The 72,089-nt window shown below is 42.9% G+C and overlaps 2 protein-coding genes and 1 long non-coding RNA gene across 3 annotated transcripts in view; 1 reads left to right on the forward strand and 2 right to left on the reverse strand.

Annotated features, from left to right (window-relative positions):
- LOC123760880 (lysosomal aspartic protease) overlaps positions 1–3,810 on the reverse strand; it is a 23,480-nt gene extending 19,670 nt beyond the window's left edge. Inside the window, exon 1 of the mRNA XM_045746679.2 lies at positions 3,678–3,810. Within this exon, the coding sequence (XP_045602635.2) occupies positions 3,678–3,733 (56 nt within the window). The 5' untranslated portion in view covers positions 3,734–3,810. The remainder of the gene's footprint in view (positions 1–3,677) is intronic.
- A 22,471-nt stretch (positions 3,811–26,281) lies between these two features.
- On the reverse strand, positions 26,282–27,888 carry LOC138368199 (uncharacterized). The gene is made up of 3 exons (XR_011229529.1): positions 27,128–27,888; positions 26,858–26,986; positions 26,282–26,477 (listed from the first exon to the last, which is right to left on the reverse strand). It is a non-coding gene; the product is annotated as an uncharacterized lncRNA (long non-coding RNA).
- Positions 27,889–34,025: 6,137 nt separating this feature from the next.
- Positions 34,026–55,488, forward strand: LOC123760879 (uncharacterized). The gene is made up of 9 exons (XM_045746678.2): positions 34,026–34,609; positions 36,090–36,286; positions 38,326–38,456; positions 42,285–42,375; positions 45,961–46,114; positions 47,691–47,851; positions 48,530–48,712; positions 49,721–49,805; positions 53,052–55,488. The coding sequence occupies exons 1-9, from the start codon at positions 34,438–34,440 to the stop codon at positions 54,761–54,763; spliced, it is 2,886 nt and encodes a 961-aa protein (XP_045602634.2). The 5' UTR covers positions 34,026–34,437; the 3' UTR covers positions 54,764–55,488.
- The last annotated feature ends 16,601 nt before the right edge of the window (positions 55,489–72,089 follow it).

The following is a 72,089-nucleotide window of genomic DNA, read 5'->3' on the forward strand; positions in this document are numbered from 1 at the left end:
TAGTGCAGCTAATGTCAGTTATATTGTCTATAGTCAGGCCGTCCTCCTAAGGCAACGGCCTGGCCCCAACGTCTAGAAACTGTTGTTCTAAAGTGCCCTTATCATACCCTACCAGAGGACCCAAAACAGAAAACGGGACAATATGTCAATTTCGCGAGCGGCTGCCATTTTTTAGTTCGACAGTTTTTGGCCTAAAAGGTGGAGTGTACGTAAAAAAATATGACGTTCTATTAGGAGGACGGGTTACAGTGTAACACTTCACAGGTCTTATCAAATTGCACCGCATGTTGCTAAGGAGTTGTGAATTTAATGTTTCCCCGTTGTTTTCAAGCGATATCCACTAAAAGTATATCAATATGTTTCTTAAATATACTTGATAGGCACATTTGATCAACGTCCAGCTTGAGGAACTGGCTTCGAAGTATGCTGGTTGATTGTCAGAATATGTCAGATACTATTGCTGAAGAAGCGGTCAACCATGCAGCTGTGAAAATAACAAAGCATGTGTGACCCAGGGGCCAGATTCACGAAGCAGTTACGAGAGTACTTACGAACGTGTACACATCTGTCCTCAATCTTTGACGGCTTTGGTTACATTTATTAAAGAGTTTACAAGCATGAAAACTTGCCAATCAACTGTTGTTATTGTTATAAACAGCCTCCTGGTGCTTCGGAGCTCATTAACTGTTTAATAAATATAAACACAGCCGCCAAAGATTGAGAAAAGATGTACAGGTTCGTAAGTGCCTGCGTAACTGCTTCGTGAATCTGGCCCCAGAAAGATGCCATGGGACTGCATTTTGTGCCACTGTTTTCAAAGATTTGTGAAAAATAACTTCCATCTTAGTAGAAAATGTGAGGGAATATGTGATTTCTTCAAAGAGCGCAAACATTTTGCTATTTAACTTGAGACTACTAATGTTAGTAATGCATACAGGCGGCTCTGATGTAACTGAGGAAGGAATTAGTTCTCTTGAGTTGGGAAGTTCTGACATTGATGTCTTTTGAGATATATACAAGAGTTGTTACATTCTTGTAGAGCCACTAGTACGCGTAGCGTTTCGGGCAAGTCCTTAATCCTATGGTCCCTAGACTACGATCCCCTGCCGCGAAGAATCGTTGTTACATCCAAGTACACATTTTACTGTTGCGTTAAACAGAGGCTACAGTTAAGGAATTGCGCCCAGTAAATCCTCCCCGGCCAGGATACGAACCCATGACATAGCGCTCGCGGAACACCAGGCGAGTGTCTTACCACTACACCACGGAGACTGATGCTACAGGAAGGTTGATGTATACTTCAAAACACCAAAGTGTTAATTTACAGCGAGAAGATTGTATTTGTCCGTGTTGATGGAACATCAGCCAGGTTAGACTTGTCGGTTTTGGCAAAAGAACTGAATCGAAAAACAGAAGTTATCCAGTTTTTTGTTTTCTACCACAGACGTGGCCACACATTTACAATGCTAACCAGCATATATACATTTTCTTCGGTCCTCCATGGACAGGGTGAGAGATCTGTCAGACATACAATTCAGGGATTTATTGAACAATCACAGAAGGTGATCGTAGTGCTTTTAAAATGTTAGGCTAAGCTACATACCAGTGTATGATCCAAGCATTGCTTGTGAAGCTGTCATGAATGATGCAATCGAGTGTCAAAGGTCAGGCAGTAAGCACTCGGCTGCTACGTGATTCATGTAAAGATGGGGGTTGACGGAATATTCTGGCTGCCTTTCTGAGGAAGGAGGCCTGGTCGACGACCGGGCCGCGGGGACGCTAAGCCCCGGAAGCACCTCAAGGTAAGGAGGCACACTTTAGGTGGCTCTCACGCGGAGGTGTTGTGTGACCTCTTAGAACTCAACTAGAAATTGTTCTAGTGGATCAGAGACATGACCCTGCAGACAGGTTGAGAACCTCCACAAGGCTTCCACGACCTGCATATTTAGCAGACATCTATGTCTTACCCACAGTGCCAGACGCCCCCTCTATGTCTTACAGTGCCAGACGCCCCCTCTATGTCTTACCCAGAGTGCAAGACGCCTCCTCTATATCTTACAGTGCCAGACGCCCCCTCTATGTCTTACCCAGAGTGCAAGACGCCCCCTCTATGTCTTACCCAGAGTGCAAGACGCCTCCTCTATGTCTTACAGTGCCAGACGCCCCCTCTATATCTTACCCAGAGTGCAAGACGCCCCCTCTATGTCTTACAGTGCCAGACGCCCCCTCTATGTCTTACCCAGAGTGCAAGACGCCTCCTCTATGTCTTACAGTGCCAGACGCCCCCTCTATGTCTCACAGTGCCAGACGCCCCCTCTATGTCTTACAGTGCCAGACGCCCCCTCTATGTCTCACAGTGCCAGACGCCCCCTCTATGTCTTACAGTGCCAGACGCCCCCTCTATGTCTTACAGTGCCAGACGCCCCCTCTATGTCTTACAGTGCCAGACGCCTCCTCTATGTCTCACAGTGCCAGACGCCCCCTCTATGTCTTACCCAGAGTGCAAGACGCCTCCTCTATGTCTTACAGTGCCAGACGCCCCCTCTATGTCTTACCCAGAGTGCAAGACGCCCCCTCTATGTCTTACAGTGCCAGACGCCCCCTCTATGTCTTACTCACAGTGCCAGACGCCCCCTCTATGTCTTACAGTGCCAGACGCCCCCTCTATGTCTTACAGTGCCAGACGCCCCCTCTATGTCTTACAGTGCCAGACGCCCCCTCTATGTCTTACTCACAGTGCCAGACGCCCCCTCTATGTCTTACTCACAGTGCCAGACGCCCCCTCTATGTCTTACAGTGCCAGACGCCCCCTCTATGTCTTACAGTGCCAGACGCCCCCTCTATGTCTTACAGTGCCAGACGCCCCCTCTATGTCTTACAGTGCCAGACGCCCCCTCTATGTCTTACAGTGCCAGACGCCCCCTCTATGTCTTACTCACAGTGCCAGACGCCCCCTCTATGTCTTACAGTGCCAGACGCCCCCTCATGTCTTACAGTGCCAGACGCCCCCTCTATGTCTTACCCACAGTGCAAGACGCCCCCTCTATGTCTTACCCACAGTGCAAGACGCCCCCTCTATGTCTTACTCACAGTGCCAGACGCCCCCTCTATGTCTTACCCACAGTGCAAGACGCCCCCTCTATGTCTTACCCACAGTGCCAGACGCCCCCTCTATGTCTTACAGTGCCAGACGCCCCCTCTATGTCTTACAGTGCCAGACGCCCCCTCTATGTCTTACAGTGCCAGACGCCCCTTACTAACCCCTCCCCCCCTTCCCGCCTGTGAATGGAAGCGAAGATCACGTGGTTGCGAGCAAACAACGTAGACTACTACGCTACGGGTCATTTATAATTCATGAATTCATGGTAATTCATCATTCACACTAGGACATTATGGCTACATAGACAACAAAATATCAGTAATGACTCACGCAACATCACTGGTCCTGTTCTATAGAAATAAATGAATGATTCGTGTCCCATTGTCGGGTGGAGCTTGCTAAACTTACTGTCAGAAATTATAACGCTTCCATGACGAACTATTCTCGTTAATTAACCCCATTTTTATCGATATTAACATATATAACAACTCATTAGAATAGTTACATTATTAAGTAATTACCGCATCAAGGAGCCAAGCCTGGAATAGATATATAATTATAAATCTTTTTCCCTTACCTTGCCATTTCGGCAGCAATAAGAGCCACGCAGGCGAGAAGGATTATGACTCTCATGATGCGTGCGTACACCCTCGCTGAGGGCTGGGGTGACACTGGTCAATGGTGTGTCCTCACCTGGTCATGTTAACCAGATATCGCCACTCGCGGGCCCCGTACCGAGCATCTTCACTACTCGCGGGCCCCGTACCGAGCATCTTCACTGCTCGCGGGCCCCGTACCGAGCATCTTCACTACTCACGGGGCCCCTCACCGAGCATCTTCACTACTCACGGGCCCCGTACCGAGCATCTTCACTACTCACGGGGCCCCTCACTGAGCATCTTCACTCACGGGCCCCGTACCGAGCATCTTCACTCCTCACGGGGCCCCGTACCGAGCATCTTCACTACTTGCGGGCCCCGTACCAAGCATCTTCACTACTCGCGGGGCCCCGTACCGAGCATCTTCACTACTCGCGGGCCCCTCATCGAGCATCTTCACTCACAGGCCCCGTACCGAGCATCTCCACTACTAACGGGCCCCGTACCGAGCAACTTCACTACTCGCGGGCCCCGCACCGAGCACCATCACTCATACTGGTCAAACAGTACACAGACGCAGAAAAAGGTTCTTACAGCATAATAGATGACTCGCAGGCCAACCACACCAGCCACGTGACTCATTTCCTCTTCCAGTGCGACATATAGTCATAATGGCTTGTCGCTTTCTCCTGATAGTTCACTTCCAGTGTTAAGATTTGTACAGCTGTCAATAATATATTTACCCTTCAGAGCATAGTTGGAACCTTACTTAAGGTGTCCAAGCAATTCTAGGCCTAAAAGGCGGTATCTCTGGCCTAACATAGTTCATATTTAGCAGAATTTACCCACGAGCCATTATCTCACTAGTGGCCTCGACACTGGACAGGAAGCCGGCGGCTATTCAAAGGTTGCACCATTTGCCCTGATGATTTGATTCACTTTGATTTAAAAATTCAGTAGTTTTTTAGCATTTATGGCTTCAGCGGGTAGGCGGTTCCGTGGGTGAAAACCCATCTGCTGTTTTCTGTCCAACACTGTGGCTTGTTGAACTTTAAACCTTTGCTCCTTCTGCGTTACATTTGACCTTTTAAAGAAGTTGGAGCTAATCAAGATTGTAACTTGCTTAGCTAAATGAATTGTGGGGGTTCAGTCCCTGAGCCCATTATGTGCCTCTGTGACCCTTTCCACTACCGCCCACAAGATGGGTATGGGGTGCATAATAAATGACCTAAACTACTAAACTAAACGGTGTTGAACTTTCTCAAGAGCAGCTAAGACCTTCTGAAGATGGAGTCTCCATGTTTGGATACAGTAATCCAAGTGAGGGGCCCACTAGAGATCTATTCAGTTGAATCTCTCCATTCTTTCTTTTCCTTAAAGTCAAAAGTACGCTAAATTATTCCTAGGGTTTAGTTAACCTATTTTAATGTCGCTTCCACTTGTGCAAATTTCAGTGAATTGTTCAAAACTCCTTTGAAAGTTTAAAATATATTGCTTAATTCGTATTTTGTTGAGAAAACCCACACACTCAAATGAGGTCAGCAAAGTAATAATATATTAGAGAACTATGTACGTTAAGTTGCCTACCTAAGCTAATCTTTACTCATAAAATGTCAAAGTGACTGCATGGTATGTAGGATTGATTCGGATGGATGAGTTGGATAGAGCAATAATATGTAGAGAGAACATTCAATGCAGTTACGCGGGAAGAGGATAGAACTAGCCTAAGCTACTCTATCCCCTTGAGATGTATTTTCTTGTCTCAATAAACATACTTGAACAATACAGTTTGAAAAACTAATATTTTATCGTGCAGAAAATAAGTTTCGACTCTAAATTTTGTCCTGTAAAATTACAAGCTTTGAAATAGAAGATGTTACAGAAAACATAGTTACATGAAAACTTTGTTTACAAAAAGTATTTTACATAAAAAGTTTCTTACAAAAAAGTATTTTACATAAAAAGTTTGTTACAAAAAGTTTGCTATAAATGAGGAAGGTGCTTACGAAGACAAATATTTGAATTATTTGGAAATAAGAGAAATATTTTAATATAATATATATTGATTATATTTCCCTCTTTTGTGGGAACTTGTTGAAAATTTGCCTAGATTATATTAGGTTAGATTAGTTAGGTTGGGTTGGGCCATTTTAAGATATATTTTTGTTTTGTAAGTTTCTCTAAGGACAGGTTTGGTTCTCCAAGGTTCTGATTGGTGCTGTTAGCTTTATTGAGGCTAAGTGAGGATAGGTTGAGTTCTGTTAGACCCTGTTTCATTCTGTTAGCTTTTTGTAAGACTAGGTAAGGTTAGGTTGGGTTCTGTTAGGCCCTGTTTCATTCTGTTAGCTTTTTGTAAGACTAGGTAAGGTTAGGTTGGGTTCTGTTAGGCCCTGTTTCATTCTGTTAGCTTTTGTAAGACTAGGTAAGGTTAGGTTGGGTTCTGTTAGGCCCTGTTTCATTCTGTTAGCTTTTTGTAAGACTAGGTAAGGTTAGGTTGGGTTCTGTTAGGCCCTGTTTCATTCTGTTAGCTTTTTGTAACACTAGGTAAGGTTAGGTTAGGTTCTGTTAGGCCCTGTTTCATTCTGTTAGCTTTTTGTAAGACTAGGTAAGGTTAGGTTGGGTTCTGTTAGGCCCTGTTTCATTCTGTTAGCTTTTGTAAGACTAGGTAAGGTTAGGTTGGGTTCTGTTAGGCCCTGTTTCATTCTGTTAGCTTTTGTAAGACTAGGTAAGGTTAGGTTGGGTTCTGTTAGGTCCGGTTTTGTCGTGTATGCTGTAGTAAAAATAGGTTGGGTTCTGCTAGGTTCTGTTTTAGGATAGAGGTGTGTTTTTGTGTACTAATTAGACCTATGTACTATAGGCATCTATCTAGTGGTCAGTTGAGAAACTATAGTCAAATGTGGAGAGCCCTCTTTTGCGTGTGAAAACAGCATTTGTATAAAGCCTATTGTTGGACTAAAGACCTTGGTTATTTAACATATAATAAGCCTGTTTGTAGGCTAGCAGAGGAACGAGAGAGAATAAATAATTTGAATGGTTATTGTTACCCCGGGGTGAAATTAACAGCCTAATTATCGTACTTACAGCTTGCGAGATTTGTCGTGGGGGTAAGTTTGGCACAGTGTCACGTGGCACTCTTTTCAATGATGTCAATCCCGATCCACCCACATTAGGCACGTACCCAACAGCAATTACTGGGCAAAATTGGATGAAGCAATCTCCAAGAATCTGGCCTCCAGCCTCAGACAGACATACATTTTCATTTATAGATACAGATTCTCCCAAATAACTTTCTACTTATATTTTTTTTACAGTTTACCATGTATTTAATGTCCCCTTATAATAGAAGGTACGGTCATTGTATTGTGGATCACTTAGTGAGCTGAGAGAGATCCTGTAGCACAGTAGTCTACATCCTCTGCTAACAACTGAGGTTAATAGGTTCGATTCTCTGGCGAGGCAGAGCGATTGGGCGTTCCTACATTCTTGTACACCCACTAGCACAAGGTAGCGTTTAGGGCTAAGTCCTTAATGCTATGTTTACCGGAATGTAACCACGCCAAATCGTTAAACAACCAGGTACCCATTTACTGTTGAGTAAACAGAGGCTAAAGTTAAGGATTGACGTTCAGTAAATCCTCCCCGGCCAGGATACGAACCCAGGACAACGAGCTCGCGAAACGCCAAGCGAGTGTCTTAACCACTACACCACGGGGTCTGCTAAACCTCTATTTACCAAACAGTAAATAGGTATATTCTGGCGTTAGGATACTGTTGTGGGATGTTCCCTGGGGAAGGTCAACAATAGTTGACCAAGGTGGACCTGGGTATTGATGATTGATGAAGATTAAGCCACCCGAAAGGAGGCACGGGCATGAATAGCCCGTAAGTGGTGGCCCTTTTGAGCCATTACAAGTATCAGTAGATGATACTGGAGATCTGTGGAGGTGCGACTGCACCCTGCGTGACGGGAGATGTCTCCCGTAGGCCTGGGTAAGCCTCAGAAGCTTCCTGTATCACATAAGATGAACCATCCGGACCTCCGGGTTATTATCAAGATGTAAATATTATCTGAGGCAATGATAACAGCTGATGAGTGTTTTATCTCGGTTAATCTTTGTAATCTTTTCCCCGTTTGAATGTTTCACTGCAGCTATCAACCCTAGACATGTTCGCTCCTATGATGCGCTCTATACAAGCATTCACCCTCATTCACTGTATAAACATCAGAGGTCCGCGGTTGTTCAACGTCCTCCCAGCGACCATAAGAAATATTGCCGGAACAACCGTGGACATCTTCAAGAGGAAACTAGATTATTTTCTCCAAGGAGTGCCGGACCAACCGGGCTGTGGTGGGTATGTGGGCCTGCGGGGCGCTCCAAGCAACAGCCTGGTGGACCAAACTCTCACAAGTCAAGCCTGGCCTCGGGCCGGGCTTGGGCAGTAGAAGAACTCCCAGAACCCCATCAACCAGGTATATGTGGGCCTGCGGGCCGCTCCAAGCAACAGCCTGGTGGACCAAACTCTCACAAGTCAAGCCTGGCCTCGGGCCGGGCTTGGGGGAGTAGAACAACTCCCAGAACCCCATCAACCAGGTATATGTGGGCCTGCGGGCCGCTCCAAGCAACAGCCTGGTGGACCAAACTCTCACAAGTCAAGCCTGGCCTCGGGCCGGGCTTGGGGGAGTAGAACAACTCCCAGAACCCCATCAACCAGGTATATGTGGGCCTGCGGGCCGCTCCAAGCAACAGCCTGGTGGACCAAACTCTCACAAGTCAAGCCTGGCCTCGGGCCGGGCTTTGGGAGTAGAAGAACTCCCAGAACCCCATCAACCAGGTATATGTGGGCCTGCGGGCCGCTCCAAGCAACAGCCTGGTGGACCAAACTCTCACAAGTCAAGCCTGGCCTCGGGCCGGGCTTTGGGAGTAGAAGAACTCCCAGAACCCCATCAACCAGGTATATGTGGGCCTGCGGGCCGCTCCAAGCAACAGCCTGGTGGACCAAACTCTCACAAGTCAAGCCTGGCCTCGGGCCGGGCTTGGGCAGTAGAAGAACTCCCAGAACCCCATCAACCAGGTATATGTGGGCCTGCGGGCCGCTCCAAGCAACAGCCTGGTGGACCAAACTCTCACAAGTCAAGCCTGGCCTCGGGCCGGGCTTGGGCAGTAGAAGAACTCCCAGAACCCCATCAACCAGGTATATGTGGGCCTGCGGGCCGCTCCAAGCAACAGCCTGGTGGACCAAACTCTCACAAGTCAAGCCTGGCCTCGGGCCGGGCTTTGGGAGTAGAACAACTCCCAGAACCCCATCAACCAGGTATATGTGGGCCTGCGGGCCGCTCCAAGCAACAGCCTGGTGGACCAAACTCTCACAAGTCAAGCCTGGCCTCGGGCCGGGCTTGGGGAGTAGAAGAACTCCCAGAACCCCATCAACCAGGTATATGTGGGCCTGCGGGCCGCTCCAAGCAACAGCCTGGTGGACCAAACTCTCACAAGTCAAGCCTGGCCTCGGGCCGGGCTTGGGGCAGTAGAAGAACTCCCAGAACCCCATCAACCAGGTATCAACCAATCCCCTCCTCCCCTTCCCCAAGAACCTCCCTGTCTCTTAAGGTCTGGTGAGGCACTGTGCCATCCCCCTCTTCTCAGTTGACAAGTAACTAGGCACCAAGCCCTGAAGACTATACAGCACCATCTGTGGCAGAGAAGAGCCACAGCCACCCTTAGATAAGAATCAGACTGCCAGTACCAGAGGACAGAGACGTAACATTTGTCATGTCAAAGGTATGTGATTCACCAAGGATTTTATCAAAGGACATGCGAGTGAAAGTCACATTGGAAAAGCAACACTTGTGGTAAACAGGACACTGAGGACACGCGTGACTGTAAGTGGGACAAAACAACAGTAATAATAATATATTCACAAAAGGTACAATGGGCTGGTGAGATTATATATAATTTATTTTGACATTCATGCCAAGCCACTAACACGCATAGTGTTAGGCAGGTCCTTAATCTAACATATCAAGCAAGATATGGGCATTGGAATGTTGCATAGTCTTTCTAGTGTGAATACTGGTGTAAAACATTGATTTACAGTCGTAACTATCTTCTTAATGCCAAAAATAACTTGGCTGGTCCATCATTTAAGAGTCCTACATACATGTAGAATTTTATTAGTCCAGATTTTGACTTATACGTCGTAACTCCGACGGTTCTATGGTTTGATAATGGACTGTAAAATCCAGTGAGTTCTGGATAGCTACGCAGTACACGTGGCTGTTGTCGACACCACATTGTGTGGTGTTGATGGCGGAAGTGGGGGACACATGATCCACAAAGCTTTGCGTGTTATTTTAAACTGCGGTGTTTCCTGCACGTCCGGGACGAGTACTAGGCTACTCTCCACGCCGCACGCCCATTTACATTAATGACACTATGTAAAAGACACATCGAGCACTTTATGTAGGGCATACGTAAATCTGTGTATTTATGTATTAACGTATGTAGCTTAGCCTAGCATTTTAAAAGCACTACAGTCACCTTCTGTGGTTGAGTGTTCAATAAATCCCTGAACTATATGTTTAACACATCTCTAACCCTGTCCATGGAGGACAGAAGAAAATGTATATATGCTGGTTAGCATTGTTAATGTGTGGCCACGTCTGTGGTGGAAAATAATAATAAAAAAAAACCGCTTGCCCATGGTGTTGGGTCGGTGTTGGGTCTATTCACGCGACGATAGACCCATGATAGACCGTGACTACACAGAAACAAATGTACTCACCTAGTTTTGCTTACGGGGGTTGAGCTTTGGCTCTTTGGTCCCGCCTCTCAACCGTCAGTCAACTGGTGTACAGATTCATTGGTTGATGAAGATTAACCTATGCAAAAGGTGGCACGGGCATGAATAGCCCGTAAGTGGTGACCCTTTTGAGCCATTACCAGTATCAATAGATATTACAGGAGATCTATTGATACTGGTAATGGCACGGGCATGAATAGCCCGTAAGTGGTGGCCCTTTTGAGCCATTACCAGTATCAATAGATATTACAGGAGATCTGTGGAGGTGCGACTGCACCCTGCGTGACGGGAGATGTCTCCCCCGTGACAGATTCATGTGTAAATAGTCAATAAATAACAAAATAAACTTGAATTCAGTCACCATACCTGCATGACTTAGCTGGCATGGTAACTGAGCAGCCTAGTGTAGTGTTGTGTTGATTTAGGGGCGACGACGATCGTGGGATCGGATGCGCCCGCAGCCTAGTGTGGTGTTTTGCGTTGTGGTGGATGGCTTTGGTTGTAGCCAATAAAGCCATTGTTTGGTTACTGACTTTAATACTTATTATTGAATACGTATCCTGGCCGGGGAGGATTGTGGCCGGGCGCTCCTTAACTGTAGCCTCTGTTCACCCAGCAGTGAATGGGTGTTAAACGATTTGGCGGGTCGTATTCCGGAGGAAAAATAAAATAAAATAAAATGCTTATTCAGAACATACATACAAGATGAGTTACAAACAGAATGTTGGATGTCTAGATAGAGCTGGTACATACTATGCCTAAAGCCACTAATTCGCACAGACGGAAGAGCAGTTGCTGACACTCAGAGGCCAGAAAGCAGGAGAATAAAGAGCTATGACATGTTTAGAACCGAGAATGATATGTACGGGCAGCATAAACCATCCACTAGACAGTGTGACATTGTAATGGCCAGAATTAGGCTGGGATCGCTAAACCTGTCCTCTTAAAAATAACGTCGCTTTTGGCCGTTTATCCGTATGGCCGTAAGTGGACGTAATTTGAAAATGAAAATAAATTTGAGATTTTTTTCAACAACAATTAGTTAAGGGTCCTCTGAAAGGTTAGGTGGGCAGGAAATTCTCCTAAAGTTTCAAAATGTTATGAAAAACGTTAATTGAAAGTTTCCTCTTCTAACCTATCCGAGTAAGCCGGACGACTCGAACAGAAAACGGGACAGTACGTCACTTTCGTGAGTCGATTTCATTTCAAATTACGTCCACTTTTGGCCATAGCGCCGCGCATACGAGCGAAAAGCGACGTTATTTTTAAGAGAACGGGTTGAGATATGGCGGATAATGAACCCCCCAATAGTGAACATTCTAATTGTGAACTATGTGAAGAAGAGCTGGAACATACTCTCCAACACTATATCTGTAATTGCCCTGTTATCAGTGACTTCAGACCTAATGGTATGAGGTACTTTGAGCTCTGATATCCTAGATTGGAAGATATCCTAGTGCTGTACCCAGATTTTGCTAGTGGAGGCTAATAGATCAGCCCTTACACTAAGTGTTCTCTCCCGATTTTTAGTTAGTTGGTTTGTTTTTGTATTGAGGCTAATATTTTCTCTCCTGATTCCTTGTATGACTAATCCATCCTGTGAGATGGGATTATTAGATGAACTTATAGCTATCGACTTGACTTGAGAATGGTCCAGGACGGACCGAAACGTCGTCGTCCCTACACCTTCTAGTGTGTGGTCTGGTCAACGAACTTATAGCTAGTTTTGACCTACACTCTGTAATCTTCCATATATAACAGAGTAGCAGCACATTGTTCTGTATACCTAAGCTTATTAATAAAAAATAAAAATAATAGTTTCGGGCAAGAAGTAGGGAAAAAACACTTAGAATAGAGCTTAAAATTAATTGAGATCACACCATAAATTGAATTGAAAAATAAAAAACTAAAAAAAGAATGATAATAATTACATGATGGATAGAACATCGGAAATTTAAACATAATAGCAGAGGTAATTTTAACTAAAACAAAAGACTACCATTTTCTTAAAGTTTATACATGCCAGATATCAGCAGTTAATCAAGTTGTCAATAATCAATATTTTTTGGAAATAGACATAGGTTGATATGTAGGAGGTAAGGTAGATAACATGGAGTTTATTAGGTAGTACTTTGTTATAAATACATTTACTTATAATCCTTTGTCCTATAAATAGGAGTAAGGATAATAGGAGAATAAGATTTTCTAAATAGGATTAAGGACCTTCCTGAAACGCTACTCATGCTGGTGGCTTTACAAGAATGTAAGAACTCTTGTATATATATAAATACTGTATAAAAAATACAAAAAAACATTTATAATAATACTTAAATACTTAAAATAATGGTATTACACGTGTAGCAGCGTCCAAGCGTGTCTCACTCACTCTCTTTACATAGTCCAACACCAAATGTTTGCCTCTCTTCCAGGGGTATGTTGGGACACCATCTGGGCGAAGCGCACGACTGCCAGGGTTTTGGCCTCTTAGAAAACGAGAGTCTCCCTCTGCTGGACACTGATCTGAGGCAAGGCTCCTCTTGGTGAAATCACTAACTTCATCGTGTCTTGCCTGCGAACCCGTGGATCTTCTACAGTGCAGACCAAGCAAGTCAAGTTGGTTAGCTGCCATCTTGTTGCAAATGCACATGTGAATTTGGGCAGCAAGGTAGATGGCCTCTGCAGTCTGGAGTGTTTCTGGATCTAGACGTGTACCTGCTGCAGACATGGGTACTGCTAATAGTGTCCCCCCTGCTTGGGGAAGAGGAATACCCACAGCTCTAAAGAAAGCTTCCCTATCTTGTCACGCTGCAGCATGGAGCAAGGCCTCAACTGTATCCTCCTCCACTGGGCTGTCCCACCTAGACTGTTGTTAAAGTTGTTAAAGATTTAGCTACTCAGGACGAAGTGTCCATGTAGCACGGGCTATGGTGAGCCCGTAATATACACCTAGACTGTTTGTATTTTTTTTTATCTGATCTGTGTGTTGAGATTGCCAGAGCATCTCACTGATTGGAACATTCAGTGAAAGCAAGATCGTGTACCCCTGCCTAATCACCAATGGGTTCTGGCAGGATTTCTTTTACAAGGTCGTTCGATGCAGAGGAGGAATGTTAGGCTGTTAGAGCAATCAGGGAGGCTGTGCGGACACCAAGGCCACCAAATCTGACCGGAAGGGTTCCTTGTTTTCCATGTGAGTAATACAGAGGAATGCTGAGGACTTTTTCTAGCATGGATTTCAAGAGGGGTGTCATACTCCCTTAATTTAGCACAACTTAGAATTGATGTTGGATGGAGAGCACCTCAGACAGCAAGTTTAGGTAGAGATAGGCACCTTGTGAGGAGGTAGAGAGTATCCTGAGCAGCAATATTGTCCATCCTCTCCTGCATGATTGTTCCATCCAGGATCTCCTCTCCTGCATGATTGTTCCATCCAGGATCTCCTCTCTTGCATGATTGTTCCATCCAGGATCTCCTCTCCTGCATGATTGTTCCATCCAGGATCTCCTCTCCTGTATGATTGTTCCATCCAGGATCTCCTCTCCTGCATGATTGTTCCATCCAGGATCTCCTCTCCTGCATGATTGTTCCATCCAGGATCTCCTCTCCTGCATGATTGTTCCATCCAGGATCTCCTCGACTGAATGCAAGCCAAGCAGTCTCCGTGGTGTAGTGGTAAGACACTCGCCTGGCGTTCCGCGAGCGCTATGTCATGGGTTCGTATCCTGGCCGGGGAGGATTTACTCGGCGCAAATCCTTAACTGTAGCCTCTGTTTAACTCAACAGTAAAATGTGTACTTGGTTGTAACAAGGATTCTTCGCGGCAGGGGATCGTATTCCAGGGACCATAGGATTAAGGACTTGCCCGAAACGCTACGGGTACTAGTGGCTCTACAAGAATGTAACAACTCTTGTATATATCTCAAAAAAAAAAAAAAAAAATAGCCACCAATCAGGAGGGCACAGTTCTGTGGCTCGATAACCCACTGATTTTACTTGCTCAGTAATGTATGGCTCGGGGGAGATGATAGAGATGAAGATTAAGCCACCCAAGAGGTGGCACGGGCATGAATAGCCCGTAAGAGGTGGCCCTTTTGAGCCATTACCAGTATCAAGAGCTGATAAGAACATAAGAACATAAGAACAAAGGTAACTGCAGAAGGCCTATTGGCCCATACGAGGCAGCTCCTATTCTATAACCACCCAATCCCACTCATATACTTGTCCAACCCGTGCTTGAAACAATCGAGGGACCCCACCTCCACAATCTTACGCGGCAATTGGTTCCACAAATCAACAACCCTGTTACTGAACCAGTATTTACCCAAGTCTTTCCTAAATCTAAACTTATCCAATTTATATCCATTGTTTCGTGTTCTGTCCTGTGTTGATACTTTTAATACCCTATTAATATCCCCCCGGTTATGTCCATTCATCCACTTGTAAACCTCTATCATGTCACCCCTAACTCTTCGCCTTTCCAGTGAATGCAACTTAAGCTTTGTTAATCTTTCTTCATATGAAAGATTTCTAATTTGGGGAATTAACTTAGTCATCCTACGCTGGACACGTTCAAGTGAATTTATATCCATTCTATAATATGGCGACCAAAACTGAACTGCATAATCTAAATGGGGCCTAACTAGAGCAAGATATAGCTTGAGAACCACACCAGGTGTCTTGTTACTAACGCTGCGATTAATAAATCCAAGTGTCCGATTTGCCTTATTACGAACATTTATGCATTGATCCTTTTGTTTTAAATTCTTACTAATCATAACTCCCAGATCCCTTTCGCAATCAGACTTCGCAATCACAACACCATCTAGCTCGTATCTTGTAACTCTATCATCATTACCTAACCTCAGAACTTTACATTTATCAGCATTAAACTGCATCTGCCAATCCTTTGACCATTTCAAAACCCTATCTAGATCAACTTGAAGTGATAGTGAGTCCTCCTCCGAATTAATTTCCCTACCGATTTTCGTATCATCGGCAAATTTGCAAATGTTGCTACTCAAACCTGAATCTAAATCATTTATATATATTATAAACAACAGAGGTCCCAGGACAGAGCCTTGAGGCACTCCACTTACAACATTTTCCCACTCTGACTTGATTCCATTTATACTAACTCTCTGTTTCCTTTGGTATAGCCATGCCCTAATCCAGCTTAATATAGCACCCCCAATACCATGAGACTCTATTTTTTTAATCAGTCTTTCATGTGGCACTGTATCAAAAGCTTTGCTAAAGTCAAGGTATACAACATCGCAATCCTTACCACTATCAACTGCCTCAACAATGCTAGAATAAAAAGATAACAAATTTGTTAAACATGAACGGCCATTTATAAAACCATGTTGCGACTCAATTATTAATTTATGTTTTTCAATTATTAATTTATGTTTTTTTTTTATATTATTTATGTTTTATGTTTATGATACTGGAGATCTGTGGAGGTGCGACTGCACCCTGCGTGACGGGAGATGTCTCCCGGACCAAATGGTCTAGGAAGGAGGTCTAGAGTTTACATATCTACACTATAAGAGAGAATGTCTGTCTGTCTGTCTGTTCCAAGTTACAAGCCAAACTGTTGGGGCTAGCCTTACCCAAACTGGTCGAGGGAATGATCTTGGATACTTCTATATGGGTACAAGATCACAGGGAAAACCTCGGTTCTACTGAGAATACATCGATGAGATATTCGTATGTGTGAAAGACTTAAAGGAATTGTTACCACTACAGAATCTTACTTACCCAAGACTCAGTGCTTAACTTTACCCATGAACTAGCCATAGGTTATCTTGAGATGATTTCGGGGTTTTTTCAGTGTCCCCGCGGCCCGGTCCTCGACCAGACCTCCACCCCCAGGAAGCAGCCCGTGACAGCTGGCTAACACCCAGGTACCTATTTTACTGCTAGGTAACAGGGGCATAGAGTGAAAGAAACTCTGCCCATTGTTTCTCGCCGGCGCCTGGGATCGAACCCAGGACCACAGGATCTTAAATCCAGCGTGCTGTCCGCTCGGCCGACCGGCTCCCAGGTGATGAACTCCCTTTCCTAGATGTCTTCGTGGGGACCAAACACACCACTTTCATCACACAAGTTTATACCAAACCCACCAACATTGGCATGTGTATGACTGAGCACAGTGCATGCCCAGACAGATACAACATGAGCCACAGAGACGTTAGAAAGATTTTTTTCAGTGTCAGAGTAGTTAACAGGTGGAATGCATTAGGCAGTGATGTGGTGGAGGCTGACTCCATACACAGTTTCAAGTGTAGATATGATAGAGCCCAATAGGCTCAGGAACCTGTACACCAGTTGATTGACAGTTGAGAGGCGGGACCAAAGAGCCAAAGCTCAACCCCCGCAAGCACAACTAGGTGAGTACAAGATTAGTGTGATAAACACCTTTATACAACGGGTACACGAATAGAGAACACCTAACACCTAAGTCAACACCTAAATCACAAGATATTTTGAAAAATGGTACAACAGAGAACAACAACAACAACCACAGCAAACAACCCTCTCATAAGAACAACTCCACAAGGGCCGTGAACAGGGCTCGAACCTACGTCAGAGAAGATCCCAGATGATCCTCTCATAAAACTATTACAAATCCACTATGAACTCATTTAATAATGGCAGAATTTAGCCATTTTGTGTAACAACTTTTATATCTCATTCTTTTAATTATTATGGTAATCAAAAAATTAATATTTTGGATATACAAGAGATGAAACACTGGACTGAACGCTCCTGATGACGTCATTAAGGAGGCGGGGCTTTTAGCAAATACCTTCCTGTGATTGGCTGTTGCAGGGAATGCCAACATTCTTTCTATGAATGAAATGCAAACTAAGAAATATCCCCTTTTGCACAACAACCTCTTTATTTTGCATCTAACGGAAATTTTCATCTAACTGAATAATGTAGCCCAATAAAAAGACGGAGCATCATATCATCCATATTAGTTATGAGGCAATAACGACGTCACAAGTTGATGACGTCAGAAGTTGATGACGTCAGAAGTTGATGACGTCAAAAGTTAGGTAGCCAGGTAGACTATTCTTTCTACAACACCTGTTACATCCTGCAATATTTAATTATCACTTTATTAATACTTTTAAATAATTAATACTTCACATTTTGGGTAGATTAAAGTTGAAGCAGAATGTCATAAGCAGGGCTGCTGTGCTGAAAAAAAAGATGATATATTAAGTGGGTGGAGCCTTTAACTGATCCCTTCCTGTGATTGGTCGTTGTGGTGAATGTCAACAAAGAGTTTCGACCAATGACACGGAAGCGCGGGAATTCTTACTTCAGCACACTTATGCTAATGGTCTGCTGTTCAGCTATTTATAGTGCAATGTTGAACTAACAGATGACCACGGGAGACATCTCCCGTCACGCAGGGTGCAGTCGCACCTCCACAGATCTCCAGTATCATCTATTGATACTGGTAATGGCTCAAAAGGTCCACCACTTACGGGCTATTCATGCCCGTGCCACCTCTTGGGTGGCTTAATCTTTATCAATCATTCTAACAGATGGCGCTATTTATTTATTTTATTTATTTATTTATTTATTTATTTATTTATTTATTTATTTATTTATTTATTTATTTATATACAAGAAGATACATTGGGGGTTAACAGAGAATATTGAAATTAAGTTGAATTTACATTCTTGTAAAGCCACTAGCACGCATAGCGTTTCGGGCAAGTCATATATATATATATATATATATATATATATATATATATATATATATATATATATATATATATATATATATATATATATATGTCGTACCTAGTAGCCAGAACGCACTTCTCAGCCTACTATGCAAGGCCCAATTTGCCTAATAAGCCAAGTTTTCATGAATTAATTGCTTTTCGACTACCTAACCTACCTAACCTAACCTAACCTAACTTTTTCGACTACCTAACCTACCTAACCTAACCTAACCTAACTTTTTCGGCTACCTAACCTAACCTAACCTCTACAAATAGGTTAGGTTAGGTTAGGTAGGGTTGGTTAGGTTCGGTCATATATCTACGTTAATTTTAACTCCAATAAAAAAAAAATGACCTTATACATAATGAAATGGGCAGCTTTATCATTTCATGAGAAAAAAATTAGAGAAAATATATTAATTCAGGAAAACTTGGCTTATTAGGCAAATCGGGCCATGCATAGTAGGCTGAGAAGTGCGTTCTGGCTACTAGGTACGACATATATATATATATATATATATATATATATATATATATATATATATATATATATATATATATATATATATATATATATATATATATAGAATGTAAATACCTACCTAACCTATCTTTATAGGTTAGGTTAGGTTAGGTAGCCGAAAGTTAGGTTAGGTTAGGTAGTCGAAAAACAATTAATTCAGGAAAACTAGGAGACCACCAACCAGGAGACCAGGCCTCCTGGTTGCTGGACTGATCAACCAGGCTGTTGGACGCGGCTGCTCGCAGCCTGACGTATGAGTCACAGCCTGGTTGGCATATTAGCCCGTAGTGGACTTAGGTATATTATTATATATTATATTATATACCCCTTCTAGGCATATTAGGCTATCTTACGAATAATACCGTGGTTCTCTTCCCCAAAGAGGCAACTACTGACTCTTCCATGGATTCAATTCTGCTATATAAATAAATAAATAATTAAATCGTATTACAAATGATAAAATATCTAAAATCCTTGCACTGTATTCATATTTCTCTTCTAATGTGTAAATCTATACCTATTAGAGCCAATGCTAGTCTGTGTGTCTCTCTGTCCATAGGTGGAGGCCAGCGGCCTGGGGCTAGCCTCACCCAAATTTGCAGGGGGACTGATCTGGGGTACGGGACTGTCATAGGGTCATAGGAGCACGCCTACGTTAAAGGCTGTAAGACATACAGCCTGTAACCCAAACCTGTGTGCGAGTTTCACGGTGTGAAATTAAATTAGGGATGTGTGGTGTTTGTGTGTTACTGAGGAAGTCTTGGTTGTAGGGTTGATGTAAAGTCATGACTTGGTTACTGACTTTAATACTTAATATGATTACATGACTAGTAGCTACCAAGCTTGGCGGGCGTCCTGTACGCTCCCTTGTTTACCTCCAATCTCTCTGGCGTCTCAGCCGCCGCACATAGAAAACGGATGGTACCATTTTCTGTGAACATGACATCCCTCCTTTTCTTTAAAAAGAATGAATACAGGATGTCTACCATGCTTGTAGCACAAAGCAAAGTTATTGACACAAAGTAAGTTATTAACATATCAAGAGATATTGCATACATTTAACATTAATTAAACACACAAAGAATTTAAACAACTTAATCTTTTCCACAAAGGATTTCAATGTTAAAAATACATATGCAATGTTAAACAAACATGAAAGAAACTGTAATACAAAGTTACAAAATATTGAATGAGATATCTGCATTATTCAAACAATATTAAATTTAGTTTAGCACAATAAGTAAATACTTTTCATTACATAGGAACACAATTAATCATCAAATCGTGTAGGGCGTTTAACATGACGTTTAGGACGAGAGTCCTTAAATGCAATAACATCCCTTGATGAATTGTTTGTCGGGTTATAACTATTTTTTTCTTTTTCTTTTGCACCACTTTGCACTTCATCATTTTCTACACTAGTTGGAATCACTTTGAAATAAGCCATATTACGTGTTATACTATGATCTCTATTACTAGCTGTTACCATAGTTCCTTTTACACTAATCACTTTATATGGTTTTGTATCATACGGCATATCTAACTTTCCCTCTTTTTTCTTTTTAACGAGAACAGTGTCACCAACCTTTATGAACTGTTCCTTTGCACGTTGATCATGAGCAATTTTCATTTTGCCCTTGGCTAGTGCATCCTTCTGAGCGAGACGTTTATCCGTTACCTCGGCTGGCATGACGGGTAGTGCGATTCTCATAGGACGTCCAAATAAAAGTTCGCCAGGCGACTTGCCCAGTGTTCCATGTGGTGTTGCACGGTAGTTCCTGAGAAAAGCATACATAGCTTGTTTCCAGGATCGTCCTTCGGCATGAGCACAGCGTACCGCTTTCATGAGAGGTTGCATGAATCTCTCAACTTCTCCATTTGCTTGGGGATGTAGTGGCATCACACGGCGATGTTTGAATCCAATATGCTCAGAAAAGTTGACGAAGTCTTGTCCATTGAATGGCGGTCCATTGTCTGTCTTGACAACTTCGGGAATGCCAAAGTTTGAAAAGATCTTGTCAAGTTTCGGGATGACGGCCTTTGCAGATGTGGAATTGATGATTTCTACTTCTGGATAACGTGAGTGATCATCAATGACTACCATCAAGTACTCTCCAGTTGGTAGTGGTCCGCAGAAGTCCATTGATACTTCCGTCCATGGTGCAGCAGGTAGTGGTGAAGGTTGTAGAGGTGTTGGTCTTGAAGTATCCACTGCAGCTTGGCAAGGGACACAGGCATCATGCATATCCTTTGCTTGACGATCAATGCCAGGAAACCACACCTTTTCTCGTAGCAGCTGTTTGGTCCTAACAAGACCTTGGTGTCCTTGATGTGCAAGCTTCAGAGCACGTTGCTGGAGAACAGCTGGAATAACGATACGAGTACCTCGCAGCACAGTGTCGCGTTGTTGCGTAACACTTAATTCTGTCTGGATGCGTTCAAGTGCTTTGAATGCATCTTGGTCAACTCCTGAGGGTGGGATGCGTGGAAACTTTTTCTTAGTCAATGCATCCACTGTTGCTTGCAGAGTTGGGTCCTCTAGGGTTGCAGTACGGATTTCATCAAGAGTGAGAGCCTTAGGTACTGCATCACAGGTTACAGAGTGTACATATTCCTCGGCAACTTGCTGATGCTTGGTGATGGTGAAACTGTTGGCAGGATGTCGACTGATGTAATCAGCGGGATTGCCTGCACCCGGCTTGTATTTCACCGTAAAGTTGTATGGTTGCAGACGAAGAGCCCATCTCTCAATGCGAGCTGGTGGTTTGGACTTTGGATTATTGAAGATGGTCTCCAACGGTTTGTGGTCAGTGACTATCGTGGTGAAGGGTGCACCAAGCAGATACACATTGAAGTGTTCACAGCCCCATACAAGAGCAAGAGCTTCCTTCTCTGTCTGACTGTATCGTTGCTCAACATCTGTGAGAGAACGGCTGGCGTAGGCAATTACTACTCGGGAATCTGGTTGACCAGGTTTGTGTTGGGCTAAAACAGCACCTAATCCAACAGGACTAGCATCCACCGTTAACTCAGTGTCCATTGATGGATCAAAATACGCAGCAGTCGCATTCTCTACTAGTGCATCTTTCACAGCATCAAATGCATTTTGCTCGATATCGCTCCAGTACCAAGATGCATTTTTCTTCAGGAGCTCACGTAGAGGCTTTGTAATGGTAGCAAAATCTGGAATGAAGCGAGAACAGTAGTTTGCCATTCCCAGAAAACTATGTACCTCAGTGGACGTTGAAGGAGGTGCAGCATTCTTGATATCTGCAACTTTCTTAGGATCTGGAGACAGACCTTTGTCACTAAGTACATGTCCAAAGAATTCAATTTTATGTTGATTGAACTCACACTTTGCTCAGCTTAACGTCAAATTCTTTTCTCGTAAGCGTTGCAATGTTGCACGAAGAGCTTTGTTGTGTTCAGCTTGGGTACGGCCATAAACAATGATGTCATCAGACATGTTGTCAGCATTAGGTATGTCTTGCAATACCTGGCTGATGGTGTGCTGGAATACCTCGGCAGCACTGTTAATACCAAAACTCAGGCGCTTGTACCTATACAGACCTCGATGTGTCGTAAACGTTGTGATGAAGCGACTCTCATCATCAAGTTCAAGCTGATGATAGCCCTTGTTTAAATCTAACTTGCTGAATATAGTTGCACCATTCAAGCGGTAGATCATATCATCTACAGTCGGTGTAGGATGGCGTTCACGCATTATTGCCTTGTTGGGAACACGCATGTCCACACAAATGCGTATCTCATCTGGATTCTTCGGCTTTGGTGGAGTGACAATTGGGCTTACCCATGGTGTTGGGCCTGTTACTGGTTCAATGATATCTAGTTCTATCAGCCTATCCAGTTCGGCATCGACTTTCTTGCGAGTATGGAATGGTTGTCGGCGATGTGGTTGGGCAACTGGAATTACATCTGGGTTGATATGCAGATGTACTTTGCTATCAGTATAACAACCTATGGATTTAAATCGATCAGAAAATTCAGCAACAATAGCATCAACATTGTTTGCAGATTCCACTGCTACAGCATTAGAAAGCTGAAGTAGCCCCAATTTGGTTGAAGTCTTGTAACTGAGTAAAGACTCCTTTGCATTCCTAACAACATGGAATGTAGTAATGAGCATTGCATTCTTTGACTTAATCTCTGCAGTGAAAGTTCCAATCACTGGCACGGCTACCTTTGAAGCATAGGCAGTGGCTTTGCCATTATAGTTTTCAAGCTTTGGGAACTGTTTTTTAAATTTTTCATAGTGGCACTCAGCAATGGTGTCAATGTTTGATCCAGTGTCAATGAGAACCTTGAGACAAATACCAGCAATGTATACACATGTCTCTGGGTTGTTTGGAAGATCATTCCATTCTGTGATTGCTTGTACTCCATAAGTATAATCACATTCACTGTCATCTGAGACTGGTTGTAATGAAATGTTGTCTTGCACATTATTAACATTCTGGATATGAGGTGCAATATTGTGTTTCCCACCTCGACCCCTATGACCTGATCCTCGTACAGTGCTTTTATTCATTGACTGTGGTTTCTTTAGTGCGGAACGACACATAGCACCAAAATGACCTAGTTTTCCACACTCATAGCACTTCTTACCTTGAGCAGGACAAACATTATCTTGGTGTGGGTAGTCTCCTCCACAATTGTAACATTTATTGTTGACACCCTCTGATGTGGGTCGTTGTGACTGCTTGAGCCTTGTTCCTTGACCCCAGTTGTGACGTGGTTCTCGGCTAAATTTACTGTTAAGTTTGCCATGATATCTTCTTTGATCACGGTGTCCTCCCTGAACCTTACGTACCTCATCACTGTTAGTAACAGTGGCAGAACCGTTATTAGCACTGCACTCCATGACACGAGCATCACGTGCAGCATCTTCCATTCGACGAGCAATATCCAGTATCTTGGTAAGAGAACTGTCATCATCAACAAGTTCTAGAGCTCTTCGACGAAGACGTGTAGATGTGCATGTTTCAATTATTTGCTGTTTGATTTCTTTGTCAACATCAGCAAACTCACAATGGGCTGCTAAACCCTGCAGACGTGTGTGGTATTGATCCACAGTTTCATTAGAGAGTTGTTTTGCTCTCCTGAAATGCATAATTTCCATAGCAGTATTTTGCCTTGGTTTGAAATGCTCTGTTAGTTTGGCTTTGGCAGTGTCATAATCTTTGGCACCACCATAGTGTCTTTCAGTGTGTCAAAGATGTCACAAACTCTATCACCTGCATAATGAAGTAGAAAGGCACGCTTTCTTTCAGCACTTTTGATGTCAGAAACTATCAACAAATTTTCAAACCTTTTAAGCCATTTGACCCACCTCTGTGACAGGTTTGTCTGGTCACAGTCAGGATCAAATGCAGGAAACTGAGGTATATTTGCCATTTTTACTGAATAAATGTAACTTATCACTTAAATGTTCCTCAGAATATTAAACACTTACTGCACTGAATATGTTAGTCAAGAATTCACTGTAATTACTTTAATTTTGCAAAGCACACAAGCATTTTAATGCAAAAGTTCACAACAGTGCACAATATAGCAGCAACTGACTTCTTACCTAGCCCTTGTGTACATGTGTTGCTCCTACTCACAGCAGCACAGCAGTTGGTGCAGCAGTTGGTACAGCAGTTGGCACAGCAGTTGGTGCAGCAGTTGGTACAGCAGTCAATTCAGTGTGATGAATTTTGTAGCACGAAGCGTCGTTTCGTAACCAAAACATCAGGTTTTGTACACATCAAAGTGTCGTTTCGTACACAACGTCGGCAGATTCCTCAGTACACAGTTTCTTCAGCACAGCTTGGGTAGCACACAGCTTGGGTAACACACAGCATCGGGTAGCACACAGCATCGTTTAGCACACAGCATTGGTTAGCACACAGCATCGGTTAGCATACAGCATCGGGTATGGCGCTCACAGCTTCTCTTCCTCCTCCAGGCAGCATGCTTCTCCCTTGTGTTTGAAACTGAACAAATACCTGCGTTCACAGTTCATCCTCGTCGCCAATGTGGTGTTTGTGTGTTACTGAGGAAGTCTTGGTTGTAGGGTTGATGTAAAGTCATGACTTGGTTACTGACTTTAATACTTAATATGATTACATGACTAGTAGCTACCAAGCTTGGCGGGCGTCCTGTACGCTCCCTTGTTTACCTCCAATCTCTCTGGCGTCTCAGCCGCCGCACATAGAAAACGGATGGTACCATTTTCTGTGAACATGACAGGATGTAGAGTGTTGAAGTTACCTATCATTTACCCGTACATTTTATTTACTTGATATATAAATGAAAATTTCTATCTGTTTGAGGTCAGAGGCAAGAGGGGAGGGTAGGAAGGTTAGGTTAGGTTAGGGCTAGCTGGGTGAAGGACTATGTCCTCTCCTCAATCTATTATTCCCCCAAATGCACACAGAAATCACAATATCCTGACATCCTGCAGTCTCGGAGAGGCTGCAGGATCCGAATAAGATCAGTAGAACTTCCCGGTTGCAATTCTTTTTACCACGTCGTAGCTCAGTCGATTAAGGCAGCGTCTGGGATCCTCTAGGACGTAGGTTCGAACCCTCATCACGGCTAGAGCCGGGCCCAGGGACTAAAGCCGAGCGGTGTGTTTCAGCTTGTGCGTTTGTGTTCTCAATAACCCAATCAGTTATTTCTTACTGATTTACTCTATGTTACGTTATAGTTTCTTTCTAAAACTCACCTGCGTATATCCTTGCTGTTATTAATACTGTTAAAAACAATTTCTGTACTGTTAAAACAACAGATTCTATGACGTAGTAGTCTATGCTTGTCACTCACTAAGTGTATATCAGGTTATCTTAAGATGATTTCGGGGCTTTAGTGTCCCCGTGGCCCGGTCCTCGACCAGGCCTCCACCCCCCAGGAAGCAGCCCGTGACAGCTGACTAACACCCAGGTACCTATTTTACTGCTAGGTAACAGGGGGCATAGGGTGAAAGAAACTCTGCCCCTTGTTTCTCGCCGGCGCCCGGGATCGAACCCGGGCGCCGGCGAGAAACAATGTCATGATATCATGTTATATTTCTTGAATATCTCCTATGTTGGCTTACTTCTCATTTAGTATTGTTTACCCCATTAAACGCCATTATACCCTATTAAACCCCATTATACCCCATTATACCTATATTGCTTGAAACGTCTATAATATGTGATCTATAATATATGATCTGTTAAGCCAGTAGTGGCTTAACTTTACATTCAACCCTCGTAACTTTAATTAGGCCTGTTTCTCGTTTTCTTTATATCCATAATGTTATGAATAAAGTATTATTAATATTGTTATTATTATATTTTAATACAAAACACTGTGTACATTACTAGCTAAAGGTGGGATATTATGATGAAATTATTGGTATTCTATCGTTCTATGTTTGAATAAAGTATAGGTTATTCACTTTATAATTCATTAGTTTCCAACGGTATCATTGGTAGAAGCCACAATGTTGGATATAAAAACGGAGTTCAAGTTTAAGTAAGTTTATTGAGGTAATGAAATTACATTTCAAAGGGATAGCGTAGCTTAGGCTATTTCTCGAGCCTCGTCTGTTTAAGGGGGCGATAGTTAGGGTTCATAAAAGTTGTTCTAGTGCAATGAAAATTTATTGACGTGTTACACGTGAAGAGGGCTGCAAGTGGTCCAAGTTTCAGCATCGCAGCCTAAATAGAGAGGGAGAAAAAAAAAAAAAACTTTTTTTAACCATTTTTTTACATGTTTTAAAGTTGATATAACAAATACAAATATCAACTGATATTATTTCTATGATACTCAGCTATCACAATACTATATAATAAAGGTTGTCTAGTGGCATTATTATCCCAAACCTATTTAGTGCAATAATACAAATTTTCAAAGTTCACCCAAAAAATTATGCAACAAAATGATGTTTATAAATATATATAAAATCAATAAATGATCTTAGGGGAAATATATAACTTGAGTTTTTAGAGGCACAGACTCTACATATAATGTGCAAGTTCCATGTAAATTGAATAATAAATAAAAAAGTTATTCAACCATATAGTTGCAAATTAGTTACCTGTAAAAAATGAAGGTCAAAGTTCAGCCACCTTTGGCTGAGGTTGATGAACTACCAATTTCAATCAAAATTACCACCCTTGTAGATTGGCATTCCTTCAGTAAGGTGTGTAAGTTCCATGAAGATTGCCTGATAAAAAAAAAAAAAAAAAATTATTAAAAAAAAAAAATTAAAAAAAAAAAATAAAAAAAATTAAAAAAAAGACAGCAGCTTTATATTTACAATTATTTATGATATAGTATCAAGATATAAAACATAATACATACTAACCTAATATAATTGGTCTGAAATATGCAACATCTTGCAACATCAAGAGGGAGAACGTCTTGAGTTGCAGGTCTAAGATCTTGAGTGGCAGGTGCCGCAGGTGGTGTGGCAGGTGCCGCAGGTGGTGTGGCATGTGCAGCAGGAGGTGTGGCAGGTGCCACAGAGGTGTGGCAGGTGCCACAGGAGGTGTGGGTGCCTGGGTGTGAGGCGAGGTAGTGTGTTGTGGGGGCGGGAGGCTGCCCTCTCTCTTCACTCAAGGGAACTCTTGTTTTGCCTCAGTGTGGCTTTACGCTCCTTCTTTACTTGGCTAACGCGTAGAGCTCTTGCCTTTAGAGCTTTCTTCTTGTCCGATACTATATCCATTGTGCAGTATATGCAAGAAAATACGATCTGTGCGAGCGCGTCAGGCATGCGACCGCCGGCACAGACACTGAGAGGGTGACTAAGCCAGTAAATCGGATTATAGCCCCTCCCTCTCACAGAAGACAGTTGCCAGCGAGTGTGTTTATAATTTGTATATGCATAACAAGATATTCTCCACTCTATTGCGAAATACTAGACGCTTACAACGTATGACGCATCACCCTACGGCGCACCCGAGCCGCGAGGACCAGATTTCGGGCAATTGCGGCTGGAAAATTTGCTGTAATTACGTTATTTATTATCATAACATTAAACGGTTTGCACCACGGTGTTGCCAGAACGTTGTAGTATTTTTATAAATTTTTCGTGTTTGGCCGAATTTTTTCGGCCAAACAATGATAACGCCCTCTTAAGGCTGGTATGTTAAACTGTGGGTCCTCCCTGAGGGCCATATGGGGCCACATTTGTGTTGTCATGAGGGCCACACACCACAACTGAGGGTCCCCGAGGGCCATATGGGCCACACACCACAACTGAGGGTCCCCGAGGGCCATATGGGCCACACACCACAACTGAGGGTCCCCGAGGGCCATATGGGCCACACACCACAATTGAGGGTCCCCGAGGGCCATATGGGTCACACACCACAACTGAGAACCCCCAGGGCCATATGGGCCACATTTGTGTTGTCATGAGGGCCACACACCACAACTGAGGGTCCCCGAGGGCCATATGGGGGCCACATTCATGAATGCAAAGTAATGAAGTAGTTTAACAAAACAAAAAAATAAATTGTAAACGGTAACATAGACTTCTATGCAACAGCCACAAATACATTGTACACAAATTACAACACTTCATAAGGAACATTTATTTACGACCATTCAATCATTTTGAGTGTTTTGTTCTGAGGCTTCACACCTCTTTCTATGTCAATTTTCTTATTTCTGGCTGAAATATCTGTCCAGTTCCCACTCTGATCAGAAATGACAAGCGTTGATCAGTCAGCCTTGTTCTCTGAGAAGTTTTGTGCTGATTTCATGAAGGAAGAATAAGTCTTCACACACACAGGCAGAACCGAACATTGCCATAATCCTTGTGGCAAACTTTCTGAAGTAAGTTTTTTACACTTTTCAGGAAGTTTCAGGAAGCCTTGGCACCATCAAAGGTGAATGGTTCAGGTTCAAGTATGTTTATTGAGACAAGAAAGAAATACATCTCAAAGGGATAGAGTAGCTTAGGCTATTTCTACCCCCCTCTACTTCAAGTCCCTCAAGGGGCGCACAAATTCAATGAGTACAAATAGACAAATAACATTACAAGAATCCCATTTAACATTGCAGGTTTATATAGTAAGTACAGCATATAATTGTTACACTCTTGGGGCAAAATTCTTGTAGCTCCTAAGTATACTGTCTATCATACCATTATCACACATCCAAACAATTTGATGTGGTACACTATTTATTTCCTTATTTCTATAGTTTTCAATAAGTTGACACTCTACTACATAATGTTCTAAGGTGTGGGCGTGCGGCATACTACATAATTTACACTCCTTATCTTTTTCACTGACATCAACACCGTATTGCCAGATATATTTGTATCCTAATCTTAATCTCATGTAAATTGAATCCTTCTAAGTAGACTTTCCTTTACCATAAGTGAAGTACGAATTTGTATTTATTATTGAATAATTCTTAAGTGTGTTACTACTGTCCACCATTGCCATTCTTTATCATTTCTTCACCCCCTTGGATCATCTTGATTCTTGTTTTTATTTGTTTCAAGGTTAACTGACATACAACATCAACAAGAGTTTTTCAGTGGCTCTCTTCGCTATGTCATCAACTACCTCATTCAACAGTATTCCCACATGTGAAGGGATCCACATGAATCTTACTTTATACCCAGTTTTTTCTAGTCTCTTAACATTCTCTCTACACTCTATCACAATATTCTGATATACTGGGCGTCTGCTATTTAAAGACTCTAACGCTCCTCTGCTGTCAATAAAGAAGCAAGCATTTTTACCACATTTGACTACTTCCTGTAATCCTGCTAATACACCTTGGAGTTCAGCCTGCGTTGAAGAGACATTGTCAGTTAAGCGGCGTCCAATAACAGTATCTACAGTGCCGATGTCAGTGTACTCCCTGATCAAGACTCCACATCCTGCCTTCCCATCCCTAGCTACTGACCCATCACAATATACATGTAGAGGGTTTTCTGTAGGTCATTTTCTAATTATACAATCATATGTTGCCCTCAGCTCTCCTATCTCCCTAAACATGCTAAACATAATCTCACTCCACAAATTCTCTTGTGCCAACTACATTTACAAAACCCTGTTCTTAAATGCAAATCCTGCTCTGAAACTCTCTCTGGACAGATGTAATAGGACCCATTATCACCACACCAGAAATAAATATCTCTTTGATATCCCCAGAGTCAAACTTAATCTGTGTAAACACACTATGCAAATAAAGGGACCCAGTCTATGGAACTCACTCCCTAATGAATTGAAAAGCTGTCCAACTTTTGCGTCATTCAAAAACAAAACTAAAAAGTACCTAATTTCATCTTCATAGTTTTTTACCTTTTGCTTTAAAATTGCACTGTATCTATTGCTACCCAATTTCTCAATCTTTATATACCCAATCTGAACATCTTTACCATTGTTGATCATTGCTGTCTTCTTATATGTGCTGTCAATCTGCTGTATGGTGTCTATTCAAGTTCAAGTATGTTTATTGAGATAAGCAGTAAATACATCTCATAGGGATAGAGTAGCTTAGGCTATTTCTACCCCCCTCATGGTGTCTATAAATCTTGTTTAAATTACCAATCAAGCTGTCAATGTAATCAATCAGAGCTTTAATATAACAATGTGCTTTAATATACTTACTAATCTCTCTCATCTCATTTTTTTCTTGCAATGTATTTGTTATCATTTTATTAATTCTGCTAGAATTTACCTACTTAAAATTATCTGTTAGATTAAGGGCCTGCACGAAACGCTGCGCGTACTAGTGGCTTTACAAGAGTGTAAATACTGTACTATCCAATGTATTCTCACTAACCTAATGTACCTTCTTGTATATAAATAAATAAATAAATAAATAAAACATACTATTTTTCTTTTGCAAGGAAGTAATTACTACATCTACATTACAATCCTCCCATGGTGGTGTGAATTGTCTCTTAGGCACAGCAATACACTCTGTAATAACATCATACTTTATAACTTTAGAACATAAGGTACTCATATATGCTCTCTTTATCATACATTGTTCATTACTTCCCACCTTTTGAACCGAGAGGATTAATTCCTTGGTGGACTCCACCCACACCGACTTGGTGTGGGTGGAGTCAAGTTCTTAAGTGGATGAATGGACATAACAAAGGGGATATTATTAGGGTATTAAAAGTATCAACACAAGACAGAACACGAAACAATGGGTATAAATTGGATAAGTTTAGATTTAGGAAAGACTTGGGTAAATACTGGTTCGGTAACAGGGTTGTTGATTTGTGGAACCAATTACCGCGTAACGTGGTGGAGGTGGGGTCCCTCGATTGTTTCAAGCGTGGGTTGGACATGTTTATGAGTGGGATTGGGTGGTTATAGATAGGAATTGCCTCGTATGGGCCAATAGGCCTTCTGCAGTTGCCTTTGTTCTTATGTTCTTATTCATTAACTCCCCCACCTCTCATTAATCTAATGGCAGAGGCTACAATTCTATCCCCAATACTCTGCAGATTCAACTCCATCCTCATTATCTCAATCACAGCATTTCTTGGGTATCCTAAGATAATTCTCATGGCTTCATTTTGTACCTTCTCCAACTTGCCCATCCTACCTTTACCAAAACAAGAAATGACAGGTGCAGCATAATCAATAAGAGATCTTACAGTACTCAAGTATATCATTCGTAGCACAGGGACTCCTACTCCCTTTCCACAGCATGCCAAGGCCTTCAGAGGTTGTAATCTCTTCCGATATTGACCCAACAGTCTGTTCATCTCAGCTTCCAAACTCTCATGGGTATATCCAACGTATATGCCTAAATATTTATATATATTAACTCTCTCTATATTTTTATCGTTTATTTTCAAAACAATGGGCCTCCGACTTCTACATTCAAACTTAGTTTTGTCTTCATTAACCACCAGTCCCATATGGTGACACAGGTTTCCGAAATTGTCCAACACTGTTTGAACCTTTGAAATATCTTTGCCCTGAAACAAAATATCATCGGCATATATGATCGGAGTTACCCCATTTGAGTATCTCTCAGATGCTATCTTATTCATTAGTACATTAAACAGGGTGGGACTCAACACTCCTCCCTGAGGTGTGCCGAGTTCAAAAGACCTCACACCTGACATACAACCTTGATACCACACCTGAGCCTTCCTTTCGTAAAGATAATCCCCTATCCAGCACAATAATCTCCCTTTAACGCCAAGACTAGCTAATTCATATAAAATAACCTCTTTGTTGGCTTTATCAAAAGCTCCTTGTAAATCAATAAAAATTCTATAGTAATCATTATCTTTAGCTAGACATTTAATAATAGAGTCAGAGGTGGTTTTGCCTCTGAGGAGCCCGAGCAAATTACTAGACAGCTGATCACCTTTTATATATAAAAGTCTGTTTAAAATGATCCTCACCATCATTTTACAAAAACACGAGGTTAAGGACACAGGTCTATACTCTCCATCGGCTTTAGGGATGATCATAGTTCTTTTACATTTACTGGGAATACTGCCCTCTTTATAACTAATATTAAAGAGATCTAAAAGTGGGCTTTTCGTCATAATGGCAAGTTCATTAAGTATTTCATAAGTTACTCCATCCTCCCCAGGGGCGGTAGATTTCCCAACTTTAATCGCCGTTATTAGTTCTTCTCTGGTAATACCTGTGCAAGTGACATCACCACTGTTACCTGCTGTAAGTATAAAATCCTTTCTTAGATCTTTCCAAGAATCTAATGACTCTCTCGTTACAGCGGGTAATGAACTAAGTTTGGCAGCTACCGCCCATTTATTTACGAGCCTATTTGCGGGTCAGAATGTGCAACAAAATTATGCTTTTTACCCCTTATTTTATTTACGTCTTGCCAGATTTCCTTCAAGTTTCTGTTACTCCCAACTTTCTCTGCAAACTCCTGCCAATACTTGCTCCTAATTTCCTTTCTCTTCTCCCCACACAGCCTAGCAACTGCCAGTAAAGCATTCTTCCCTTCCTCAGTCCTACCATTCCTATTCCAATCCCTGTGAGCTCTCCTCGGCTCGTTGTTAATGTCCACCCCTTAAGCATCTTGTCATGTGTATAATTTTCTTTTCTGGGGGATGCCTTTTTATACTAGATATTCTTCTGTTCAATGTTGCATTAAATACATCTACCTCCTTAATTAGATCTTCATAAAATGCTTCTGCCGAAACTGGCTTATAAGTATCATACCAAGACTTAATATGGCCAACAAGACCCCCTTAATCCTCTCTCACTAAACTCATTAAAATCCCCTACCACAAGCGTATCTTCAGAAAAGAAGGAATCAGACAAGTATCTTAAATCAAAGGAGTTATCAGAGATGTATAGATGAATGAAATATAACTCGCGGTCTTGTAATTGTATCCGCAAATTACTACTTTCAATGCCTCTATATCTCTGAGGGATTTTTTTTTTGCTGTATACCGTTTTATTTTAACCTTTGTTTCAACACCCACATGGTAAAAACCGCTGGAACCGCCTACCCGCCGAAGCCGTAAATACCATATCGTACGGGCTAGGCTCTTCATTATGTCCGATATATGTCGCATCACTATTAATAATACTAATACAGAACGAGCCGATATACGAACAAGCTTGAATGGTCCCCAAGCCGATATGCAACTGAAAACTTCACACCCCAGAAGGATTCGAACCCAGACAGCCAGGAGCAATATGCACTTTGGTGTACCTGGCACCTTACCCACTTGACCACACAACTGTTCGAAAAATCTTGGTAGTAGTTAATTTAGTTCATTTATTATGCACCCCATACCCATCTTGTGGGCGGTAATGGAAAGGATAACAGAGGTTATAGGTTACAATCACTTAGTTACTACCTACAGTTAGCAAACTGGAGATATTTGGGTAAATCTTGGTAGTCGTGAGACTATTTATCCAAGATCCGACAGCACTCCGTGGTCAACTGGGGCATAGATATTTCATCTCACTTTGTGGGGCCACGTGAGCAACACAAATGCGAACAAGCAATGAAATTTATGTAACCAAGTCCTCTGTAACTTGGCATACATGCAATATTATTAATAATTAATTCAGTATATATAGATGTAGTTGTTGCTGTGGGAATGAGATTTACGTGAATTCCAACTGTAATGAGTACACATTGTTACAGATATGCTTATCAAAATTACTAATGAACAATTAACATGATTTGGTATATATAATACGTAAATTACTCAAACAGAGATAGTAAAGCATAAATAGACAACATGAGCGCTTGTCCACCTTCACTTAATGGTTACAGAGTTCGGGTACATTGCATCTACATACTCTATTTCAGAGTCGTTATCATGTTATCCCACACTCATATATATTTTGAAATCGATATATGAGAGATAATTATATACAACAATGCTATTTATTTAAAGGAGAAACGAAATTGTAGTTAATTATGAGTTTATGGGATGTGTGGAAGTCGCGGTGAGGGGAATGGGACGCGGGTGTTGTGTGTTGATAGTGGAGTGTGTATGTCGTCTTGTAGTCCCTCTCCTCACACACACTTACACTCACACTCACGCTGCTCGACACACTTACCCGCCACGCGACGTGACATGAGCCACAACACTCAAGTGCTTCTCGATGTCGCGAGAGGATAAATTTGGGCATTTAGTAGGAGTTTTAAGTGAGGTTTGAGAGTGGTTCGGGCGCCAGCATGTTCCCTGGCACCGGCGGTGGGTGCCTGGTGCCAGCCTGCTACAGGAGGGTGGCACTGGCCTGTGGCAGGCGTGTGGGGAGTGGGGTGGTGCGACCTGTGGCCCCCAGGCCAAGTTTAGTGCCCAGGCCGCCAACCCGAGGCCCGACGCACCTTCAGTCCAGATCAAAATGTAAGTTAACATTTGCTGTAAATTGGTTTCTATGTGTCTGCCACTTGAGCACTGACTCGTATGTGTCTGCCACTTGAGCACTGGCTCACTGTGTCTGCCACTTGAGCACTGGTTCACTGTGTCTGCCACTTGAGCACTGGCTCACTGTGTCTGCCACTTGAGCACTGGCTCACTGTGTCTGCCACTTGAGCACTGGCTCACTGTGTCTGCCACTTGAGCACTGGCTCACTGTGTCTGCCACTTGAGCACTGGCTCACTGTGTCTGCCACTTGAGCACTGGCTCACTGTGTCTGCCACTTGAGCACTGGCTCACTGTGTCTGCCACTTGAGCACTGGCTCACTGTGTCTGCCACTTGAGCACTGGCTCACTGTGTCTGCCACTTGAGCACTGGCTCACTGTGTCTGCCACTTGAGCACTGGCTCACTGTGTCTGCCACTTGAGCACTGGTTCACTGTGTCTGCCACTTGAGCACTGGCTCACTGTGTCTGCCACTTGAGCACTGGCTCACTGTGTCTACCGCTTGAGCACTGGCTCACTGTGTCTGCCACTTGAGCACTGGCTCACTGTGTCTGCCACTTGAGCACTGGCTCACTGTGTCTGCCACTTGAGCACTGGCTCACTGTGTCTGCCACTTGAGCACTGACTCACTGTGTCATTGACTGTACTACATTCTTATGTCTCGTGTGTCTCTCTCTCCACTTTCACTCCTGTAACTCTGCATAAGCTTTTTTTTGTATCATACATCTGCCTCGACGAAAGAAAGTCCAAAATCCTTCATAAAACTTCTTGATTCAGATGGTCAGTACATTTTTTTCTGTATTCTGAAGATACTGTATATGCACCTGGATGCTGAAAATCTTTGCCTCGTGTATTGATCACAAAGTTCATTTGTGACTGTCTTACCTATTAACAATGTAATTGTGGGATATATGTAGACCAGACCACACACTAGAAGTTGAAGGGACGATGATGTTTCGGTCCGTCCTGGGCCATTCTCAAGTCTCGAGTCGAATCGACTTGAGAATGGTCCAGGACGGACCGAAACAACGTCGTCGTCCCTTCACCTTCTAGTGTGTTGTCTGGTCAACATACTTCAGCCACGTTATTGTGACTCATCGCCTGCATGTGGGATATATGTAGTTTTGGAGATTTTTTGTGTCATTTTTGTAGAACATTACAGAAAATAAAGATATTTTAAACTGGTGTCATTATAATTCCAAGATGTGCACGTTAGATGTAATTATCAATACAAAATTTATCCACCGAGTTCTGATTAAGATATTTTGTGCCCTCTATAATCCTTATTTGTGCTACTGCTCACAGGACGAGTATGGGAAGCATGAACTACTGTAGTCGCGTCTGGCAGCAACAATCAATCATTTAAACTGCCCACTTGGAAGCCATCAACAGTCTGGATACATGAGAATTTTACTCCAAGTTTACAAAAGCTGAAATGCTTTTAATATTTAATATTTTCAGGCAATGGAAGGATCAACTGGAGTTTGCTTGTGATTCTGGTTGGCCAGGGCCGACAGTTACAAGCACTCGAGAGGCTAAAAGAAGTCACCCTTTGTCTTCTTCGCATAATTGTTCGGCAATGCGAGGTCCACACAGCACAAAAGTTCAGGCGTGGTTTGCAACTTTACACTGTATATTCACGCATGTGGGGAGAAGAGGTGAGACGTGCCATGTATTTTAATGATTTTATTTTTAGTATCTGGCTAATTGTAGGTGAAAGTGAGACATGTTGAGCCTCTGGGAACTGACATTGCTCTGAATAAACATAACTTTACATTCTGTTCCCCATATATAATATAGAACAAGTCCTGTGGATAATCATTACTTGTCCTTTCCATGATGTTGGTTGCTGGCCATCTCTGTAGCCTCTTTGTTTCTCATCTATATTTTCCTTGGAAAGCCTTTCTTCTGTTGCCTCGGCTGAAGTATCTCTCTGTACAATACCGTATTTGCCTTACTACACTCAACTTCATAAATTTGGGTTTCAAAGCAATCCCCCCTTTCTTCTATGCACTTCTTTACTATTGAGGCTGTTCTCATCAGTTGTCCTCGTGTCCTGGCTGTTCTTGTTTTAATGGTTGTTGCTTACTGTTGCCTCGTCTCATTTGGCCTCGGCAGAGCCCCTCTCTGGCAGTTGGGGGGAAAAGAGGGGATGTGTCCTCGTCACTTTATGCAGCATTTGTCCAAGTTCTTCATACTGTTTGGGCCAAGTTTCAGTTTGATTGTCTTGGGAATGGGGAACTATTGAGTGACCTACTACTAGAAAAGAGTTTTGTTACATTCTACTAGGATTCATCCTAATAGTGGAAGCTGGCCACACTGAGAGAAGAAACGTGAACAAAGAGAAAAACACAAAGGGATGCCAGGGTTCGACAGTGATAGCAGTTATGAAAGGAAACATGGGGGCCATGCAGAGTGATGTGCCCCAGGTCATCCCCAAGGCTCGTGACTGGGGTAGCTGGCTGGTTGAGACTCCAGGTCACCTGGCAGGTGGGTATATTACAGCAATTTTCCTGCCTTAATGATGGTTTGCATAGTTTATATCAGGGTTGAATCTTCTTCAAACAGTTGCTTGTTTTGGAGTGCTTTGGCCTTTTCTGTTAGGCTTTAGGCTAGTATCTGTGGTGATTGCGAACTCCCAGGCTCCCTTTTATCTCTTTGAGGGTGGGGAGGGGGTGAAATACTAGTCCTGATACCCAGTAGGAACTCGTGGAGCTAAAGAGGCCTGGTGTGATCCTTAAGGCTTGGTCAGTACTCGTGGGGCTTCAGAGGCCTGGTGTGATCCCTAGGGCTTGGTCAGTACTCGTGGGGCTTCAGAGGCCTGGTGTGATCCCTCAGGCTTGATCATTGCCAGCTGGTAGCATTGAGGAGCTACTAAATTTACCTGAAGGCCACTAATATTCTAGTGGCCTCGATGCGAACAGAAAGCCGACGGCTTGTCAAAGGTCCCCTTCATTTGCCCTGAGGATTTTTGCAGCTGAATTCTAAAATTCAACTGTATCTTGGCATTTATAGCTTTGGGAGGTTGGTGGTTCCATGGGTTTATAACCTTGTAAGACCATATGACTGTGCCTGTGGGGACATTCCCATAAATGAGGAAATCACCAAAAGTTTGTAGCCCCAAGTTAACATTTATCTTTGATGCAGGTGAGAAGTAACTCTGCAGTCAAAGAATTAAGCTGTGGTTATGTTTTTTATTAATGACTAAAATTTAGTTTTTAGAAAACTTTCCAGTTAGCACAGTTAAGTTTACAATTCTTGTTTCTTTGTCTCAAATCCTCTGCTAGCGGGAGCCAGTCGGTCGAGCGGACAGCACACTGGACTTGTGATCCTGTGGTCCCGGGTTCGATCCCGGGCGCCGGCGAGAAACAATGGGCAGAGTTTCTTTCACCCTATGCCCCTGTTACCTAGCAGTAAAATAGGTACCTGGGTGTTAGTCAGCTGTCACGGGCTGCTTCCTGGAGGTGGAAGCCTGGTCGAGGACCGGGCTGCGGGGACACTAATCTCAAGATAGCTCTGTGTGTGTTTTTGTTTGTTTATATCCTGGTTGCAGTATGTCCCTGCTAAGGTCTTGATACTGTAATTTTTTTGTAATTCACCTTTTCTGTTGTCTTTGTATTTCGTTACTCTGTGATGTGACTTGTGTGCTTTAACTCCTTGTTGCTGCATTAATATTAATATATTTATTTTTCACCAGGCTGCCCGGACTATGCTTGCAAATTTTAGACGCATACTTCTGTCTCGGGGCCGTCACATGCTTCTCTCTGCAGTCTGCTTCACAAACTTTAATTGGAGTAAGGAAAAAATATCGAATGAAAGTTTGCAAAGGTAATAAATCGGCAATATGAATTTAAATATGCAGGTAGTTTTTTTTTTTTTACTATCTCTTGTTAGTCTATTTGTAAAAAACTTGCATTTTCTTAAACGTGTTTATTTTGGATTTACTGTAATTTTTAATTTGTAAAACTATTTTCTCATTCCATCTCCATGTAAGGAATGGCTATTATGGATGATTATAGATATTCACACTACATATTCCATCACTAATGTCATGTCTGTATGAGATAAAGCATTGCCAGCTTCCTCCGTGTTTTGTGGGCAGGTTCCCTCACCAGCTTCCCTCAGCTTAAGAGAGTGACATTGCAGGACCACATTCACACTTTAATCTCACACGGCTACACTATTTCTGTCCACTGGCAACAACTTTATTCCATTGATTCTGTCTCGTCTCCTCAAAGGGGCTGGGAGCATGGGATGATCAAAGATCAACTCGATACAAAGGCAAACCTCTCACAACAGTGAAAGGTAGTCACAAAACACAGCAACCCTTTTGAACTTTTGTTTTTGTTTTCAATTGAATTAATTACCCAATTCTGAAAACACAATACTGTAGTGCTAACTATTGAATTGTTGAATTGCAAATGCTATTTCTGCATTTGTTACAGGGTTTCCTTCCCAGGTACCACTAGCTAAGACTGCCAACCACCAGAGTTATCTTCCCTGCAGCTTTTGGGTTATTCCTTTGAAGTGATGCGTCTTGGATCATACGTCCAGGGTTGTGTTTCGTAACTTTGTTGCCAAAACGAAGCTTGTTGAGTAGAGGTGCTGTTGTTCAGTTACTTTACATTTCACTTGATGGTGGTGTTACTGTTTTTTTTGTATCTGTAATGAAATGTCCCCATGCAACCAGGAGGCCTGGTCGACGACCGGGCCGCGGGGACACTAAGCCCCGGAAGCACCTCAAGGTAACCAAGGTGCCTTTATCAGGAAGAGATTCTAAGGCGGCTTATTGTTGCTAGCTACCTGGATAGCTCCACCCAACTCAATCCATGCCAGGTTCATGCCAGTGATTATAATTCTACTGGAGACCAGAGGCCAAAACCTAGCTCCCTCTACATAGGTGCTAGGGGCAGAGGATTCTAGATCACTCTAATTGAGAAAAGCCCACCAGATAGGTGGGCAAGACAAAATTAACAATCAGCAAGGTAATATGAATATAAAATGAGGCATGAGACACTGAAATTGGCAAACCACCTGGTTGTGAAGCGGTTCATTCATTAGCTCCACCTACGCACCATTAGGTGACTGTGCCGAGGCCCTTGAGCCACTGGCCTTGACTGTTCTTCATTTTGCCTGGTATGAGACATCGTGATGCCACAATTACGCTCTACATTTCTGCCAAGCAGTCTTTGAGTCCTGGTTATTCAGATAAGTGTTGGCCATCCTTTTCACATGCTTTTGTTGAGCAGGGGCCATTCACTTTCACACTTGAACAAATCCACAAGGGCCGTGACGAGGATTCGAACCTGCGTCCTGAAGCATCCCAGACACTGCCTTAGTCTTTTGATAAAGTGATTCATTTGATGCATCACGTTAGTGTGATCTCTGTGTGTACTTTCACACTTCTTTTGTATTTTAGTATTTACTTCACAGTGCAGGTATATTTATGCCTCGCTTCTGTGAACTCCGATTAACTGTTCGTCTCAAACTGGTAATGCCTAGTGACAATTTCTAGGTATTCGTTGATGTTACCTCTGCCCACCCTGGGTTATCTTCTCTGGTGGGTTCAGGTAGCTGTCTCTGGGAGACCATATTCCTGAGGAAGAAGCCTCACCCTTAACAGTACAGGGGTATCTTGGTTTACGAATTTAATCCATTCCTGGAGACGGTTCGTAACCCGAAAATTCGTAAAACCAAGCGAATTTCCCCACAAGAAATAATGGGAAATTAATTAATCCGTTCCTAACTCCCCAAAAAATTAACTTCAAAGTAAATTTTTTTTACCTAATTCACTCAAATCTTCACTACAAAAGTATGTACAAGTTATTATTAACCTTTACTTATAACTCCTATTGGCATATGGAAGACAGTGAGTGGGGGGGAGGGAGGAGAGGTGTTACTGTTTGGGAGGGGAGTTCCTTTCCATTATAACACCAGGGAGTGAGGACTTCTCTGGGGTGCACACTCTGGCACGTTTTGCCTGCATACCACTAGCACCTGCTTGTGGCTCGCTGCATGATTTTCTCATTTTTTTCATGATTGTTTTTCCCTTCTTTGTAACACTTGTCTGTAGTGAGACATCACATTGTCATTAATAAGATCAATGCCACGGCCTGCTAAAGCTTTATCTGGGTGATTCTTTTCAGCAAAACTTTGCAGTTCTTCCCATACTGCACACATTTTCTTAATTAATGAGGAACCATTAATCCTCTACTGCCTCCTCTTCCCCTGAAGATTTGTTGTACTGCCTAGCTAGTTCAACAACACGTGTGCGATTTTCATGTTTACGAATAATCTCTTGTTTTTCCTCTATGGGCATTCTCACATGTGATTTCTTGCCTTGAACCTTACCACTGGCTTTCTTGGGACCCATGGCGAGATATATAATAACAACTTTTATGCTCAAATAGGCAAAAATCCGAAAAATCTGTAAATCCTTGCGAAGAATTCAGGCGGGATAGTCACTGGGCGCGAGGCACTGGTAAACTGAGGCGCGATCGCCGTGCCACCACGTGCTAGGTCGGCGGTACACGTATCAACAAACTCGTATCCCGAGGTAAAGTTCGTTACCCGATTCAAATTTTCCGAACAAATCGGGCTCGTAACTCAAAAAGTTCGTAAATAGCGGCATTCGTAAACCGAGGTACCACTGTACAAGGGCCTTGGACTCCTCTGCACAGCTTTGGGACAGTTGTGTTTTCCTGATGAGGGTCACACAGGGTGTTTGTGTGCTCATTTTAGGGTATTCTACTCACACCCTTAACAGCTATCTATGCTTATTTTGGTGTTTGTAATACTTAACGAGTGGCTTCCCCTATATCCAGTGGTTCCTTCTTGGTCTATCCGTTGGGACCCAGTTAGCACTTTTCAACAGCATCTTTTTTTTTTTTTTTAGCGTGCCTGTTAATGCATGAACAACAAGACTCAATATAATTTCTACACACAACCAGACCAGTGCAGTGACCAACCCACATTATTTTGTCATTATGGTTCCTTCCAATGTCCTTGCGGTCGCTTCACCATCCTATGACTACACATCGAGTCGGGTATCAATCGGACTGAGTGCATGGAAACAAACTACCAACTTCCTTCCAGGTCTTGGAGAGCCAAACTGTGCTCACGATGGTCATTCCTCTCTCCTTTCCCGAGGAGGTGATGAACCACAGGACCTCGGATTCGTTTATGATGGCTCGGAATAAAAGGAGACTCGAGTACTCACCTAGTTCTCACCTAGTTGTGTTTGCGGGGGTTGAGCTCTGGCTCTTTGGTCCCGCCTCTCAACCGTCAATCAACAGGTGTACAGATTCCTGAGCCTATCGGGCTCTGTAGCTAGTTCTTAAGTCCTTAACATCATGCGCCCTTTTTCCCCAATAGACAATGACGATCTAACGGATACTTGACATTGTCTTGTCTAACTGTGAACAGTCAGTGCATAAGCTACGAAGCTACCGAGGCAGAGTTCAGAAAGGGCTTCAGAATCCATTATATATTCAGTTTCCTCAAATTATCATGATGCTCAGTGAATTTTTAGGTAATGTGTTTTAATAGTGGTATTTATGCTCTTGAGCATTTCTTTTAGTGTTGTTTAGACATCTTGTTAGAATCGTGCACATAGGTATATTCCACATTGCCTTATACGAAGTCTTGTTATTTCAGGGCTGTTAATGATCTTGATAGTGTGGAGAACCTCTGCAAGGCTACTGTGGAATGTGAGATGTGTGGAAAGAGACAAGTGATTGACCAACAGGTAATGTATTTTTGTACTATTGTAAAAATAATTTGGTATTCTGGTTAGGGATACCTTATGGGTTTATCTTATTTTTGGGGGGAGAGCCCCCCTCAGGAGCTTTTCAGAGCTTCAAATCTGCACAGTAATATAACAATGTACTGGAGTGAACAACATGGAAGAAAATGCAGAATAGAACCAGTGAAGAGCAGAGGTGCCATAGGCACAATCGGAGAACACTGTATAAACATCAGAGGTCCGCGGTTGTTCAACGTCCTACCACGGAGCATCAGAAATATTACAGGAACAACCGTGGACATCTTCAAGAGGAAACTAGATTCTTTCCTTCAAGGAGTGCCGGACCAATCGGGCTGTGGTGGGTATGTGGGCATGCAGGCCGCTCCAAGTAACAGCCTGGTGGACCAAACTCTCACAAGTCAAGTCTGGCCCCGGGCCGGGCTTGGGGAATAGAACTCTCAGAACCCCATCAACCAGGTATCAACCAGCTTACACACTGGCATAGTCTCATTTTGGAATTGTACCAGCAGACCTATGAGACCTATTCTCACCTACTGGGAGCCAGGTCATGAATTGAACATGCTCTGTGAGGTGGGGAGAGGTTAGTAATCACAGACCCACAAACAGCTGAGAAAAACCCATCGGTAAGATTCGGTGAAACAAAACAAGTAACTGCTTAAATGGAAGAAATGGGCTCTAAGGCAAGAATGGTGTTACCGTTACCTGGAACACCTGGGGCCAGATTCACGAAGCAGTTACGCAAATATTTACAAATGTGAACATCTTTCCACAATCTTTGGCGGCTTCGTTTACAATTATTAAACAGTTAATGAGCTCTGAAGCACCAGGAAGCTGTTTATAACAATAACAACGGTTGATCGGGAAGTTTTCATGCTTGTAAAGCATTTAATGTAACCAACTCTGTCAAAGATTGAGGAAAGATGTACACGTTCGTAAGTACTTGCGTAACTGCTTCGTGAATCTGGTCCCTCTTCTTTGAGGGCAATTGCTTTATTTTTGCCTCTTCTTGTTTCACAATTGTGTTTTCTGGGAGAGCTGCATCAGTGGCTTCCTGTTCCTGCAGCCAGGATAGCTCCACCTGTTTTAAATCACACAAAGACACTTGGGAATCTCCGGAGGGGAGCTGGTGGCTGAGCGGACAGAACACTGGACATGTGATCCTGTGGTCCCGGGTTCGATCCCAGGCACCGGCGAGAAACAATGAGCAGAGTTTCTTTCACCCTGATGCCCCTGTTACCTAGCAGTAAATAGGTACCTGGGAGTTAGTCAGCTGTCACGGGCTGCTTCCTGGGGGTGGAGGCCTGGTCGAGGACTGGGCCGTGGGGGACACTAAAGCCCCGAAATCATCTCAAGATAACCTCAAGATGATCTTGAGCTCTCAGGCTATGCACGCAAAATTGGGTCAGTTTTCCGCTGTGCATAATAAAATTCCCCAAAAGTCTTGTTCCTTTCTATACTGTAATATGTTTCTTTCTGATAGTGGGGGAGGGGGGGGGGAGGGAAGGAATGCTCAGCTCGTTTTAGCTTGGCCATAGTGAGGTGTTCATAACGTCAAATTCTGATAAATAATTTTTAAGCTAACTGTTTGCTATAGATTTCACCTTATCACCAATATCTTCCAGGGTCTGTTAAAATGATTGAAATTTTGCCTGGCATCAATTGTTCCGCATGTGCAACTGCTACTAAGGGGGCCGGGTAACGACGTAACTACTGGGTGGATTGTTTGCCGAGTCGTTTGCTGGTTCATTTCTTTTCTTCCCGAATCTTGCAGCTGTTTGTTTTGCTTCACTTTCTGAATGTTTCTTTGTTGAGGGTGATTGTAACAATTCCCTGCTCCCCAAGAGTGTGCGAGAGGTGCCAGGATCTGGCTCTGGTCCTCGGTAGGTCAATAAGGACTCGTAGGGCTGATGTGATTTGTTTGTGAAGTTATCTCGTTGATCTAGCTACTTGGGGCCACCAGGGTTCAACCAGAAAGTGGCATTCCATCACATTTAATGCTCTTTTTTTTCTTCGTCTTCTGGTGGTATAATTCGTGAGCCACAAAATCTCTACTAAAAATGTGGGTTCTGTTACTTTGGACCTGATCATCACTTTTTTTTCCTTCAGCTCTTTCATAAAACTGGAGGGATTCTTTAGTTGTTGATATATGGTTTGTCAGGCAAGAGGTGTTCCATACTCCGGCCGGTCGGCCGAGCGGACAGCACACTGGACTTGTGATCCTGTGGTCCTGGGTTCGATCCCAGGCGCCGGTGAGAAACAATGGGCAAAGTTTCTTTCACACTATGCCCCTGTTACCTAGCAGTAAAATAGGTACCTGGGTGTTAGTCAGCTGTCACGGGCTGCTTCCTGGGGGTGGAGGCCTGGTCGAGGACCGGGCCGCGGGGACACTAAAGCCCCGAAATCATCTCAAGATAACCTCAAGATACTCTGTCTTGTGGTCACTGTGCGGTGTTATCTGCATGCTACTCATGCTATCTAGGTAGAGGCCTAGTTCTTTGCTCTAGGGCCCCAAGCTCACCCAGGTTACGTGAAAGGTTTAATGGCTCGGCCAGTTGGTTGTCTATTCTTACTTTAAGTATGTGCATAAGGCTGATGTTTTCGGTTTTCTTTGCCAGTATGTTCAAAGCTAATGTCATGGCTTGGATCTTTTGGTGCTAAAACAGTGTTGGCTGATTCATGGCCTTATTGCATCCCTATGATGCTTGGGTATTTAGCATGATGCTGATGCTCCCCTACCTTGGATGCTGCTCTCCATCTGTCATATCCCATAGATAAGCCCTCTGTCGTTTCTGTTGCTATTAATCTTATGTTCTCCTTCAGTAGTCATTTTCTTCCTAGGTGCCATTTGGAGTAAGCCACTTGGGGAGAAGGGTCCTTCCAGAAATTGTGTTGAATGTTGACTATTTTGATACAGAATTTTCTGGGTGAGCCTTGAGTAACTTGTTATTTCTACCATGTTTTTGTCTTTCCTGTTGAGATTTTGGGGTTCAGTACTGGCAACTTGAGTTAGGTGGGTTGTGGAGCCGCCATCTAATGGCATTTGGACATCAATATTAGGGTTGCTTGCCTTTGACAACAGTCATTTACCAAGTTTGCTTTAGGGCTCATTTCTTTCCTTCAAGCAGTTGCTTGTTTTATTTTGCCTTGGCTTTCGTGTGAGTTTTTCGTGTTTTGGGTAGATCTTTAATCAATATTTAAAATCATAATCTTTTTTGGGAAGGTTAAATTTACTCCCAGCAGTGAGATACTTGCTTGTATCTTTGCAGGTGAAGGGTAAAACTCTTAAAAATTTCATAATCAATAAAGAATATGTGAGGTGATTGGGTTGAAGTAACCTGGGGTTACTTCAACCCAATCACCTTTTTTCTATACTTCACTGATAGCAAGGTAAGATGTAGATAAATAAACATTTGCTCTTTGAGTATTCAACTTAAGAGAGCAAGTTTGTCAAGCTTTCTGAATCACATTGTTGATTAACCTAGCCTTTCCAGTACTTGACCGAGGCCTATATCCTACCTTAAAAATACAGGTATTAATGTTTTCTCGATATTGTATGTTTGCTTTCAGATGGCCAATGTAGACTACTGTACCTGCACTGGGAGTTTGGGTTACACAGACAGGTGTCGTGTGTATGATTCATGGGAGCCGTTTATCGAGCGGGAAGATCACATAGTATGGCGCCAAAGGCATCACGTTCATAAGCACCTGTATGCATACAAAGGTAATTAATTTTAGCCTTATTAAGTTATTAGAAATAATCTTAAATGATAGAAAAGGATTGTCAAGTCCATTAAACAAGTATTTTTGGGAAGCCCCCTCAGTTCTACTGCACTGAGGCTCCCGAGCATTAGAAAATTGCGCCAGGTATCTGGGATGTACTAAAGCTTAACAAGAGCCAGGACCAGACTTTGATTCCCTCTACAAGAAGTCGGAGCTTGATGATCAGAGATCAACCTAAGTCCAAGAAAGCATCAAGCAAAAGTATGGGTTTCCTCCTGCATTACGAGGCCTGCTGGTTGGGAGTGATAATACAGTAGTAAGGTGTGTGCTTTTGTGGCACTCACACCTGGCTTTGCCACCTTTGTGGTCATGGCCCACATTTAAGTTGAAGGATTAAGAATCGACTTGAGAATGGCCCAGGACGGACCGAAACGTCGTCGTCCCTTCACCTTCTAGTGTGTGGTCTGGTCAACATACTTCAGCCACGTTATTGTGACTCATTGCCTGCTTAAGCTGAAGGTGTGCTTGGGTTATGTAAGAGATTGGTCTTGTCTGTGGGTGCATACATCTATTCAAGTTGGGGGTCAGTGTGTTCTGCCAAGATGCTTTCTCTGTGGTTGGATTTCCTGCTCGTCTGCAGACTGTCTAGGCAACCAGTATCCATCACCCCCTCACTCCATATTGGAGCGGGTTGTTATAGATTCCTCATATTCCTCCGAGCTCGATGTTGCCGAGTGCAAGTTCCTGAACGCAATTTGAAATTTGTGCTCACTGATGAGGTGTTTCGTGTCTGTGCTGCACCTCTTTACTGGCACAACTGTCCTTTTAGGCGGTGGCTTATCAGAACGTGTGGTAGATGTTGAATTGCTGGTTTGTCTTTTTCTTCAAGAGTATTTTCTAGTTTTGGCATATTTAACGCCTCTATCATTATTTTCTTCTCGTAACGTTATTTCTCGTAACTCTAATTTTTCAGTTTTGGAAGCCATTTTGTAGCATATCTTTGCATTTTTTCTAGTTTATTGATGTGCTTCTTGAGATATGGGAGCCATTCAACTGCTTCATATTCCAATTTTGGTCTCAAAACAGTCATGAACAGTTTCTTTAATATTTCACCATCCTTTAGTGTGCACATGTGTGTGTGTGTTCGTGTGTACTCACCTAGTTGTACTCGCCTAGTTGTGTCTGCAGGATCGAGCATTGACTCTTGGATCCCGCCTTTCGAGCATCGGTTGTTTACAGCAATGTCTCCTGTCCCATTTCCCTATCATACCTGGTTTTGTGTGTGTGTGTGTGTGTGTACTCTCCTATTTGTGGCAGCAGGATCGAGCTCTAGCTCTTAGACACAACTTTTCTAGCCGCTGGTTGCTTAATGCAGTGACACGTGACCTATTGTGTGTAGGGATGGGGGGAATTAATACCAGCAGAATCTTGGTAATTTTTAAGAATTATTCCATGTTCAAACCCCATTATTATTTACAGAGCAACACTACATTTGATATTATTAAAACATATATTTAGATTGTATTTAAAGTTGCTTACCAGCTGTTTGCTGACCATAACAATACATTTTACCACAGTATATGGCACCTATGATGATGTGAGCCTCGGTGCCTTCATGGAGGTACATCTCAACACAAAATTCAGATCTGAATGGGATGACACAGCGCTGCAGTTACGCGTTTTGGATTCCGATCAAGACTCCAATTCTGATCTTATCTACTGGCTTGTTAAATTTCCTGTAAGTATTTGAATACCTCAAGTATTCATTTTCCTTGTTGAATTGAACAAGAATAATTCAAGAAGAGTTACCGTTAAAGATATTAAAATTTTATGTATTACTGGTTACAAAGCTTACTATTACTGTACTGTGTTTCATATATATATTAATGTATTAATTACTTACTAGATGTTTAGGCCCTCACAAATTATGTGACCTTGTCAGCTTCTTGAAGAAAAGTTAGTTCCGGAGACTTGAGTACTCCCAGTAAAGACACTTTAGGGTTATTTAGCCCATTACCGTCTAGCTAGAAAGTTACCGACGGTCACGGTGGATTAAAATTCTTTTATTAAAGTTTATTGGAATATTTATGGTAGAACTCAAACGAAGTGACGTGCTATAAAATGACAACAGAATGGATTCTGTACATGTAATTCTCACAGAGATGTTAAACTCTAGTATCTAAAGTAATGGTTATTTTATAAATAACCCACATGGTTACAGTGGTATAAACGTACATTTATATATGTATGTTTGTTTTCTGTTTTTATATTCATGTATGTATGCATGCATGCTAAGGCTCCAGTGAGCCTTAGCATGTTATGAAGCTATATCCTGTTTTAAGTTCATTTTAATATGTGAAATATTATTGTTGTCATTATTGCTCTTTATATTAGCCGTACCTTTTTCTTTTTGCAGCATTTCTTTGCCAATCGTGATTATATATATAAACGGCGTTTCTCTGTAAACCAAGAAAAGAAAGAGGTTGTGATAATGAGCGAAGCAATAAGCCCGGACTACATACCAGAAGAGACGGGTATTCACCGTGTTAATGAATACTGGTCAACAATGGTTATTAGAGCCCACGAAGATATTCACAAGGTATGACTTTTTTTTACGGAACCATATTTTGCTCCGGCACCAGTGTGCGCGCTGCGTGTCCTGGGTATAATGCTATTGCTTATTGTTAGTGCTTAGATTTTGTGTGGTTAAATTAAGGATAAAATTGAGAATATAGACGCTGCCTCATATGGGGGCCAATAGGCCCTCTGCAGTTACCTTTATTCTTATGTTCTTTTGTAAAATGAGTTCATCATTCTAAGGGTAGATGAAGATGTGAGGGGTGATGGTGATGCAGAAATACGTTTGAGAGATTAGGCAGTGATTGTGTGCCCGAGATGATGATTAAAGTAACAGAGGTTGTGTTCTGTTGGTGAAAAAGGAGTTAAGCAAGAAATATAATGTAGAATAAGGAGGTAATGAAGACAGTGAACTAAAGGCTTTATAAGAATTCACAATGCCTTATACTAAATGGGGTTAAGAGAGGGGTCAGATAAAAATATTACAAATGGATATGATCTTACTGTGTGATTGGAATAAATGGTGTTGTAGATTTAAGAAAGTTATGATACATGAAATTTAAGTGTGTTATGTGTTTCAAATACATTTAACAAGGCTGTGTAATAATGTACATAAAGAGGATGAATAGTGAAATATCATAAATAAGTGAAGTGTGGAAGATACAATGAATTGGATGGATGTCATCTAGCCTTAACCCTACTTTACCTGTACTGTAATGTACTTATGAACAAATCCACAAGGGCCGTGACGAGGATTCGAACCTACGTCCGGGAGCATTCCAGACGCTGCCGTTATCGACTTGGGGATTTTACACAGATTTTACACTTTATGTGACCCTTGTGGATTTGTTCGTTTGATGCATCACGCTATTGTGATTTCTGTGTGTAGTAATGTACTTATGTATTTTGTTTAGCTTGCTCAAATGCTTCCAAATGCAATGAAAGTTGGATTCAGAGCAATGATGATATGATTCAATTCAATATAAATGATCAGAATAAGGTAATTTGCTAAATGAATCTGTTTTTACAGCCTGGCATTGAATATACCCTCACCTACTTTGACAATCCTGGAACCAGTTTACCGCAGAGTTTGACAAATTTTATTGCTGCCTCCGGTAAGTATTCACGTCCATGAATATGCCTGAGAGTTATACCGTCTCTCATGACGGAGACAGGGGAGATATTTTGTGGAATTTTGGTAGGTGGTCAATTCTAAGACAAAAATGTTTAGGCTTCGGGTTTTCCTGAGAGGAGGGTGAAGGCGTGTACAGTATTCACCTAGTTGTGTTTGCGGGTTTTGAGCTTTGCTCTTTCGGCCTGCCTCTCAACTGTCAATCAACTACTAACTACTTTTTTTTTTTTTCCCCCACACCACACACACACCCCAGGAAGCAGCCCGTGACAGCTGACTAACTCCCAGATTCCTATTTACTGCTAGGTAACGGGCATTCAGGGTGAAAGAAACTTTGCCCATTTGTTTCTGCCTGGTGCGGGAATCGAACCCGCGCCACAGAATTACGAGTCTTGCACGCTATCCACCAGGCTACCAAGTCCCCTAGGTGTGAGCGAGTTGTTCTGCAGCAGGAATCGAAGCGGGGATCTTTTGGGTGTCGACTGACTGTGTTGGTCACTGGTTCATGTGTATTGTGGGTTAGGTTAATTTACATTATGCTGCTATACAGTTGTAATGGCATACCGCATTCTCCTGGTAATACCTTACCTTGTGTTATGCACTGATATTAACCCTTTAACTGCGCAACGCGCCTGCAGGCCCACGTCTGGGGTGCGCTACGTGCCTCCAGGTATTTGTATTTATCACGTTCCATTCAAAATTCCCACGGCTACATGGGGTTCACATCAGCTTCCTCAGGGCTCTTGTAAACAGACGCCATCTTTAAAAAAAAATCATGGTCCACATTCCCGGGTGTGAGAGCCTCAGTAGTGAGTGAGCAACCAAGGCTGGCGCTTGCAGCATGAGCGCACAGCACTGCTGTTCAGCGTGTGACCACAGCATCGCCTAATAATGTTAAAATATATATATAACTTGTATTATTTAGCCATGATAGTAATATGGAAGAGCCTGAGTGTGATAATGACTGGGTACAATGTTCAAATATCAGTGATTCAATGCTGTTCACGATGTTCACAGCACTAGCCACAGCACCACAGCATTATTTCGTCCATCTAGGAGTCTTCAAATGACTTCTTAGGTTCCTTTTCAAAATAAACTTGTGGTCAATTATTCATTTACAGGAATTAGTGACCAGGATTGTGGTTATAATTAGCGTTGTGCGTAGTATTGTGGAAGGAGGAATTTTGGTGAGGAAGGGAGAAAATTGAGGTAGCCTCACTATGTGGCAGCCACTCTTGTTTTGCTGACCATACTAGCTTTGTGGTTCGCTATGGGGAACACACATGTACATGGGTATATACAGTGTGTGTGTGTGTATATAGTGTAATAACAGCAACAGGAGTGAGTGGAGCTATTTTGGTGAGAGAGGTGACGTCGTAATCATAGCGTCGTCTGCTGGCTGTTGTGTGATTTGTCATGCAGTGTATGGTGGCCACTGTACTGTTTGGACACAATACCGGCTTACTTGCATAGTTCTGGTAAATAAAACATGTGTAAATAGTGTAATAAAAACAATAACAGTATGGTGGGAGGAGCAATGTTGGTGAATAAGATGTTGGAGTGAGGGAGGGCTGTCTGGGTGTGGCTGCTCACACTCGCGATGTTCTGAATGTGTTGATGGTAAATGTATATAGTGTGTGACAGTGTATAGTGTGTACATGTGTTGTCAATATACATAAATGAACATGAAACATTGGTGTGAATAACTGTATGATGGGAGGAGCAATGTTGGCGAATACAATGTTGGAGGAGTGAGGGAGGGCTGGCTGGGTGTGGCTGCTCACACTCGTGGTGTTCTGAATGGTGAATGTATATAGTGTGTGAGTGTATAGTCTGTAAATAGATTGTATATATACATAAATTAGCTTGATACATGGTAAATATGTGCAACATATGTGTACACGAAGTGTCATGCACATAACAAAGTGTCCTCGGACAGTACGGATGTTTTACTGCCATAATATAGTGTACGTGTTCATTATACACAGGATTAGCACATAAAAACAAATAAAATGTATTTGGAACTGTGCGCAAAAAAATGAACAAAAATATATTCGCGGCAACTCGCGCGCCCCGCCCCGGGCACCCTACTGGCCCCGGGAGCATACGTCACGGGCAAACGGGTAATGATGACGTCACGCGCCAACTTACGGGCCCCATAGCAGCCAAAGTAAGTACAATTTTGAGAAATTTTTTGACATACCCATACTGAGGGAAGGGTTTTTGACACTTTAAAAAAACAAAAGAATTTTTTCAAGATAATTTATTTCCTGCGCACAGGGGGGTGTCATATATGGCGGCGGCGCAGTTAAAGGGTTAATGTTAAATAATTCACTTCATTTGTGTATGGTGGTATCATTGCTTATTTTATGGTTTTCTGGTCAGCATGCCCGAGTTCAGTACCAATGTACCCAACTGTGGTTTAGTTATGTAAGCCTATACCACTTCACTCATGATTCAGGTACCTTGCCTAGGAATGTGTGTGCTTTCACACAGAAAATACAGGGGGCATTATATTCACACAGGTTATCTTGAGGTTATCTTGAGATGATTTCGGGGCTTTAGTGTCCCCGCGGCCCGGTCCTCGACCAGGCCTCCACCCCCAGGAAGCAGCCCGTGACAGCTGACTAACACCCAGGTACCTATTTTACTGCTAGGTAACAGGGGCATAGGGGTGAAAGAAACTCTGCCCATTGTTTCTCGCCGGCGTCTGGGATCGAACCCAGGACCACAGGATCACAAGTGCAGTGTGCTGTCCGCTCAGCTGACCGGCTCCCCTTTATGTACAAGTCCCCCATATGTACAAGTTATGAAGCTCCTGAACAGTTAGGTTTGTGCCTATTTATTTCTGGGCTCAGTGTAAGGAGTCTAAGAGTCTTTATCTTGGGAATGGCACCCTCGTCATTTATTTTTCTTTCTTTGTTTAATCTTTAATGAATTATTGACCACTTACTATGTCTAGCATAAACTGATTAAAAAGTCGGTACCATTTTAATTTATGTAAGGACAAATTGTAACAGCATTTTGGATAAGCTTAAAAATCAAATTAATAATATTTATAAGGCAGTTCAAATGGTTTTAGGGTTTTGTAATACAGTATAATAGTCTTGTTTGCACCTGTAATCTTTTATTATTGTTTTTTTGAGGGGAAGAGGAAGCTTTACTTGCCAAATATATGCCTTTATTGTATTAGTATCTGAACATTTAATGGTATATATATCACTTGCAGGGTTTCCAAACTTCTTAAGAAAGATTCATCGAGTTGCTCTGAGTCTTCAGGCAATACACGAAAAAGGAGAAGATGTTTACGTAAGTCTCCCAAAGGAGCTAAGGTATCCTACGACAGAAATTGAAGGACAGATTGACGAAGAGCCGGCAGAACCTATTTTCCCTGAAAGTAAAGACAGGGAAGTATCTGTCGCTGGTACACTTGATGTTGGTGCACAGTTTGAAGCTAACGATGAAGCACCAGAATGTAAATTAGCAGAAGCACAAAAGAGCAGTTTAGTGCGGAAAGTCTCGGATGTGATGTCGGTCCTTGATCTAAATAAGGCTGAAGAATCCTCGGTGAATCCAACAAGTGAGAAATATGGGGAAAAATGTTTGCCCGGTACTCGAGAAGTCTGCGATAGCGAACACTCGGAGATCCCCTCGGAAGAATTGGCTGGGATGACACCGGTGACGCGTACTGACCACAAACACGAGTCTGTGCCTATCCTCCACAACCAGGCTGCTGAAAGTGATATTTCTGCTATTAGAGACGGTGCTGTTTCAGTGCGTGACGGATGTCGGGACAATCCAAATACATCTTCGTCCGATAGAGTTCTTCATGTACAAGTAGGCGGAAAACATGTTGCAGTGGATTTGTTAGAGGGAATGGAAGTAGTTGCACCTGATTTGGAAAGTAAGACTCTATTACTGAGGAAAATTGAGAAAATGAATGAAGATTTGTATTATAATTTTGAAAAAAAGGTCCCGGTCATTGCAAAGTTAGTGTATAAAATGAAGTCATTTCAGGAACATGCCTTAAAGAAAAAAGAAAGATCTATTAGGAAGATGGAGGAATTGTCACAAAAGGGTCATTATGATCATTGTGGGACAGATGAAAAGACACTCAAATATCTTGAAGTCCTTTTCCAAGCCATGAGAGATGTTCTGCAGGCTAACAAAGATATCCGGACTGGTAAAAGCTTAATGAAAGTTCATGAGGACATTCATGAAAAGGTTACAAATAAGGAGAATTCATCAGCCGATGCATCTTCAGACTCGTCTTCTACAGCATCACAACACACGGATAATTCGAGACATAGTGAGAGTCACACAACAAATTCCACTTCACCAACGAGTGACCAAAACATACAGTTATCAACAGACGAGAGAAAACAAAAGCCGAGTAAAACTACTGAAAATCTGAAACCTCCAGATGGTCCTCCTCCAGCATGTGCTTCACGTGTCCAGCAATTTCCGGCATGCACAGAATCGTCTTCGGGCGAGAGAGCTTACAGTAACGCCGAATATTGTGAGGCCCGTGAAAATACGCCGGAAGACATGACTTGGTGGGCTTCGTGGATGTATGTTCCCAGTATTTCAGGTTGGTGGGGAACTAGTAATGTGCAAAGCTCACGTGAGAGTGAAGACTTGGGAAACAGTGGTGATCACGGCACAATCAATCCGCACGATAATTCTAGCTCGGAATCATTTATGTCAAAAGCTTGGTATGTTATTGGTCTTGGTTGGCTCTTTCACTCTGACACAAAATTAAATGCTGGTGATACTGATAACCAGGGAGGTAAACTGCACATGCAAGCTGATGAGAGCTGTGTCAGTAAACATGACTGTGATAATGACTGTGCTGGAAGCTCAACGTGGTACTGGTACCCAGTGACCAGTGCATCTCGTGTTTATGCGTGGGTATTTAGCACTTCCAAGGCTAATGCATAGACTCTGTAAATCTACTATACAATGTGAAAGCATCAATATCCACAAAAAGGTACAAGAAGCTGTTATTTTTTTGACTAGGAGTTGTGAGGTAAAGACTATTTAGGGATCTTGGGACTTGGAAGTTTTTATAAATGTTCAGTAATTATTATTTATGGGTTTGATGAATCTTTTAAAATGTACACAAGCCTTGCTCTCATTTTAATACCTAAGAAGTTTCTCATTAAAGGTATGACTCTGGCATTTTAATTAAAATTGTATTTTAATAAGGTGAATCAAGTGCAGTTTTTCAAAAAATATATATATATTTAAGAAATAATTACATAGTAAAGGGGGAATTACATAATTCATTACATTTAATGCTTGATTTCTTGGTGGGACCCCGTTGGAGGTCCCATGTGAGCCCCGTTGGAGGTCCCATGTGAGCCCCTAGCGTGCTCACATGGGTCTCTCTTGGTGGTCCCATGTGAGCCCCTAGGATGCTCATATGGGTCTCTCTTGGAGGTCCCATGTGAGCCCCTAGCATGCTCACATGGGTCTCTCTTGGTGGGACCCCTTGGCTGCTTCCCCCTAGCGTGCTCACATGAGGGCTCTCAATAGAGGAGACCAGCGTTTCTGAAGACCACAACTAAATTGCCATGTTTCAGTGTGTTGTGTAGCAAAGTGTATCTCAACTGGAACTCCAATTATGAACTTTCAGCATTAAAACTTCAATTTTATCTATTCAATTTTGTTTTGTCTATGTTCTATTCGTTCTATCCTTGACAGGTTGCCACATAGTCTACTTCAGATATTTCTTATGCTTTCAAGGTTTCATTGAGGATTCTCACGAATACTCTGTGAAAACACATTAAAGAAGTTGACATAGGCTTGGATGTCACCAAAGTAAAAGTTGTTTGTTGGTGATTTGTTTTGAGAAATAGGTTTATGTGAAGAGAGAGAGGATTGTCCTCCAGTAAAAAAAAAAAAACCTAGAGAAGAAATCCAAAAAAGACAGTAAAAGTATTGCAAGAATGACAAAAATAGGGAAACTTCTTTAATCAAAGGACAACATTGAGATGTAGAAAACTGAGCAGACCACTTAGTGCAGCTAGTGAGAGCACACCCAAGAAACCATTAATGGGGATTTGGGTGCCAACTCTTACTTCCTGACAATTGAGCTTCCATACTGTAGCCCGAGGCCAATGAGCCTTCATACTACTATTAATTTAACACTTTCCCTCCCTGATGTTGCATAATGCGTAAAAAAATCAAAACGCCCAGAGTTCCTGATGACGCAAACGTCGTCACGCCAACATTTGTGCAATGTCTTATTGTTAAGTATAAGCATTGTGAGTGAATGAGTTTAACATTGGGTTGTGAGCTCACCAGGAATACTCGGCCAACCTTCCGGTGCAATTTAGGTGCCCTGCCAGGCCAGCGGAAGTGTTTTAACACTTCTGGGTGTGGGGGGGGGGGGGGGTTGGTTTTCGTGACCCAGCTAGTTGAGAACCTCACTCTGCAATGTGTAATTTATTTTTATTTGCAAAAAAAGTATTTATAGATTAGCACACTGATTTTGTTATTAAAATGTTTTGAATTTAATGTTCTTGAGTATAGGCACAAAATGACAGTAGATAATCGGGTGTACAAGTCAATGCTGAGTTTACAAAAGGTTCTAAACATTTCCACACTGCTGTTATTTATGGTAATTTGTTTTCTCCAAATGATTAATCTATATTGCTGTAGAAATAATTAAATTTAATAATGTTTATTAAAATCACACTAAACATTGGAAATTATGTGTGGTTTATGCACAGAACCATCTGCTGTAAGGCGTAACAAGCTAAAATGTTTATGCAACGCTCATTTCTGGAAGGAACACTTCAGTAGCTCCCTGAGATAAGCTATAGTACGTACCACCAAGTCTTCGAGACCCCATCCGCCACCTCTCGGGAGCCAGGACCAGAATCTGGCTCGCTACGATATGAGAGAACGGGAAATCCAAGATCAACTAACAAAACTTTGGGAAAACTATCAGAAACGAGAGGTACAGCTAAATAAAGTAATTGCTTGGAGATTGATCATTCTAGGTAAACAAGGTAAACGATCATTGCCAAGGGGTAAATATCCTGGACCCGGATTCACAAAGTAGTTACGCAAGTACTTACGAACGTGTACACATCTTTCCTCAATCTTTGACGGCTTTGGTTACATTTATTAAACAGTTTATAAGCATGAAAACTTCTCAATCAACTGTTGTTATTGTTATAAACAGCCTCCTGGTGCTTTGGAGCTCATTAACTGTTTAATAATTGTAAACAAAGCTGCCAAAAATTGAGAAAAGATGGACAGGTTTGTAAGTGCTTGCGTAACTGCTTCGTGAATCTGGCCCCTGATTGTGATGCACCTGTCTATCACCAGAGGGCAGTTCAGGTCAGCTGAAGTCTCTTCCAGCCTGCCACATCAATCTGAAGCTTCCCATATAAAATTCCAAACCTCCCTTCCCCCATAGGGTAGAATGAACCAGAGCAGGGATGGGGAGCTACATGGCCCCAACAGAAATGGGAAGTTCATTACATTTGATGCTTGATTTCAGCCCATCCTTGTAAACAAAGGCCAAGGTCCATTCCATGCACCTGTCAAACCCCTGTTTGTGAATGAAAGAGGTTTACACACGACTCTCAGCTGATGACGTTTGAACACTTTTTGAACAAGTGCTTCGCTGACGACTTTCGTTCGAACCACAATGCTGTAAGTGCTTCACCCAAGTACTAGTAGTAGGCATCCATCAGTCTCGGGAAACTATGGTGTTGTGCTCTGGTTGTCGGTCTGGAGTGGCCTCTCCAGGGGCGCAAAGCCAGGGTAGGTTGATATAGAGGAGAAGCTGTTACTCAGGCAGCAGGTCTCCCCTCTCCAAGGCACCGAAAGTCTCCAATGGAAAGGCAAACGCCAATACGATTGGTTCCAGCGCCGTCACAGGAACTGTGAGTTCCGGAGTTGACCTCGAAGTTGGTGAAAAAAGGCACAGGGACTCCAAACCCGGAGACCGCCGTGGTCGGGGCCGGAGAAGAACCACCCCATCAAGGGTAAGAACGACCCCAGCCTCCTGAAGCAGAGCCTGGGCCGCATGACCCTCGGGAGGTGGACGTCCCAGTCACGCACTAACGGGTTCCAGACAGAGATTGTCACAGCCCTCTTTCACCCGAGGCCGGCCTCCTTCAAGACCAAGCAGAAGGAAGATTGATATTTATTAAATACAACAATTATTACAATTATCACAACAATTGTACTACAAATACAAATAATTGCCAACAGAACCTGAACACCTAACCTAACCAATGCCTATATATGCACAGTATGCTTATATATATATTATAATAATTTATATTTGAGAAAATTCTTTTTTTGAATGAACAGCATGTTAAAATTTATGAATGCGTCTGGGGTCGACCGCTGGATGGAATGGACTTGGTCCGAGGACGGGTTGCTTGATTTCTTAGGGAGACCCTTTGGTTGCTTCCCTAGCTCTCACACATTGGTTGATCCATCGTTGTCGGCACAAAACTTTACTCCGTATGTAGGATACATGCAAGCTTATTAATTAGTATAAGTGGTATTACTGCAACAGTAATGGTGTACTGTTGTCTTATTTCATCCTTAGATGCATAATGAAGTGTGCAGCTTGTGACCTCTGTGCAGTAATGGTTTTATTAGTTTCTGTGCACACAGTGTCATTACTTAATTTGCTAAATTTCTTTAACTTCCAATGTATTACTGTTTTTTTCTATGTTTCTTACCAGTTTCTAATTCCTTCTTTTCGAACTTGCAAGCACTTGGCCATTCCCTACTTGAATCTTGTACTTGTAATGAAGCTGTGACTTTCATTTAAGTGATTAAAAAGCCAACGTGCATTATTTTTCAACTAATATTGAAAATTTTCTTTCAAAACTTAGCCGTTATATTGTTATGGGAAGAGTCTACGTAGGGCAGTGTTGTGGAATAATGAAAACCCTTAGAGGGTGAAAGTTATAATCATAATTATCATAATCATAATTTTTATTGAAAAGAATGCGTGTACAAAGAACATAAGAGTAATGTACAGTTGTAGAGACAGGAGTTACACATACAGTACTAATGAAGCCACTATTATGGAAAGCGTTTTCGGGCAAGTTGTCGAAGGACACAGATAAAATCACTATCTTGTTACTTTCATCGTTTTAAGATGAATACTTGGAATATAGACGAGGTAATTATCTGTTGAGATGTTTGTACTCGCTTATTTGTGCTTGTGGGGGTTGAGCTCTGGCTCTTTGATCCCGCCTCTGTAGTACACGTCTCGTGCAAACACCACAACATTCTGAACACAGCCTGCCAGTTTAGCTGTCCTGTTTTCTCTCTTAAGAAATATTCTTTCTTGGAGAGAAATTTTGTCATTATCCAAATGCTGTCAAGTTTTATAAAGTCCTGGAAGTTTTGCTGATCACATATCACATATACCGGTATATGCTAATCTCACAAGACACGTGACCAGCCTGTACTCAGATGCCTTACCACTGTGCTTTTGAACTACAGTGACTTGCTGGATATTCACACTTGACCACCTTTGTCCCTACATGGTTCAGGAGCTTTCTTCAAATACTGAGAGTATAATTGAACATTTGGAATGTATCATACAGTAGGCAATATTGTACTGTAATAATAATTTGTTAAAGGTACAGTGCCACTATGACATTATAAAATACAGATTTGTTTGCCAAAATATTGCTCAAAATAATAAATGTACATAATATTTGTTTACAACTTTTAAATTGTAGATTATGAATGGACTGGTAAGCTGTAGTAAGTTTAGCTGGGTATACTGCCATAACCCTAGTCAAAGTGTGCTAGCTAGTGTAGAGTATTTTGAGACTGCATAACACACTACTGATTGTGCTCATATAGAAGTGATGACAAATGTGTTAGAAGAGGTGATGCATTATTTAGTTTGTAAAAAAAACAAGAAACTTAGTACTATTATATAAATGTCTATTTTCATGACTGACATTTTCTAATGTGACAGTGGAGATGGTAATTGTGTTTTAACAATAAGTTGTTAGTGATGACTAGTGACAGGTTGTCAAGATTCAACACGTGACAGGTTGTCAAGATTCAACACGTGACAGGTTGTCAAGATTCAACACTTTTTAAGTTTTATTTCAAAATCTTTATGATGTAAAAAACAAAAATACTTTTTATAATATCTGGCCTCTGCTGGTACTGCGTGAGCTTGTCGGTGCTATATTGTATATGTTCGATTATTTCACTTTGGGAGTCCTTGTGCTTACTGGGATTAAGGGTAACAGAATGCCTGCTTTAACAGGGTTGAAATTTTCATAAAATCTGTTTCACTGCAAATGAAGATGATTTCATTCTTGTAATGCATTTTGTTAATCATTTTAATACTTCCATAAAGATTTTTAGTAAGTATTGTTTTATTAACTCATAATAGGGTACTGTTGTTAGTAGCTCTGTGGCTGGGAAGAATTTTAGCAATAAGGGATTCCTAGTTGGCAAAATGTTTCACCTCTGATATATATGATAAATCAATGAAAATGGTGTAAAGGAGATTAAGGAGACCCGTATGTAACTTTACTTTTATTTATTTATTTTATTTATTTATACAAGAATTGTTACATTCTTGAACGGCCACTAGCATGCATAGCGTTTTGGGCAAGTCCTTAATCCTAATTTTCCCCGGAATACGACCTGCCAAATCGTTTAACGACCAGGTACCCATTCACTGCTGTGTGAACAGGCTACAGTCATGGATTGGCGCCCAGTCATTCCTTCCCGGCCAGGATACGAACCCAGGCCAAAGCGCCGGGTGAGTGTCTTACCACTGCACCATGGGGACTGCTTGATACCAGAAGGGGGAAGTCAATTACAAGAAACAGTAAGAGAAAAAGATTGGGCAGTAGACATAATGCCAACACTAATACCCAAAGCTCATGTGAGCATGATAACTTCAACAACATATGGGTAGTTAGCCCATATGTGAGACCATTATGTAGCACCAGTGTGGAACCCACACCTTGTCAACACACGCCAAAAATCCTGAGGAACTTCAGAGTTTTCCCACTAGATTAGTGCCAGAATTGAGAGGGCTCAGCCATGAGAACAGGTTGAGAGAACATATATGAGCCTGAGGGGGAATAAAGTTGACAAAGGTTGTCTACTGATATCAACTGGAAGTAGACAAGGGACATCAGGAGAAGATGGACATGCAGTCGAGCCATAGAGATGTAAGGAAGTCCTCGTTCCCTGCTCAAGTGGAGTGCATTGAAGGGAGACGATGTTGCAGCCAATTCCATCCACAACTTTTAAGAACAATTATGATGAAAAGGTTAATGGTGAGAGGGGTAGTTTTCACCAGGTATATACCGGGAGGTCACCAGTGAGGTAAATGACTCAAACCAAACTCCGTTTATGAATGAAAAACGGTTTACACACGACTTGCAACTGATTTTGTTCGAACACTTGCGGAACAAGTGCTTCACTGACTAATTTTGTTTGAACCACAACGCTGTAAACAGCCCGTCCTCCAAACAAAGACCCAAAAGTGATTCCATGCACCTGCTAAACCCCCTGTTTATGCAACCCGTCCTCGACTCAAGTCCATTACATTCAGCGGTCAACCCCAAGGACGCATTCATAAATTTTAACTTGCTGTTCATTCAAAACGGGAAATTTCTCAAGTATAAATTAATATTATAATATATTAGCATATTGTGTATATATAGGCATAGGATAGGTTAGGTTAGGTGTTTAGGTTCTGTTTGCGATTATTTGTATTTGTAGTACGTGGGTGAAGCGTTGAACCACAACGCCACAGCGTTGTGGTTCAAACAAAATTCGTCAGTAAAGCACTTGTTCCGGATATGTTCGAACGTCAGCAGTTGTGAGTCGTGTGTAAACCGTTTTTTCATTCAGCCCGTCCTCCAAACAAAGATCCAAAAGTGATTCCATGCACCCGCCAAACCCCCTGTATATGAATGAAAAGCGGTTTACACACGACTCACAACTGCTGACGTTCGAACATATCCGGAACAAGTGCTTCACTGACGAATTTTGTTTGAACCACAACGCTGTAAATGCTTCACCCACGTACTACAAATACAAATAATCGCCAACAGAACGTAAACACCTGACCTAACCTATCCTATGCCTATATATACACAATATGCTAATATATTATAATATTAATTTTTACTTGAGAAAATCCCCGTTTTGAGTGAACAGTATGTTAAAATTTATGATTGCGTCTGTGGGGTCGACTACTGGATGGAATGGACTTGAGTCGAGGACGGGTTGGGGACAGAAATGGTTGGACACGTTTCCTTTCACCTAATGCCACTGTTCACCAAGCAGCCAGTAGGTACCCCAGGAGTTAGTCAGCTTGTTGTGGGCTTGCATCCTCGGCGGGGTCAGTAATTCGATTCCTGGGTGGGGGGGGGGGTGCCCTCGATATAAGCCTAACGTGTATGAATACACTCTGGCTTCCTGCTCCCAACATAATTAATTATTATTCTAAAATTAAATAACCAGAAAGTGGTGCCATCAGAGTACTTTTATTATTATTATTATTATTATTATTATTATTATTTTCTACCACAGACGTGGCCAGACATTTACAATGCTAACCAGCATATATACATTTTCTTCTGTCCTCCATGGACAGGGTTAGAGATGTGCTAAACATATAGTTCAAGGGTTCATTGAACAATCAACCACAGAAGGTGATTCGGTGCTTTTAAAATGCTAAGCTAACCTACAGAGTACTGAATATCAATGCGTACACAGACTGCATTTTCCTGGACTGCCAGAAAGCCTTTGATACAGTACCCCATAAAAGGCTGTTACAAAAGTTGGAGCAACAGGCAGGAGTAAAAGGGAAGGTGCTCCAGTGGATAAGGGAGTACTTAAGCAACAGGAAACAGCGAGTAACGGTGAGGGGGAAGACATCAGAGTGGCGAGATGTCACCAGCGGAGTCCCACAGGGCTCAGTACTTGGGCCCATCCTGTTTCTGACATGTAAATGATCTCCTAGAGGGAATAGACTCATTCCTCTCAATGTTTGCTGATGATGCAAAAATTATGAGAAAGAATCAAGACAGATGAAGATAGACAGAGACTACAGGATGACCTGGACAAATTAGAGGAATGATCTAGAAAATGAAACGTTTAACTTAAAAGAAAAAAATTAAGTCAAGTGTAAAGTAAATGATGAAACTAGGCGAAGGGAGCAGAAGGCTGAACACAAGGTACCATCTGGGAGGTGAAATCCTGCAAGAGTCAAGTAGAGAGTATCTGGGATTTAATATCACACCGAACTTGTCCCCAGAGGCCCACATCAAAAGGATATCATCAGCGGCATATGCTAAATTAGCTAACATAAGAACTGCCTTTAGAAACTTGTGTAAGGAATCATTCATGACCTTGTATACCACGTATGTCAGATCAATCCTGGAGTATGCAGCTCCAGCCTGGAATTCATACCTGGTTAAACACAAGACAAAGAAAGAGAATATTCAGAGGTATGCCGTCAGACTAGTTGCAGAACTAAGAGGTATGAGGTACGGGAGCTAAACCTGACGTCCCAGGAAGACAGAAGAGCAAGGGTAGATATGATCACCACTTACAAAATTCTCAGGGGAATTGACAGAGTGGACAAAGACTAAGTATTTAACACGGGTGGACCACGGACAAGGGGACACAGGTGGAACCTTAGTACCCAAATGAGCCACAGAGACATTAGGAAGAATTTGTTCAGTGTCAGAGTAGTTAACGGATGGAATGCATTAGGTAGTGATGTGGTGGAGGCTGACTCCATACACAGTTTCAAGTGTAAATATGATAGAGCCCAATAGGCTCAGGAATCTGTACACCGGTTGATTGACAGTTGAGAGGGGGACCAAAGAGCCAGAGCTCAACTCCGGCAAGCACAACTAGGTGAGTACAGAATTTCCAAACTTCCTATCGAGAAATACATAAACTCGTCCCAGTTGAACAAATCCACAAGGGCCGTTACGAGGATTCGAACCTGCGTCCGGGAGCATCCCAGACACTGCCTTAATCGACTGAGTTCTGAAATCGTCCCAATTACTGAAAAAAAATATCCGGAACACGAACCTACACACAGAAACCCAAAGCTAAATATAAGTAAGAATTAAAATCAAAACTGGTCTCGTCTTCACAAATGGGAAAGATGTCTCCACAAGGACCCATTTCCCGGCCCAGTCACGCTTATATTGGTAGCGGGCGATTTCCTGTTTAGGTTGGCCCGAACCGCTTGTGCTCAGTCTGACTTACCGAGTGAAAGATCAGTGTCGCAAGGAAGCCAACACTGACGTCTAAGATCAAGACGCCAACATTGACGTCTAAGATCAAGACGCCAACACTGACGTCTGAGATCAAGACGCCAACATTGACGTCTAAGATCAAGACGCCAACATTGACGTCTAAGATCAAGACGCCAACATTGACGTCTAAGATCAAGACGCCAACACTGACGTCTGAGATCAAGACGCCAACACTGACGTCTAAGATCAAGACGCCAACACTGACGTCTGAGATCAAGACGCCAACACTGACGTCTGAGATCGCCAACACTGACGTCTGAGATCGCCAACACTGACGTCTGAGATCGCCAACACTGACGTCTGAGATCGCCAACACTGACGTCTGAGATCGCCAACACTGACGTCTGAGATCAAGACGCCAATACTGACGTCTGAGATCGCCAACACTGACGTCTGAGATCAAGACGCCAACACTGACGTCTGAGATCAAGACGCCAACACTGACGTCTGAGATCAAGACGCCAACACTGACGTCTGAGATCAAGACGCCAACACTGACGTCTGAGATCAAGACGCCAACACTGACGTCTGAGATCAAGACGCCAACACTGACGTCTGAGATCGCCAACACTGACGTCTGAGATCAAGACCGTCAGACCAATCCTGGAGTATGCAGCTCCAGCCTGGAGTTCATACCTAGTTAAACACAAGACAAAGTTAGAGAAGATTCAACGGTATGCCACCAGGCTCGTCCCGGAACTGAGAGGTATGAACTAAGAGGAAAGGCTAAAGGAGCTGAACCTCACGCCCTTGGAAGACAGAAGAGCAAGGGTAGACATGATCACCACCTACAAAATTCTCAGGGGAATTGACAGGGTGGACAAAGACAAACTCTTCAGCACGGGTGGGACACGAACAAGGGGACACAGGTGGAAGCTGAGTACCCACATGAGCCACAGAGACGTTAGAAAGAATTTTTTCAGTGTCAGAGTGGTTAATAAATGGAATGCATTAGGAAGTGATGTGGTGGAGGCTGACTCCATACACAGTTTCAAGTGTAGATATGACAGAGCCCGATAGGCTCAGGAATCTGTACACCAGTTGATTGACGGTTGAGAGGCGGGACCAAAGAGCCAGAGCTCAACCCCCGCAAACACAACTAGGTGAGTACAACTAGGTGAGTACCAGTTGATTGACAGTTGAGAGGCGGGACCAAAGAGCCAGAGCTCAACCCCCGCAAGCACAAATAGGCGAGTACAAATAAGTGAGTACACACAGAGTACACGATAAATCTGAGAAGACATCACCGCGGACAGGTGTTGAGTTACCCAACTAATCTTGATTGATCTTCAAAATATTTTGTTTAAGTCAAACAGATTGTAAAGTGTAGTGGACTCTGGTGGGTGGAGGCGGCGTGTGGGGTGAGGACGCGAGCTGTAAGAGGTCACGTGCTTGGTGTAGGAATGTTGGGGTAGTTTGGCGGAGAGTCGTGACTCCTTGGGGAGGGAATTATCAGGGTGAAAGTGTTGTGGTTATAGATTCAGCTACTCTGAAGAAGTTCCAAGTAGCACGGGCTATGGTGAGCCCGTAGTGGACTTACCTGGCACAGGAGCGGGGCAAGTAGCACGGGCTATGGTGAGCCCGTAGTGGACTTACCTGGCACAGGAGCGGGGCAAGTAGCACGGGCTATGGTGAGCCCGTAGTGGACTTACCTGGCACAGGAGCGGGGCATGTAGCACGGGCTATGGTGAGCCCCGTAGTGGACTTACCTGGCACAGGAGCGGGGCAAGTAGCACGGGCTATGGTGAGCCCGTAGTGGACTTACCTGGCACAGGAGCGGGGCTGGCGGGAAAGTGCCGAGTCATTACGACTATATAGCACAGGGAAGGGGGGGGGGGAGGTCAGGATGAGAATTTGGGATGGGACGGGGGGAAGGAATGGTGCCCAAACCGCTTGTGGACGGTCGGGGGATTGAACGCCGACCTGCATGAAGCGAGACCGTCGCTCTACCGTCCAGCCCAAGTGGTTGGGTATTCAGCTCGGTGGGTTTGGTTTAGAGATGGGTTTAAAGCTATGGACAGACTTTGCTCCCACAAACTGCTCCTAAGTTCATTCAATTTTCCCACTACTCTCACGCTAAATGAAAACTTTCTAACCCGAAACTTATGAAAGTTTCCAGCTTCCACCCGTGTCTCCTTGTTCTGTTGATACTCAGGGTGAACACTTCATCCATTTTCACTCTCAATCCCCCCTAAGTATCTTATACGTTCCTATCATGTCCCCCCTCTCTCTCCTTTTCTTTAGCGTCGTCAGGTTCAGTTCCCTCAGGCGTTCTTCATACCCCATCCCTCGTAACGCTGGGACGAGTCTCGTTGCAAACCTCTGAACCTTTTCCAGTTTCATTATATGCTTCTTCAGATGGGGACTCCATGATGAGGCGGCATACTCTAAGACTGGCCTCACGTAGGCAGTGTAAAGCGCCCTAAATGCCTCCTTACTTAGGTTTCTGAATGATGTTCTAACTTTTGCCAGTGTAGAGTACGCTGCTGGCGTTATCCTATTTATATGTGCCTCAGGAGTTAGATTAGGTGTCACATCCACTCCCAGGTCTCTTTCTCGAATCGTTACAGGTAGGCTGTTCCCCTTCATTGTGTACTGTCCCTTTGGTCTCCTATCACCTGATCCCATTTCCATAACTTTACATTTGCTCGTGTTGAATTCCAGTAGCCATTTCTCTGACCATCTCTGCAATCTGTTCAGGTCCTCTTGGAGGATCCTGCAATCCTCATCTGTCACAACTCTTCTCATCAACTTTGCATCATCCGCAAACATCGACATGTAGGACTCTACGCCTGTAAACATGTCGTTAACGTACCTTGGAAATAGAACTGGTCCCAGCACCGATCCTTGAGGTACTCCACTCGTTACTGTTCGCCAGTCCGACTTCTCGCCCCTTACCATTACTCTCTGGCTCCTTCCTGTTAGGTAGTTCCTTATCCATACTAGGGCTTTTCCGCTTACTCCTGCCTGCCTCTCAAGTTTGTATATTAATCTGTGCGATACTGTATCAAAGGCTTCTTGGCAGTCCAGAAATATGCAGTCTTCCCATCCTTCTCTGTCCTGCCTTATTCTTGTTACTTTATCATAGAATTCCTGAAGGTTTGTTAGGTAAGATTTCCCTGAACCCATTTTGGTGTTTATTTATCCACCTAATTTTCTCTAAGTGTGTTGTGGCCAGTCTTAACTTCATCAGTCTTTCAAGTACTTTACAGGGGATAATTGTCAGTGATACGGGTCTGTAGTTAAGTGCCTCCTCCCTATCTCCTTTCTTGAAAATTGGTGCCACACTTGCCCTCTTCCAGCAACTGGGCAGCTCTCTTTGTGTAAGTGTCTCATTAAAGTGTCATTCAGTAAGTGACTGTGTGTGTGTGTGTGTGTGTGTGTGTGTGTGTGTGTGTGTGTGTGTGTACTCACCTAATTGTACTCACCTAATTGTGCTTGCGGGGGTTGAGCTCTGGCTCTTTGGTCCCGCCTCTCAACCGTCAATCAACTGGTGTACAGGTTCCTGAGCCTATTGGGCTCTATCATATCTACACTTGAAACTGTGTATGGAGTCAGCCTCCACCACATCACTGCCTAATGCATTCCATTTATTAACTACTCTGACACTGACAAAATTCTTTCTAACGTCTCTGTGGCTCATCTGGGTACTAAGTTTCCACCTGTGTCCCCTTGTTCGTGTCCCACCCGTGCTGAAGAGTTTGTCTTTGTCACCCTGTCAATTCCCCTGAGAATTTTGTAGGTGGTTATCATGTCTCCCCTTACTCTTCTGTTTTCCAGGGATGTGAGGTTCAGCTCCTTTAGCCTTTCCTCGTAGCTCAATCCTCTCAGTTCCGGGACGAGCCTGGTGGCATACCGCTGAATCTTTTCTAACTTTGTCTTGTGTTTAACTAGGTATGGACTCCAGGCTGGAGCTGCATACTCCAGGATTGGTCTTACATAAGTGGTATACAGGGTTCTGAAAGATTCCTTACACAAGTTTCTAAAGGCAGTTCTTATGTTGGCCAGTCTAGCATATGCCGCTGATGATATTCTTTTGATGTGGGCCTCTGGGGACAGGTTCGGTGTGATATCAACCCTCAGATCCTTCTCTCTATTTGACTCTTGCAGGATTTCCCCTCCCAGATGATACCTTGTGTTCAGCCTCCTGCTCCCTTCGCTTAATTTCATCACCTTACACTTTCCCGAGTTGAACTTTAGCAGCCATTTTCTAGACCATTCCTCCAGTTTATCCAGGTCATCCTGTAGTCTCTGTCTATCTTCATCCGTCTTGATTCTTCTCATAATTTTTGCATCATCAGCAAACATCGAGAGGAATGAGTCTATACCCTCTGGAAGATCGTTCACATATATTAGAAACAGGATGGGTCCAAGTACTGAGCCCTGTGGGACTCCGCTGGTGACATCTCGCCACTCTGATGTCTCCCCCCCTCACCGTTACTCGCTGTTTCCTGTTGCTTAAGTACTCCCTTATCCACTGGAGCACCTTACCTTTTACTCCTGCCTGTTGCTCCAACTTTTTTAACAGCCTTTTATGGGGTACTGTGTCAAAGGCTTTTTGGCAATCCAGGAAAATGCAGTCGGGCCACCCTTCTCTTTCCTGCCTAATTTTCGTTGCCTGGTCATAAAATTCTATTAAACCTGTGAGGCACGATTTACCATCTCTGAACCCATGTTGGTGGTGCGTTACAAAGTTATTTCCCTCCAGATGCTCTACGAGCCTTTTCCTCACGATCTTCTCCAGCACCTTGCATGGTATACAAGTTAAGGAAACTGGCCTGTAATTCAGTGCCTCTTGTCTGTCACCCTTTTTGTATAGTGGGACCACGTTAGCTGTCTTCCAACTTTCTGGTAAGTCTCCTGTTTCCAGTGACCTGTTATACACCATAGAGAGTGGCACACTTAGTGCTTCTGCACCTTCCTTTAGTATCCACGGTGAGATTCTATCAGGCCCAACAGCCTTTGTCACATCCAGCTCCAGCAGACACCTTTTGACCTCATCACTGGTGAGGTCAAATTCCTCCAAGGTTGCTTGGTTTGCCGCCTCCTCATTTAGTGCAGGGGCTTCTCCTTGTTCTATTGTGAAGACCTCCTGGAATCTCTTGTTGAGTTCTTCACACACCTCCTTGTCATTCTCTGTGTATCTGTTCTCCCCTTTCTGCAGCTTCATCACTTGTTCCTTCACTGCTGTTTTCCTCCTGATATGGCTGTGGAGCAGCTTTGGTTGGGTCTTGGCTTTACTCGCGATGTCATTTTCAAACTGTCTCTCTGCTTCCCTCCTCACTCTGATGTACTCATTTCTGGCCCTCTGGTATCTCTCCCTGCTCTCTGGTGTTCTGTTATTTCTGTAGTTTCTCCATGTTCTTTTACTCAGTTGTTTCGCTACCTTACATTCCTGGTTGAACCATGGGTTTTTCTGTTGTTTTTCGTTTTTCTCCTTTTGGACGGGGATAAACCTGTCTGCAGCTTCCTGGCACTTTTGTGTGACAATATCCATCATGACCTGCACATTCTTGTCTCTAAGTTCTGTTTCCCATGGTATTCCCCTGAGGAAGTTCCTCATCTCGTCATATTTTCCTCTTCGGTAATTCCGTCTTTTCCCCTCCACTCCCATCCTTGGATAGGTTATCCCTACCTCCACCAAGTACTCAAAGGTCAGTACACTGTGGTCACTCATTCCTATGGGGGCTTCAACTTTGACTTCCCTTATTTCTGACTCATTCAGGGTGAATATCAGGTTGAGTCTAGCTGGTTCATCATTGCCTCTCATTCTTGTGGGTTCCTTGACATGCTGGCTCAGAAAGTTCCTTGTTGCCACTTCCAAGAGTTTAGCTCGCCACGTATCTGCACCACCATGTGGGTCCCCATTCTCCCAGTCTATCTTTCCATGGTTGAAATCACCCATGATTAAGAGTCTTGAGCCATTCCTGCAGGCAACTGAAGCTGCTCTCTCTATTATATTAATGGTTGCCATGTTGTTCCTATCAAACTCCTGTCTAGGTCTTCTGTCATTTAGGGGAGGGTTGTAAATGACTGTCACTATTATCTTAGGTCCACCCATTGTTATAGTTCCTGTTATGTAATCTCTGAACCCGTCACAGCCCGGAATTTCCATCTCATCAAAACTCCAGTCCTTCCTTATCAGCAGGGCCACTCCTCCACCTCCTCTCCCTTCCCTCTCTTTCCTGACTATATAGTAGTGTGTGTGTGTGTGTGTGTGTGTGTGTGTGTGTGTGTGTGTGTGTGTGTGTGTGTGTGTGTGTGTGTGTGTGTGTGTGTGTGTGTGTGTGTGTGTGTGTGTGTGTGTGTGTATGTGTGTGTGTGTGTGTGTGTGTGTGTGTGTGTGTGTGTGTGTGTGTGTGTGTGTGTATGTGTGTGTGTGTGTGTGTGTGTGTGTGTGTGTGTGTGTGTGTGTGTGTGTGTGTGTGTGTGTATGTGTGTGTGTGTGTGTGTGTGTGTGTGTGTGTGTGTGTGTGTGTGTGTGTGTACTCACCTATATGTACTCACCTATATGTGCTTGCAGGATCGAGCATTGACTCTTGGATCCCGCCTTTCGAGCATCGGTTGTTTACAGCAATGACTCCTGTCCCATTTCCCTATCATACCTGGTTTTAAAATTATGAATAGTATTTGCTTCCACAACCTGTTCCTGAAGTGCATTCCATTTCCCCACTACTCTCACGCTAAAAGAAAACTTCCTTACATCTCTGTGACTCATCTGAGTTTCAAGCTTCCATCCATGTCCTCTCGTTCTGTTACTATTCCGTGTGAACATTTCGTCTATGTCCACTCTGTCAATTCCTCTGAGTATCTTATACGTTCCTATCATGTCCCCCCTCTCCCTTCTTCTTTCTAGTGTCGTAAGGCACAGTTCCCTCAGGCGCTCTTCATACCCCATCCCTCGTAGCTCTGGGACGAGTCTCGTTGCAAACCTCTGAACCTTTTCCAGTTTCATTATATGCTTCTTCAGATGGGGACTCCATGATGAGGCGGCATACTCTAAGACTGGCCTTACGTAGGCAGTGTAAAGCGCCCTAAATGCCTCCTTACTTAGGTTTCTGAATGATGTTCTAACTTTTGCCAGTGTAGAGTACGCTGCTGTCGTTATCCTATTAATATGTGCCTCAGGAGATAGATTAGGTGTTACGTCCACCCCCAGGTCTCTTTCACGCGTCGTTACAGGTAGGCTGTTCCCCTTCATTGTGTACTGTCCCTTTGGTCTCCTATCTCCTAGTCCCATTTCCATAACTTTACATTTGCTCGTGTTGAATTCTAGTAGCCATTTCTCTGACCATCTCTGCAATCTGTTCAGGTCCTCTTGGAGGATCCTGCAATCCTCATCTGTCACAACTCTTCTCATCAACTTTGCATCATCCGCAAACATCGACATGTAGGACTCTACGCCTGTAAACATGTCGTTAACATATACAAGAAATAGAATTGGTCCCAGCACCGATCCTTGTGGTACTCCACTTGTTACTGTTCGCCAGTCCGACTTCTCGCCCCTTACCGTAACTCTTTGGCTCCTTCCTGTTAGGTAGTTCCTTATCCATTCTAGGACCTTTCCCCCCACCCCCGCCTGCCTCTCGAGCTTGAACAGCAGTCTCATGTGCGGTACTGTATCAAAGGCTTTTTGGCAGTCCAGAAATATGCAGTCTGCCCAACCATCTCTGTCCTGTCTTATCCTCGTTATTTTATCATAGAATTCCAGAAGGTTTGTTAGGCACGATTTCCCTGTCCAGAACCCATGTTGATGTTTGTTCACAAACCTAATGTTCTCCAGGTGTGCAACCAGTCGTAGCCTAATTATTCTTTCCAGTATTTTACAGGGGATGCTTGTCAGTGATACAGGTCTGTAGTTAAGTGCCTCCTCCCTATCTCCTTTCTTGAAGATCGGCACGACATTTGCCTTCTTCCAGCAACTGGGCAATTCTCCTGACATAAGTGAC

Source organism: Procambarus clarkii, chromosome 3, assembly GCF_040958095.1.
Source record: "Procambarus clarkii isolate CNS0578487 chromosome 3, FALCON_Pclarkii_2.0, whole genome shotgun sequence".
Lineage (NCBI taxonomy): Eukaryota > Metazoa > Arthropoda > Malacostraca > Decapoda > Cambaridae > Procambarus > Procambarus clarkii.

Coding starts and splice junctions, on each gene's coding strand:
- LOC123760879 (XM_045746678.2), top strand. CDS start 34,438: ATGTTCCCTGGCACCGGCGGTGGGTGCCTGGTGCCAGCCTGCTACAGG. Junction 47,852..48,529: donor ACTGGCTTGTTAAATTTCCT/GTAAGTATTTGA, acceptor TTCTTTTTGCAG/CATTTCTTTGCCAATCGTGA. Junction 48,713..49,720: donor CCCACGAAGATATTCACAAG/GTATGACTTTTT, acceptor CTGTTTTTACAG/CCTGGCATTGAATATACCCT.